At 37.4% G+C, this 59,054-nt stretch overlaps 2 protein-coding genes across 5 annotated transcripts; both read left to right on the top strand.

Annotated features, from left to right (window-relative positions):
- The first annotated feature begins 19,798 nt into the window (after nt 1–19,798).
- LOC121238813 (heterogeneous nuclear ribonucleoprotein Q-like) lies at nt 19,799–40,014 on the top strand. 4 transcript variants are annotated; one of them, XR_005935178.1, is made up of 12 exons: nt 19,799–19,937; nt 20,775–20,790; nt 21,446–21,941; nt 22,065–22,181; nt 22,421–22,561; nt 22,786–22,959; nt 23,470–23,677; nt 23,764–23,936; nt 24,568–24,650; nt 38,735–38,783; nt 38,889–39,021; nt 39,489–39,610. XR_005935178.1 is itself a non-coding variant. In XM_041135849.1 (11 exons), exons 3-11 carry the CDS (start codon nt 21,480–21,482, stop codon nt 39,698–39,700), a joined length of 1,491 nt encoding a protein of 496 aa, XP_040991783.1. In that variant the 5' UTR covers nt 19,799–19,937; nt 20,775–20,790; nt 21,446–21,479; the 3' UTR covers nt 39,701–40,014. The 4 variants fall into 4 exon arrangements, 3 of the variants coding, with proteins under 3 accessions (XP_040991783.1, XP_040991784.1, XP_040991782.1); XM_041135849.1 differs by lacking the exons at nt 38,889–39,021; nt 39,489–39,610 and adding an exon at nt 39,617–40,014; XM_041135850.1 differs by lacking the exon at nt 39,489–39,610 and having other exon boundaries at nt 38,889–39,025.
- A 14,986-nt stretch (nt 40,015–55,000) lies between these two features.
- On the top strand, nt 55,001–58,863 carry LOC121238063 (probable calcium-binding protein CML48). Its single transcript, XM_041134920.1, has 6 exons — nt 55,001–55,553; nt 56,256–56,302; nt 58,054–58,229; nt 58,359–58,377; nt 58,534–58,710; nt 58,754–58,863. The coding sequence occupies exons 1-5, from the start codon at nt 55,292–55,294 to the stop codon at nt 58,642–58,644; spliced, it is 615 nt and encodes a 204-aa protein (XP_040990854.1). The 5' UTR covers nt 55,001–55,291; the 3' UTR covers nt 58,645–58,710; nt 58,754–58,863.
- The last annotated feature ends 191 nt before the right edge of the window (nt 58,864–59,054 follow it).

A 59,054-nucleotide genomic window follows, 5' to 3' on the forward strand; every position in this document is an offset into this window, starting at 1 on the left:
ACCGCCACCTTCCTGCCAAGACTGGGTGTTAGGTCGTGGCCGAGCCGTCCTACACGCTCTAGGGGTACGCCGTTGCTTGCCGGACCTTCTGACACATGCATTGAATGCAATGTGCCTTGGGTCTGACGAGACCACGATTGGGCACGTCCAACCGTCCGCGTATAGTAGGGCATCCTTCCTGGTGCCATACAGTAGGGCTCGATAGGTTTCTGAGTCCCAAGACACTCTCCTTGGCATGTCCAAGCTCGGTGCCCGAAGACCTTCCAGTGTTGGTTTATGGTTACGAGCTCGGCACAGGGTTTTCTGGCCCAGGCTCACAACCCACAGCTGGGTTTTGACTTTGGGCCTGGGGTTTCGTAGCCTGACCTCCTTGGGCCTGGGCCCTTCTAGGATAGGCCCCTCCCTCACATGGGGTATGTATTTGTTTGGTTAAATATTGTAATATATATCTACAAGAATCAACTCTCTTAGTATTCTTCATTGGAGGGTTAGTGATTTGCTAAATTTTCTTTTTTTCATTTTTTGCATCTCATATCTTGTGGTACTCTCATTTAATTATCTTTTTAAAGTTGCTAATGATTTTAGGAATGAATTAGAAGAAATTAATGTACAACAAAAGCATGATTGATTTCTACGTAATGGAAGCTTCACGCAAAGTCAATAATTTAATTGAATATCTCTCTCTCTCTCTCTCTCTCTATTTAGAACTATTTGCCTGAACTTTCTTGATTATCGTATTCTAGGATAAAATTGTGCATTAGAGGCGAATAAAATTCGTGGAATTACTAAAGGTATACATGTGGGTGAGGTCGAGATGAAAGTAAGCAAGAAATAACTATAAAGGTTAAACACACAATTTGACAAGTTCATTCCTCTAATTTTTATAGATAGGTAAAAGTCTTAATATTTCTTATACGAGATGATTTGAGGTGCTTGTTTAGATTTTTTTTTAAGGTATACATATGTATATACATATATAAATACATACACACATACATACATATACACATGCATGCATCCATCCATGTACATACATACATACATACATACCTACATGTATACATACATACCTACATAGATCCATCCATGCATGCATGCAAACTAAAATCATACATCCATCCATACATCCATACAAATATGCATACATACATGCAAACTAATAGACACATACACATACATACATGCATACACTCATGCATGCATGCATACATACGTAAATACATACATGGTCGAGGCAAAAAGGCAAGGATTTTTTGTTCTTCTATTTTCTTTATTTTGGTTCGTTGGCTATCTCATTTCATCCTCTGTTATGGACTGCTACTTCTTTAGGTATCTTTTTCATCCAAATCGAATTATTTACCATTTTCTTGTGATCTATTTTATTTTAAAATTTATTAGCGTAGTTAAAAAATGGATTGTTTTATCATTTTATTCATTTACAATAACTAAAATATTTGTAACTATAATGGAATTTATAGTACTACCCACGTTGTTAAAAATAAAAAAAATATTTTAATTATTTAACTTACAATAGAAATCACTTTTATATTTTATCTTATTACAAATATTTGGAGTTTATTGATATTATCTTATACTAAACATTTTATATTAACCGATGCTATCATTTTCAAGGTGTTAGGAAATTCTTTTGCACCAATCTTGAATGGACAGGACAAAAGGGTATGTAGTTGTTTGTTTAAATATTGTAATATATATCTATAAGAATCAACTCTCCTAGTATTCTTCATTGGAGGGTTAGTGATTTGCTATATTTTCTTTTTTGCATTTTTTGCATCTCATATCTTTTGGTACTCATTTAATTATTTTTTAAAACTTATTAACGATTTTAGGGATGAATTAGAAGAAATTAACGTACAACCTATGCATAATTGATTGTTGCGGAATGGAAGCTCCACTCAAGATCAATAATTTAATTGAAGATCTCTCTCTCCCTCTCTCTCTCGCTTGCTCTCTATTTCTTTCTTTACCTGAACTCTCTTAGTTATCGTATTCTATGGTAAAACTGTACACTAGAGGTGAAGAAAAGTCATGGAATGACTAAATGTGTGTTTATAGGTGAGGTCGAGATGAACGTTAGTAAAAAATAATTATAAAGGTTAAATACACAATTTGACAAGTTCATTCCTTTAATTTTGACAGATAGAAAAAAGTTTCAATATTTCTTAGGTGAGATGATTTGAGGTGCTTCTTCAGATTTTTGTAAGGTATACATACGTATATACATACATACAATGCATAAATACATACATACATACATATACACTTCTATGCATGTATACATACATACATACATACATACATACCTACTTACCTTCCTACCTACCTACATACATACATCCATCCATCCATCCATGCATGCATGCAAACTAACATACATACATGCATGCATACATACATGCATACATATGTACATACGTACATACGTACATACAAGCATACATATATACATACATACATACATGCATCTAAACATACATACATAAATACATACATGGTTGAGACAAAAAATCGAGGCTTTTTTGTTTCTCAGGTTTCTTTATTTTGGTTCTTTGGTTGTCTCATGTCATCCTCCGTTATGGACTACTACTTCTTGAGGTATCTTTTTCATCCCAATCAAATTATTTACCATTGTCTTTTGATCTATTTTATTTAAAATTTATCAGCTTAGTGAACGGAGTGTTTTTATCTTTTATCTCGTTTACAATAACTAAAATATCTATAGGTGTAATGAAATCTATAGCACCATCCACGTAGTTAAAAATATAAAATATTTTAGGTATTTTACTTACAACAGAATCACTTTTATATTTTATCTTATTTCAAATATTTGAAGTTAATAGATATTATCTTATACCAAACATTTTATATTAATAGGTACTATCATTTTCAAGTTATTGGGGAATTCTTTTGCAACAACCTTAGATGGCAGGACAAAATGGGATATGTAATTGTTTGGTTAATTATTATAATATATATGTTAGAATCAACTCATTATATTTTGCATTGGAGGGTTAGTGACTTGTTCTTTCTTTTTTTTTTTTTTTTTTTTTTGCTTCCCTTAACTTACGATACTCTCATCTAATTATTGTTTTAAGCTTACTAACAATTTTAAGGATGAATGAGAAGAAATTAACGTACAACAGAATGTATGTTTGTATGTATATATGTATGTATTTAGTTTGATCTTTAATTAAAGCAGTGAAGGTGATGATACTGAAGAAATTGGAGTTGTGATTATATTTCTTCGTTTACTGTTTTGGTGCAATGCTTGCTTTGGTGTTTTTTTGAGCTTGAGGCAAATAGTCGAGGCTTTTTGGTTTCTTAGTCTTCTTCATTTTGGTTCTTTGGTTGTCTCATGCCATTATCCTTTGTGAACTACTACTTCTCAATGTATCTCTTTTATCCCAGTCGAATTATTTACCTTTATTTTTGTATATATCTCATTTGAAATTTATCAACATAGTTAAAAATATGGAGTGCTTTTATCTTTTTACTCGTTTATAATGACTAAAATGTCTGTAGTTTTAATAAAATTTATAGTACTATCCATGCTGTTAAAAATATAAAATATTTTAGTTATTTCACTTACAATAGAATCAATTTTATATTTTATCCTATTCCAAATATTTGAAATTTATAGATACTATCTTATACCAAACATTTATATTAATAGATACTATCATTTTTGAGGTGTTGGAAAATTCTTTTGCAGCAACCTTGGATGGTAGAACAAAAAAGGGTATGTACTTATTTGGTTGATTATTACAATATATCTATAAGAATATTATCCTGCATTGGAAGGTTAGTGACATGCTCTGTTTTCTTTTTTTCTTTTTTTGCCTAGATATGTACGCTCATCTAATTCTTTTTTTAGGCTTGCTAATGACATTTAGGGATGAATGAGAAGCAATTAACATACAACAGAAGCATGATTGATTGTTACAGAAGGGAAATTTCATGCAAGTTCAATCTTTTAATTGAATATCTCTCTCTCTCTCTCTCTCTAAAGTCTCTTAGTTATTGTTTTCTCGGGTAAAATTGTGTACTAAAGGTAAGTAAAAACTATGGGATGACCAAAAGTGTATGTGAATGATGCCCAGGTGAAAGCATGTAAGAAATAGGTGCGTGAGTCATTATGGGTTTAAAGAATGGGAGATTGTTGTGATGGTGATGTTGCTGAAGAGATTGAAGTTGCGGTTATATATCTTCGTTTACTATTTTGGTGCAATGCTTGGCCCGGTGTTTTTTCGAACTTGGGACTAACAGCCAAGGCTTTTTGGTTTCTCACTCTTATTCATTTTAGTTCTTTGGACGTCTCATGCCATCATCCCATGTAGAGTAATACTTCTCAAGGTATCTCTTTCATCTCAGTTGAATTATTTATCATAGTCTATTAATTTATTTTATTTGAAATTTATCAACATAGTTAAAAATATGGGGTATTTTTATCTTTTTAATCGGTTACAATACTAAAATGTTTGTAATTTTAATGAAATTTATAGTATTATTCACATAGATAAAAGTAGAAAATATTTTAGTTATTTCACTTACAGTAGAATCGATTTTATATAATATATTTTTCATATATTTGGAATTAAGATATACTATTTTACACCAAATATTTTATGTAAATATTTTATGTTAATAGACGTTATATTTTTTAAGGTGCTGGGCCAAACATTTGCTGTGGCCTTGGATGGAAAAATAAAATGGGGTATGTATTTTGTTTGGTTAATTATTACAATATATCTTTGAGAATAAACTGCTTATATTTTACATTAGGGGGTTAGTGACTTGGTCTTTTTTCTTAGGGTCTTGCTAGTGTGCTGTCCAGCTTTAATCGTTGGATGTGCCTACTTATACAAATTTCACATTTTATTTTTTTTCTTCTTTTCTTTTTCATATTTTTTAAATATTTTTAAAAAATAAAAAAGGCTAATACGCTAAAAGTAATTTCCTTAATCATTAAGAAACTTTTTTAAAAAGAAATAAATATATGAGCAGTCAAAATAAGGGGATAAACTCATGGGGCATATTAGTATTTTCTTTTTTCTTATATTCCTTTTTATACACCCATATCTTGGTACTTTTATCTAATTCTTTTTTTAAGCTTTAGGCTGATGATATTTAGATGTGAATAAGAAGAAATTAACGTACAACATAAAAAAGATTATTGCAGAAGGGAAGCTTCACGCAAGGTCAATTTTTAATTGAAGATCTCTCTCTCTCTTTCTTTCTCTACCTAAACTCTCTTGGTTATCATATTTTGTGATAAAATTTTGTACTAGAGGCGGGGAAATTTCATGGGGTGACCAATGGTGGATGAGGTCCAGATGAAAGTAGGTAAGAAATAGTTATAACGAGGTTAAACAAACAATTTGACTAGTTTATTCCTCTGATTTTGACAGATAGGTAAAAGTTTCAATATTTCTTATGGGAGAGATGGTTTGAGAAGCTTCCTCTTTTCAATTTTTGTCTTCAATTACTTTTAGAATAATTGATCTCGAAAACTTCAATCATGGTGTTTTAGTTTCAATCATAAACATCCATTTATGTGGTTTTCTCCTTATTCAACTTTGAAATTATTCAAGTACCCCTGTAGTTAGATATCACGCTTCACCACACAATTAATCAAATTGATTAGTCACTTGTTATATGATAATCTGATAAATAATCAAATACATAAAATAATAAAAGTGCTTAAGATCAATTGATTTACTTGAAAATCAATTACAAGTAAATCTCAATTACAAAACTTTTGTAACTTGACCAGACAAACGACCCGTTTGTCTTTTACCGCAGTAGCAGCCGAAACTTCTGGCGATCTTCAAACTCTTAACTTCCCTCCGGAATTCCAGTGGCTGAACTTGATCACTTCCATTCCGACACGGAGTAAGTACGCACTCAAAAAGAGAAAGGGAAAAACATTAGAAAATTTTTCACAAGAATTTTCTCACACTCAAGCTGTTGGATTTCTCGTAGATCTCCAAGCTCTCTGAAAATTAACTGATCAAAAGATCCAACGCTCTACCAAAATCCTCAATTAAATAATATGTCTAGTATTTGATCTGTAGTAGGACTCTGTTGACAGACTGTGTTTGTTAGAAATTTTAGGTGCAGTAGGAATCTGCTGATGTGAGAACTCTGCTGGAAACGAGTTTGCTGACGCGTCTATTGATACCTGGTGCTGAGTCTTCTCATCAGAGACAATTTTCATTCAACTGAATAATTTCAAACTCCTTGAACTTCAGATACATACTCACTTGACTTATCCAAACTATTATCTAACGACTACTTAAATCAAATGTCTTTTAGATAAAGATAAAATATTTATTCATCCATTCTCAACAAACTACCAACTTAACCAAATCTCTGTCGTTCTAGTCATCTAATCCCATCCAACAACTTTTACATTTACAATCTCCCCCTTTGGCAGATTAATGACAAAACTCTATTTTATGAATGAAGTATGTACCTAAAACATAAACAACCAGTAGACCAAGATCTCGTGAAGCATCGTTAACTAATATTAAAAGTTCAGTTTAAAACATTCACTTGAAACCTTACATTGTTTGATTACAAGTTATCCCAAATATAAGAAAACAATGAAATTAGACTTGTCTCTAAATTAAACCAAATTTAACAAAATATGAAAATTAATCATTAGCCACACAAAAAAGAACTTCAGCTGCACTGCTTTACTGGTACTGCTCCCCCTCAGTCTTTTACTGCTGCTACTTCTTTCCCCTTACTTTCTCCCCCCTTTTGTTAGCAATGTGTCAAAGGGCTACTACTCTGCATCAGAATCCATAATGCACCCCATGACCTGCTGCACATCCAATGATAGCAGCACTAATTTGTCACTAATCTGCATCCCATCCATGTGCAGTGTTGTTATCTGCTACTCCATCTTGGTCTGTCGGACTTCCCATTTCTCTACAAATGAATTAATCTTTTAAGAGAGAAGATTGATTTGTTCCAGCACACTAGAGAGAGGTACAGTAGACTCGAGAGGATAAGAGCCTGGCTCAGTATGTGGTCTTTTCTTGTTCTGAATATCTTCTGACTTGATCACAGTGAGAGCCGAAATGGACCCATGCACTTTCATAGTCATTTGGTCTCAATGGGAATTTGGCTAGCCAGCTTGGTAATTAGACCACAAAAGGGAGACTTAACTCTTTTTCCACATGTGAATGATGAATGATATCAATCACATGTCGTGGGAAGTCTATGGATACACCTGTAGCTAAGACAAACATAAATTGGGCCCTCTCTATAGGAAGTTCAGTGTGTCGACTGATTGGTCATAAGTTTGTCAGCACTATCTTGGTCAATACTCTATAGGGTGGGAGCATTACATGCAGGGGCAACCTATGAACCTGGGGATTCCACTTTGGCCTTGAGGCCCAACAAATAGGTTGCGCATGGCAACCTTCGTTGGGGCCCCATTCCCTTGTAGGGATATCTGGGTTCCACTACTTCAGGCAGTTCATACAAGTCTCTTATTATGGCAAGAGTGATATCAATTTTAACTCCCTTTATAGTAGAGGAGGTGCTATGATCATCAATGTTAAAGCAGGCAAGGTTGGAGTAAAACTCATGCACCACCTCAACCCACGGCATGGGTGAGGGAAGTGTGAGTTTTTCTCAATGTCGCTCACTAAACACGCGACTGATGATATCAAAAGATGGATCAAGGAAGTCGTGGATGCTTACCTCTCTCTCACCTAACACAGGTCGGTGAGAAAATATGCTTTTATATGATGCTTCTGCTTCAAGTGAAGCAAAACGCTCGAAAGCACCAGGTGTGGAGGGTTCAGTTTGGGGTTTAACTGGTTTTGTCGTGTGCCCCATGTTTCCTCAGTATGAGAGGTCTCTGGAGGAGATTCCCTCTCACTTGTTGCACTGGCTAGTGAGCTAGGCTTAGCTATCTTTTTTCTTTTGGCTTTTTCTTTGAACCTCATCTGAAACACACAAGCATACAAAACACTTCAGTAGAATCATGCAAATACACCTGTAAGGAGTACAAGTTACTTATTGGGCTCTCATGGAAACCTGTGTACTTGATGAAGATTAAGCACGTAATATAAATAATAAAATGACGTGCTTGATATGTGTTCAATGGAACCGAGAGACCCACAATTCATGTTTGATGTATAAAGAATGCAAGGCAATGAACTTAACATGAACAAAGTAAGAGTGACCGAATGTGGAAATATTGATGAACACAAGGAAGTATGTGGTTGAGGTAAAAACGCAAATACTTGGTGGGCACTACTGAAAAATAGAGATAAGCTATGTTGTAACCCACCAACAACCATCATTGGTACACACAAATCAGAGTATAGTCACTACTAGGGCAAAAGTACACAACCCAACTACCACCAAAACGCAATCCGAAACCTCAGCAACACCAATCCACAATCAAAATCCAAATATCCCCTTTTCATGTGCACTGAACCCTAGGATTAAAAGAAATAGGTAAGAGGAGGAGATGAAGCAATTATTGTAATAGAGAAGTGTCGATTAGGATGAACTGAGCGTGGTCGTTATCACGAGAAAATCGATTGTGATATGAGTGAGGTGAGACGCGGCTAGGGCTCAATGAAACAATGCCATGAGTGAGTGAATACTGGAAAGTATCGAGGAGGGACAATGACTTAAGTCACTTAAGTGGCCAACGTGCTAAGCATGAGCCTCCCATTTTCACGCTAAGTCCCTACTGGGACTTAACCACTTCACCATTAAGGCACAGAGTCTTACTGGGACTCAATACATTTTGAGGGAAAACAAATTATTTATTTTTATTTAGTTAAAAAAAAAAAAAACAAAAACAATCAAAACAAAAAAAAAAAAAAAAAATTGAAACACTAAGTACTGTGTTTGTTCATTTTTTTTATTATTAACTTTTTTTTTATAGATCTTTTTGTTTTTTTATTTTTATTTTTCAAAACAAAGCTTAACATACTAAGCCAAGTTTAGGCTTCAAATGTAGCATAAGACCAAGCATCATTCTACTCACACTATCCAATCATACAGGAGATGCACTTCCTCAGCTATAGCCATCACCATGGTGTCTTATACCTCATTAGTTGAATAGACAAAAGTCATGTGAGTGTGTGAGGGAGGTTTTTATTTCTTCTCCCTATAATATATATATATATATATATATATATATTTATATATTATTTTCTCTTGAGATACTCTTCGGGAATGATCTTTTTCCTTAAAAGTCAAATTTTATACTAAGGCCTAGATACTTGAAAAAGTATCTTCTCCAAGCATAAGGTGTTTTGGGCTCTAGTCATATCCATGGCTAGATTGCTCATCTTAGTATCTCCGGGGATGATCTTTTTACTTAAAAGTCAAATTTTATGTTAAGGCTTAAATATTTGAAAAATTATCTTCTCCAAGTATAAGGTGTTTTGGGCTCTAGTCATGTCCATGGTTGGATTGCTCATCTTTTTTCTCAATGATTAGAGCAATGATTTTTTCTATAAGGACTTCATAGATCAGATCCATTTTTTAGTGTTTGTCTTTTTTCGTAATGATGAAACACTTGACTTTTTCTATATGGATCCACATTTATGCTTGGCAAGAGAAGATCTTTTTCCTTTAGTCCCAAGTTCAACTAGTATTAGTCAACTTAAGGAATAGACTTCTCCCTTCCTATTGAGCATCATAAACAATTTGGAGGTAGGGTTAGGTTCCTCACAATGCTTAGACAAGTGCCTTTGAATGCTCTACCATGAGATTAACACCCCTACAATGAGATGCTGAACAAAGAAAAAATGCTTCACTCCAAACAAAGCTGATTTGGTGAGGTTCAGAATACTCAACCACTTGGCATACACCTTAAGCTTACACCTTACTCAATGTTGATTCCATTAAGGCTACATTTGGTTGCAAGGCTTAGCTGAGTTTAATCTAATTTTAAACTGAGTCTAACATCTAAACACCCAACTCTCAAATTACTAAACTCATCTTAATTCAAAACCTCCTTACACGTGGGAATTCACAACCTTTTTCAACTTTCCATAAAAAGTATTAAACTCATATTAACATCCAAATACACTTTAAACTTAGTTTAGATGAGCCTCACATAACTCCCTCCACTACTCAACTCGCTACTATTTATAAAGAACTGAACTCAGCTTAACTCAGCTCAACATCCAAATGCAGCCTAAATCTGTTGAAACAAAAATATGCTAAAAGAAATTTACTAAAAAATAAAATGTAAAAAAAAGGATAGTAATGCAGAAAATTTAAATGTAAGAAAGTGGTGAAACTTTTAATGCATATCACACACACCAATGACTTTCCTAAAATATTTAAACCTTAACCCATCTAAAGGTTTTGTAAATAAATCAGTCAATTGATGTTCAGTAGCTACATGCTCCAATGACACGATTTTTTACTCAATCAAGTCTCAAATAAAATGATGTCTAATGTCTATATGCTTGGTTCTAGAGTGCTGAATATGATTTTTTGAGATACTAATTGCACTAGAATTATCATAATAGATTGTTATAGTATCTTGAGAGAAACCATAGTCCTTAAGCATCTTTTTCATCCAAAGAAGTTGTGTACAACAACTTCCTGCTGTGATGTACTCGGCTTCAGTGGTAGATAAAGAGATGGAATTTTACTTTTTACTCATCCATGCAACTAAATTTCCACCTATATAAAAGCAACCTCTAGATATACTTTTCCTGTCATCTGCATTTCCAGCCCAATCAGCATCCGAATATCCAACTAGAGTCAAGTTACAATCTTTAGAATATTAAATCTCATAATTTACAGTAGCACTTAGATATTTAAGAATTCTTTTTACTGCAGTGAGATGTGATTCCTTAGGATTAGCTAGAAATTTAGCACATACACCAACATTAAAAGCAATATTGAGTCTACTTGATGTAACATACAACAAACTCCCTATCATATTTCTATAAAATGTAGGATCAATGGTCTTACCTATGGGATCTATGTTGATTTTTACTGAAGTACTCATCAGAGTACGAGTATGAGTCTTTCATTCCATTCTAAACTTCTTAACAAGATGTTTAGCATATTTAGATTGAGAAATGAAAATTCCCTCTCTTGTTTGTTTAACTTGAATGCCCAAGAAGAAATTCAGTTCACCAATCATACTCATTTCAAATTTAGATTTCATTTCATTAGCAAACTCATATGAAAGTGAGTCAAGAGTTGCTCCAAACATAATGTTATCTACATAGATTTGAGTAATAAGAAGTTGTTTACCAGTTTTTCTTAAGAAAAGAGTTCTATCAGCTTGTCCTCTAGTAAAACCATGCTCAAGTAGATAAGCTATCAACCTTTCATACCAAGCTCGTGGTGCCATAGAGTGCCTTCTTCAACCTATACACATGATCAAGATAAAAATGATTAATGAATCATTTAGGTTGCTCGACATATACTTCTTCTTGTAATGGTTCATTTAAAAATGAATTCTAAACATCCATTTGATATAATTTAAACTTTAAATGACAAGCTATATAGCAAGCAATATGCGGATAGATTCCAAACGTGCAATGGGAGAAAAAGTTTCATCAAAATCAATCCCTTGTACTTGTGTGTATCCTTGTGCAACAAGTCTTACTTTATTTCTTACTATGGTGTTTTGCTCATCAGACTTGTTCTTGAAGATCCATTTGGTTCCAATGATATTGTAATTTTCAGGTCTGGGAACTAACTCTCATACTTCATTTCTTGCGAATTGATGAAGTTCTTCATGCATGACATTCACCCAACTTTCTTCACTTAAGGCTTCTTCAACTTTCTTGGGTTCTACCTGAGATAAATAACACAAAAGAAACTTGATTTTGAATTCTTTTTCTAAATCTCATTCATTCATCTAGCTTACCAATAATGTTTTCTTTTGGTTGATTATGACTAATTCTTGATTATGGCTTTTTTTCACGTGAAGGAGTAGAATTTGGATGAGTTTCCTCTACATGACCTGCATCACTTTGTTTTGTAGACTTTTCATCCGTGCCTTGAGTTGACTCACTCATGCTTTCAAGTTCTCTTTTTGTGGTCTCGGTTAAGTCATCATCTATAACCACATTGATTGATTTCATCACAGTTGTTGTATGAAGATTATAAAATCACTTTATTTTATAATTTTATTATTATAAAAATCATGTTTTCTCCAGTTCACCCGCTGGAAAAGCTAAAGGCGGAGTTTGTCGTGTTGCTAATTTGAAAAAAACTCAACGTTTTCTCCTTTTCCGTTGGCATTCTGAAAAGCTGTTAATTTGAAAGTTTGTCGTGTTGCAAAGACATCAGAAACCATTTTGAAAGCTCCGGGTTTGACCGTTTGGATGAGAGTTGGTTTCTCCATAAAGAGTGAGGTGATACTCTTGAATCCAAATTAGGGCTAAGTCAGTGCCTCCCTTTAATTTGATAATGAACAATTTTACCAGATAATAAAAAATTAGCTCCACCTAATGCAAACAGTCAAAGAAAACCCCCGTTATTATTATAAAATAAGAACTCAACTTTTAAACTTGATTATATTACCTTTCTATTTATAAAATGAGTGTGCCAAACCACCAAAAACCTTACTAGGCTAGTACCCTCAGCAGGGCTACAAAGGTCCAATTGCACCAGGGTACTTTATGAGGGCATTAAAAGACCGTGTTGGGCCAGCATCCTACTACAAGATGAAAAACCTCTATCACGCTAGTATCCCACTATGGCAACTAAAAACTCTATTGGGCTAGTACCCCCGCCAACGCACATAAATCTTGATCTGGTAAACTCTTTAATATATTCATGTACAAACATAGCACATTATCTCCATATGTGAGCTTGCTGAAACAAGTTTGGGTGTATCCAAGGGGAGAGTAGTAACCCTTCATCATCATATTCTCGATCGGATACTTGTGATCTCTTCAATTGCTCCAACCAAGCATATGCCTCCCTTCAATTTGATAACGATTAATTTCACATTTTAATAAAACATTTGCTCCACCTCATGCTACCAATCAATGAAACCCTCATTATTATTGTAAAATAAGAACTCAAAATTACTAAAAACAAAGAGCTCAAACTCCACAATACAATTAAATAACTTTTTTACATGTTCTTATAGATTTTCAAATGATCGAGCCAAATTACAAAAGACCCCACTAGGCTAGTACCCCCCCCCCCCCCCCGCCCCCGCCGGGCTCCCGTGAAAATTAGGGTAATAAAGACCCAATTTGGCTAGAACTCTATCAGGGTATAAAAGACCCTTTCGGGCTTGTATCCCTCTAGGACACAGTAGGATTTTATTTTGCTAGTAACCCCACAACAATACCAAAACACCTTATCGAGCTAGTGCCTCGCTAGGGCACAAAATTCTCAAACTTAGTACTAGTGTGGGACTATTTTACAAAATTAGAGAATGATGACTCCAATGACCTACAAGCATAATGTAACTATTGTGGTGTTGTTCATGGCTGTCAATATAAAAGACGTGACACTTTCCAGATGAAAAATCATATTGAAGAACAATGTAATAAGAGTCTTATAAAATGTGCCGTACTTGAGAAAAATCAAAGTTGATTGGAGATTGAACTTAAAAAGGTGGCAGATGAGAATTGTGGGGGTAATACATTGAAAGGGTTATGAAGTTTGACCTAGATAGGTGTAGAAGGTCTTTAGCTCGTATGATTTTATAATTAATGAGCTATCATTTAGATATGTGGAGGTTGAAAGGTTTCAAGCCTACTCTAAGGACTTGAAGCCTAGGTTCAACATTCATTCTCGCCACATAATAGTGAAATATGTTATTAAAATATATAAACTTGAGCAGAATTTGTTAAAGAATTTATTGAAGAGTCAATTAAGGTTTGCTTCACCTCTGATACATGGATATTGTTTTGAGATTTGAATTATATTTGTTTTATTGATCATTTTATAGATAGTGGTTGGAAGTTACGAAAAAACACCATCTTAGTTCTTGTTTAATTGCCAATTACAAAAGTGATATCATTGGAAAAGACAGTAGAGTCTAGAGTAAATGAGTGGGCTTTGGAGTGGGTTGTGACAATTACAATGGATAATGTCTCTTCCAATGATATCACAATGAAGATTTGATGAATAAAGCTAGAGAGGAAAATATGTCCACCTTAAGTGGTGAGTTCTTACATGTGCAATATTGTACAACATGTTCTTTATCTTATTGTGAACAACGACTTAAAATATGTTCATAATTTAGTTGCAAAAGTAAGAAATGCAATGAGATTTGTGAGATCCTCACTTGCTAGACTTGAGAAATTCAAGACTTTTATTCATATTGTGGGTCTTGAATGTAAGAAGATGTTATGCCCTAATGTTCCTACAAGATGGAATTCAACATTTTTTATGCTAGAAATGACCAAACAATATAGAAAGGCATTTGATGCCATGAGAGATGAGGATATGCAATATGTCAATCACTTTGATGTGGAATAAGGGAGTGGGAATCGAGGTAGCCCAAATATGTGAATTTCGTAATTGTCTGAGTCTATATTGAGCTTTTTTAGGCTTTTTTATGATGTCACATGTTCCAATTCTAGTTCTTTATATGTGACATCAAATGAATATTGTCAACAAGTTTGTCAAGTAAATGAGCAATTAGAAGAAATGTGTGACCATGTTAATCCTATTTTTTGTATTATGGCATTAAATATGAATATTAAGTATGAGAAATATTGGAGAGATTTGAAAAGAATCAATATTTTGCTGTATGTTTCTCTTGTTCATGACTCATGTTATAAATTGATGGAATGATGTATGGCTTGGAAAACACTAGTGGGAATGAATGGGCAGATCAACTTGTGTTAGCAATTAAAGACACCTTCAATAGGCCGTATGATGAATTTGCCACATTCAATGGGTTAATACCAAGATTCCACCATCCACTGCATCGCCTCTTACTAAATCTGGTAAGTGGAGAAAACATAAGTGTGGTATGAGGTTTGGCAATATCTATAAGCTAAAGAAGAGTTTAGACGGCCAACTGAACTTGAAAATATATTTGTTGAGGGAGCTACACCCATATGTGGAGGATTTTGATATTTTAGGTTCGTGGAAAATAAATGCCAACAAATATCTTGTCCTCGAAGAGATAGTTCGTAGTATTTTGGCCATTCCTATTGTTGAGTAGACTCAAGGTTCAAATTTAGGCCTCATTTGGTTCTATAGATGAACCACATATGAGATGAAACGCTCTAGTATGGTCAAACCTTCTCAAGCATCCAAACGCACTTGCAAACATCTTCCATCTCATCTAACATTCCTCTCAACTTTTCTCAACACTATTCATTGAGAAGACCCTTCACCTGGCTATATAGTGAACTTTGTCCCAAGTCTGGAATTTCTAAATTTAATTAGGGTGGAGAACTGAATTTAATAAAGTTGGAAAAAAATAATGTAGTAAATTTTCTAATCTATAGTTGCTAATTAGAATAGTGTATTTTACATTGAAAATTGATATTTTTGGAAATTATTGAATTATATAAATTTCAAAAAAATAAAAAATTTTAACATTTTTATGGATTTTTCATTTAATAATTAAATTTAGTTAATGAAAAATATATTCATAAATATTACGCAATCATTAAAAACAATTTTCAATAATTGGTGGGACCCACCACTTTTTAAAATCTCAATAAAAAGTTAAACCCATCTCATCTAGCTTCTGCATCCAAACACACTTTATAATGGGACCCATACACTTTTATAAACCAATTCAAATATCTTAACTCAAACTATTTCGCTATTATTCACATATTTATCATCTCATCTCAACATCTAAACGGGGTTTAATATTACGAGATGCATTGGATCCATTTAGAAGTTCATTATTTTCTAGCACCGTGGAGGCTTTGATTTGCATTTGAGATTGGATTAAAGGTAAGACAATTAAGGTTTGAGAGGTGGTTAGCTTTGTAGAGAGTTATGTGGAGGAAGATAGGGGCGGGCAGTGGGGCAGGCTGGACCCACGCCTGCCTACCTCCACTCTCCATGCTCAGCCCAATATATATACATATATATATATATATATATATATTCGTTATCAAATGACGTCATTTTGGTAATGAGTATTTAAAAAAAAAAACAAGCAAACACCAAAACAACGTCATTTTGGGAGGGGTTAAGTTAACCCAATTCCCTCCCCTCCCCCCTGTCTCTTCTCTCTTCAGTCTTCCTCCTCTCTCTATTTCCTCTCGGGCTTTCTATGCCTCTACCATCTCTCCCTCTCGTAGTCGCCATGGTGGCAAAACCCGCGTCCTTTGCTTCTCATCCTCCTTCTCGGCACAACTCGATGTGTATTGTGTTTAGGTTTTTGTTTTTGCTAATTTAGGTTTTTTTTTTTCTTCTTGTTTATGTCATTCCTATTCTATGTATATTGTTGTGGATTTGATTTGTATTTTGTAACTTTGTTCATTTTTGTGTTATGGTATTTTGTATTTTGTAACTTTATTGGTTTGTTCATTTTTTTCGATTCAATGGTATTTTGTTGTAGTATTTTGTGACTTTGTTCATTTCCACTGTGTGTTTGAATTTATTTTTGTGTTTTTTCAACTGGGACAACCGTGGGTAGGCGGTGAAGGGGGTGTAAATGAAAGATGGGTCCACCCCTATACCCCGATTGACGAACGGGGGCCTTCGGGATGCGGTGGCAAATTCCGTTGGGCAAATCTAGTTACCCATGCGGGGGCGGGATGCAAGAAGGGGGCACCCCTAGAGGAAGATGATAAAATTGGAAGCAATAATTGTTCTTAATTCATTCATTGTTCTAAATTGTTTCATATTTATTAACAAAAAATAATGTTGGTTTCAATTGCTGTAGGGATGGAGATTTGGGAAAAGAGGCTCAATTTCAATCTACTTCGGCCACACATTAATACACTAATGGTTTGTTAATTCATTCTATGTAATCATCTCTTTTTTTTACTAACTGAAGTTCTTTCATTTTTGAGATATCATATTCTAATTTTCATCTTTTTGTTTTTTGTTTTTTAAGTTTTCTTGGACTATTCGAAGGACTAAGTTGGAATTGTTACTTGGATTTCCCTTTTTTGATTAGTAGATTTGTTAATAATCAAAAGTATTTGTATTAGTTTTAGATTAATTTTTAAAATTTTAAAATTTTTACTTATAAACTCTATTAAGCCTATTTAGGGATTGTAAGTAGTTTTAGATTAATTTAAACATAGATATAAGCTTTATATATATACATATATATTTTAGATTGAAAAATTGTATTTATTTTGCTAGATATGGGCGGGAAATTATGTTCTAATCTCACAAGACTATAAAATAGTCAATTCACCTGCTTAACAATCGGGAGGGGCCACCTGGCCATAAGGGATGGGTCCGGAGGGAAGTTCAACAAAGGGCCCCTGCCCAGACAAGTGCAGGGAAAGGGTGGCTGGATGCCCGCCCGCATAGGACAGAGGGCAGACTAAGTCCTGGTATGGATTGAAAACTCGTTTAAACTCATATCATCTTATCATTACAACTTTTTTAAATTTTCACACAAAATATAATAAGCAATTCAACTTTTTCAAATCTCAAAACAACAATAATATTAAAAAATAATATTCTAACAATATTTTATTCAACTCATCTAAAATCATATCAACTCATCTCAACTAATATTCTAATAAAGTAAAATCTGCATGCTTTAAAGCATAATCCCTTCCAATAGAAAGAGACTAACTTTAAGCATACAAATAAAACCAAAATTATTCCAATAAATAAAATGGTTGTGTTAAAATGGTTTATGTAATTTGGATGTTATTTGCCTTTTAATTTGAACTTTTCATTCTTATGCTATTAATTTGAGTCGTTTTAATCCATCTGTTACACATTCATTAGAATCATTAACAAAATAGTCCTGCTAAGTACAATCGGCGGTGGGGAATTGCCGGATAACCGAGTTTGCCCTGTCAACAGAATTAAAAAAAAAAAAATTAAAAACCAAGAAGACGACATAAGAGAGAAATGCCTAAACCCATTTCGATTAAAGGCTACGGGTAACCAATAACCGCAAGGTTTTGGCTAGAAAGGTACTGCTAGACCTTTGGAGCCTTTGGAGTCTGAATGCGTAGGTCAAAATTTTCAATTCCTCTCTTGCATTAATGTTTGGTTAATTTCAACTGTGGTTCAAGTTTTCGAGCCCGACAAAAAGCAAAGATTTAAGAATGAAATGGAAATATATTTTTGGTGGTGTGTTTTGTTTCGTACTCGAAATCCCAATATGGATATGGTGAAGTCTAAATGAATCTCTGTTTTCTTCTCTCTTTTTTTCATTGTTTTTTTTTCAATTTTGGTACATTTCAAGGTTCTTTGCCCTTTGTGTTGGTTCGCATTGCTTGGGCCATAAATATTGGTCTGTGGGAGTCATTTTTCTCGATGGTATAATTGGAATGTGTTCATACTTTTCCCTTTTCTAGGGTGATGGGAGAGGTAGTAATGATTCAGTTTTGCTTAACTAAGAACTTTTAAGCTTTTGTGTTGGTGAAGATCATTTCTGAAGTGGGCCAACCAGTTCAGATATTTTGAACTGGGATGTTATAATACCAATGTTGGGATCCGACGAAGACGCTTGACGCCACTCTTTGGTTTCGTTTTTAGGAAGACAAAGACGCCTTCCATGACGGCTACTCTATTTCGAAAACACAACAACGATAGCAGACTTAGATCAAGAAATAGATTATTTTCTTAGTATTCTTTTGAAAACTTCATATGGACTTAAATTTGAGCAACCTAGATGGTTTACAGAGGTAGAAGGAGAAACATTTATAGATGGTTTACTCAGAATGAGGTAGAAGGATAAGGAAGAGAAAAATAAAAACGGTATGCTTTACCTTTTCATTATATCCCGCTTGCTACCTCAATGGGTTTCATTTAGTGACGTGGAGCCGGTCACTTTACATGGTGCAGTTACCTTTGGCATTTTTCATATTAATAACAAAAATAAAAAATAGGAAAAACCCAAAATATCTAAACAGAGTAGAAAACATAAAAAAATATATAAATTAAAAAAAATCGCAGATCGAGATCCTCACTTCCTGGCTTGGTCGGTAAATAATTTTGTATCTCAAAATTTAAATGGAAGTCACTTTAAAATGTCTAATATCAATAAGTATGACTACAATAGAAAATAAGACAATATTTTTCTTAAGAAATATTAATATTTTAAAATATATCACAGTTGATGTAATTATAACGATAAAATCAATAAAAAGTAACATTTTAATAATAATAATATTCTCTCCCTATTTAAAGATGGAAAATGTATGAGAGTGAGATAAGATGATAAATGTGTAAAGTATTTTGTTATGCATCAATTATTATTTATCCACACACCTCATACTTGATAATTTTTTCTTTATTTTTTCATAAATTGTGCAGTGTGAGTAGTAGATTGTGATTGATGAGAAGAATTTCTTTTTTATAAATAGTAATAAGATAGTTTGTGAATAGTAATGAGATAGTTTAAATTATATTTTATGAGATTTTAGAAAAGTAGAAGAAAAAATTAAATAAAAAATATTATAAAATTAAAATATTATTAGAATATAATTTTTTAATATTATTTTGTTTAAAAATTTGAAAAATTTGATTTTTTTATTATTTATTTAAAAATTTATAAAAATTATAATGATTAATTTATATTTGAAAGGAAGATGCAGAGGTGATATTAGAATTTTGGATCGAAAATTTTTACCGCAAGGCCAAGTAAACTCGCAATTAAAGAAGTAAAACAGACTAAACAGTGTCTACCCCGCTCTAGGGCTTCTTTAACGATACTAGGAATAAAAAAAAAAATTCCATCACGCGATCTCCGAGTTTCGCTTTCTTCGCGGTTCGAATCTATACAGCAAGAAAAAATCTCCGTAGTTAGCCTCTCGGTACTTTCTCTCTCCAGAGTTCTCACTTCTCCCTCTATAATTGGTGGCATAATGTGAGCGTGTTTGTTTAAATTGATGGCTAAATGAGCATATTTTCATTTCAGACAAGTTGGGTTTTTTTTTGCGTATAAACTGGGGTTTTGGGGTTTCCAAAGTTTGTTACTTTTTTATTTTAATCTGCGGTTTTGGGCGTGTGGTGTGTTACTGCATGAACTTGGTGAAATGCTAAAACTTTTGCCCTCTGGAGCTCCGGACTCTATTGAATTTGTAATTGTCTGATTCTAAGAATTGACTGCCTGTGTGCTTTTATCGACATATAGTTTGCTTACCTTTTGGGTTAGGTAAATTCCTTTCTACAGGTCAATAAGTGTAAACAGGAAAATTTAGAAAAACATTTTTTTATAACTAAAAATTAATAAAAATATTAACTTGATTATTAGAAGAGCAAACCCAAAAACTCGTTCTTTCGCCAAATCTATTGATTTCCTCGTAATAATAATGCTTAAGAGACCCACAAATGAATATCGCCTTGGAAGTCTTCTGTTTATCAACTTATTTCAACCCACATTGTGTAATCTATTTGAGATAGTTGCCTTTAGTATTATTTCTTGTACATATACCTGCATCACTATAATTTGATTAGAGTGCATCTATGAAGATGGCGAGCTATTTGGGTAGTCTAAATAATGGGTTTCTTTAAACCTATCCTTGGAGGATTTGCAAGACGGCGTTTCAGTTTATTTCATTTTTGTTTTTATTTTTCTGTACTGCTTATGCAATGCTATAATTTCCATCCTAAATATCTGAGCTCAGCTTTTATATGTAAATCTATTGCAGGAAGGTGCACAAATTGGTACGTTTATTTGGAACTGGTATTGTTTTCTGAGAGTGGACAATTTTTGTGGCTCTGTTGCCCTTTATGTTTCAGCAGTCTCACTCCTTTTGTATCTCAATGATTTGAGCCAAACACCCCGGAGACTTCTTTTAAAATTTGTTGTGTCACCTTATTACAACGAACAATTAATATCATAACCATATTTAAATCTATTATCCATGGTTTAGCTTCACAATTTTTATTTGCTGCTCTGATATTCTTAGATTTTATGGGGTTCCATACACCGTTTGAAATGAAGATGGTGAAATGCTTTGTTTTTTGCTCTGTATGCTTTTTCTTACCGCATTCTTCTTCTGATTCAAGAAATGCAGTATTTGATGTTTTGCACCACCTTCACGATCCTTTTAGCATTCAGAAAATTATTTTACCGGTCTTTGTTAGTACTGCCACTAATATTATCTTCATCCCTTGAGAAAGTCTTTAAAAGTCTTTCACATTGCAACCCCCTCTAGTCTTATCTCATCAGATGGGTTCAGCTGAAATTCATACTTTGTTGACCAAAAACAATAAATTCATACACTACAACTCCTTTTGGCCTTTTATTTTGTTTCCTCCTCTCGATATGTGTATACTTCTTCGATGAATTCTTCTGGCCTCTGTGCCTTCTTCACAGTTGCCTTGCAAACGTGTTTCGTTAGACACATAAGATGCCACAGACAAAGGCAAATGCATTATCTGCTGGTAAGCCAGTTGAACCTCAAAAGTTAAGTGAGCTGGAAAAGGCAGTCGAATCTGAAGAGAAGGTTGATCTTGATGAAGACGATGAGCCTGAGGAGGAGGAGGAGGAGGAGGAGGAGGAGGAGGAGGTTGAGTATGAAGAGGTAGAGGAGGAGGAGGAAGTTGAAGAAATTGAAGAAGAGGTGGAAGAAGAAGAGGAGGAACTGGAAGAAGCCGAAGAGGAGGATACTAATAATGCTATTGGAGCTGATGTACAGAAAAACAATAGCGGTGGTGAGATGAAGGTTGAAGATGGGGACGAGAAGAAAAAACATGCTGAACTTCTTGCCCTTCCTCCACATGGTTCTGAAGTATACATAGGCGGCATTCCCCATGATACTTCGGATGAGGATTTGAGAGTTTTTTGTGAATCTGTCGGAGAAGTGGGAGAGGTTAGATGCATTTCTATTTATAAAGTAACCTCTTATGTGCTTTTTCTAAAGATTTATACAAATACCTTCTTATGTGCTTTTTCTAAAGATTTATACAAATACCTTAGTGTTCTATGGCAACAGGTTCGAATTATGAAAGGCAAAGATTCAGGTGAGAACAAGGGCTTTGCATTTGTGACCTTTAGAAGTACAGAATTAGCATCTAAAGCTATTGATGAGCTGAGTAACAAAGAATTTAAGGTAACATAACCTTTTTTCCCCTCATTTCTTTGTTGTTTTTCCCTGCATAAGCTGAATAACTTGATGAAAAGTTGGATTTTGAACTTAATGTCAAGTATAATTGATTGTTAAAATATTAAGACAAGTCTTTCGTAAACCCTTTTTATTGTTTGTTGTTTTGGTGCAAACATCTTATTATGGCTGTTTGCTATTACTTATGTATGCTGAAATTGTTAAATCTCTCTCTCTCTCTCTCTCAGGGTAAAAAAATAAAATGTTCAACGTCAAAAGCAAAGCACCGTTTATTCATTGGTAATGTTCCTAGAAGCTGGGGAGAGGAGGATCTGAGGAAAGTTGTCACTGAGATAGGACCCGGAGTTACTGCTGTGGAACTGGTTAAGGTCAGTATGTAGTAGTTATGAATAATTATGGTAATTTTCATTAATTGTTGGTGTTATCTGTTTTCTTTTCAATTTATTTTTTATTTTTTTGCTTCTTTTTGTTTGTTTATTATCTGAATTCTCCTTGCTTTGGACAGCATTATGTTAAAAAACAACCAGTGGTATAGAAATTTATTTTTGTTACAAGGGTCGTCGTGTGCTGATGTTATTAAACTCTGTCACAGGATGTAAAGAACACCAGCAATAACAGAGGCTTTGCTTTTGTTGACTATTATAATCATGCATGTGCTGAGTATTCAAGGCAAAAGATGATGAACCCACAATTTAAGCTAGGTGATAATGCCCCAACCGTGAGTTGGGCTGACCCAAAAAATGCTGATTCTTCTGCTTCTTCACAGGTCTCGTTAAGTTGCTTTTGTTATTTTGTTTTCTTCTTTTTATTTATTTACTTATGAGTGCTTATAGCTTCCCGTTTTCTCCAAATTTGAGGAGCAACTATTTCAGTTTATGTTACAAGAATGTAGGGTGCTGTTGTCAACAATTTTTTTTGTGACTGGTGAAGAAAGCTAAATTCTTTTTTAGATAATGCTCTGTAAGTGGTTTATCTCGGTGTGCACCTAGAAAAAGATGTTATAGTTCATAGGACATCTAGGAGTTATCTGACATTGCTGCTTCTGTAAAGCACACTACTTAAAAAAGAAAATTGAGGAGTTACCCATATTGTGTTATAGTGCCCATAATCCATGCCTGGTTCAGGTGGCTATTCCTTTTTTTTTTTTTTTCCCTTAGTGTATCAGGGCATATCCTCTATTAAACTAATTTCGTTTTCAGGATCTGGTGGTTCTCAGATTTCGTTGCTGTTTTCTGTTTGGCCTTGCTCTTTAAAAGCTTTAGCTTGTCTCTTACAGGTGAAGGCAATATACGTGAAGAATTTGCCAAAGAATATAACACAAAACCAGTTAAAGAAGCTTTTTGAACATCATGGTAAAATCACAAAAGTGGTTCTGCCACCTGCCAAATCTGGAAAGGAAAAAAGTAGAATAGGTTTTGTACATTTTGCAGAGAGGTCAATTGCTATGAAGGCACTGAAGAATACAGAAAAATACGAACTAGATGGTGATCATAGCTACAGTTTTGGTTTTTACCAAACCAAAGACAATCGAATTAGTCACTCCTGATGCTTGGGATTGTTTTGATTTCAGGCCAAGTTTTGGAGTGTTCTCTTGCAAAACCACAAGCAGATGAAAAGGCTGGAGGGTCAAATTCACAGAAGTCAGGATTGCTTCCAAATTATCCCCCTCGTGTTGGTTATGGTATGGTCGATGGTGCCTATGGTGGTCTTGGTGCACGATATGGTGCTGCAGGCTTTGCACCGGTGAGCAATGTTCAAATGTGTCACTCTACTCATTTGTCTGTTCATTTTTCATCAAGAGAAATCTGCATAGATTCCTCTGGAGCCTTTTCTTTAACTCTCATGATTTTGCCTCTTGTACGTGAATATGAACTGACCCCTAACCATGGCCTCATCTTTATCATGTTGTCTATATATTTATTTATTTATTTATTTTCTGATAATAGTGTTGTCTGATTTTCTGAACTTTATATTTCTAGGTAATCCTTCTTTTCATGTTTTCCCTTAAACTCGAATCTCTTTGTAGGATGCCTGGAAACTTTTACAAAAAATAATACAGAACTAAAATGCTATCATGCCACCCTAATGTGCTAGTTTGTTGTCATAAATATGAAAATTGCAATCTTGAACTTTGATTTTTTTTTTCATTAATGGAATGGCTATGTGAGAATACACTTGGGGTGTAAATTAGGTGCTTTGGTGCCGCTATCTATGGGCCAGTGCCACGTGTTAGAGGTTTCAAATTGGTGTTAATACATAGTGTATATACCTTACTATAGAAGCCACTGTAGATAATTTCACTTTCCTCAGTTCTTACACTTGCGAGTAATAATCTCTAGATTTTCTCTAATATTTAGACATACATGTCTTTCAGCCAATGATCTATGGAAGGGGACCAACTCCTGGCTTGTCAATGATGCCAATGCTTCTGCCAGATGGACGGATTGGATATGTTTTGTGAGCACATGCATTCATCTTTTTCTTTAAACAGGCTAATTGGAACAGATGTTAGATTTTAATTATGCTTCAGATGTTTCCTTCTTAATTCCTCCTCTCATTTCCACTCTGGATAGCTTTAGTTTCTGTCATGACTATTGGCTTGGCAAGTAATCAGTCTATAGTGACGCAGGACCATCTAACCAAATGAGCCCCTCTGGTTAATTGGATTTAGTTAATAGTTAGTATTAGTTTAATTTTAATTGCTTTTAAACACACCCAAGTACTTCAGTGTATTAAATGCATAGTAAATGCCATCTGATTTATATGAATTTTGGCTTTCATGTTAGGTATGAAGAGAAAATGTAATCTAGTAGTCAAATTTTTTGTTTATAACTAACCATTAAAAAAAAAAACCATAAAAAATAAAGTAATGTCAATTAATGAGTTTTTTTGCAGTAACTTGGAATTTGTTATTATAGACTTGTTAGTAGTTTGATCGTTTAATGTTTAGTTTTATACTTATACCCGTGTTTTTGGTCTATTTAAAAGGCCATATGACTAGCATTTGATTTCTAGTGAGATTAATTGCTAATGTTAAAATGATGTATGCATAATTAAGGACTAGCCCCCAACACCCTGAAATTGATTGGTAAGTTAGTAATGCACCAAATTGATATTGAAGTTATGATAGCGCCTTTCAGCTGATTCTTCTAGGGGAGGAAGTACCATTCGAGGCAGAGCTCATTGGAATCCTTATATGAGAAATATCTTAAGAGGCTTAAATACGGATTTTACCATCATAGTATCAGAAAACTTGACTAAAAGTTTTCTTCAGTCTATTGGATCTGTCAAATCATGCTATTTTGAGTTTTCACTCTGATTCTTTTGCCCTTACTATGATCCTCCCTGATGCACATTACCCATATAATACTGTGGTGAAGACAAACAGAATTTATTGGCCAGTTGGTTCTTTAAGCTATCTACTATATAGGATAAAATGGAGGGCATTTTTCTTGTGGAAGATGGATTCCTATGTGCCATTGCAGGTGTATATGGCCCAGATATTGACATATAAAGAAGGTTATTGTGGGCAGAATTGGCGGGGCTTTATAGTTGGTGGGAAATACCATGGTACATAGGAGGAGACTTTAATGTCACTTGTTCTCGAGTGAAATATTGAGCACGTCTCACGTTAACCTTAAGATGGTGGAATTCTCCAATTTCATTTCTGAGCAAGACCTTATGGATATTCCATTAATTGGGGACACCTTCACATGGTCCAACAGCTGCAAACATCCATCTTGGTCCAAGATTGATAGATTTCCGGTATCTTCAGATTGGGAATTGCATTTTCCTGATGTAATTCAAAAAAGACTTCCTTGGTTATGTTCATTTACCTTAGATTGTTGAGGCATTTGAGGGGGATGGAGGTATATTAAGTTTGAGAACATGTGGCTTAAAGGTACTCCGGCATTATAGACGGAATTAGGCATTCGTGGACTTCTTACTTCTTTCAAGGTACTCCCAGTATCATAATGGCTTGCAAGTAAAAGGCACTGAAGAATGATTTTGATGCAATGGAATGAATAGGCTTTTGGTAATGTGGTGTAGCAGAAGTGCTCTCTCTTATAGATTTTGTATGGTTTGGAGGGTGAGGAGGAGGCGAGTCCTCTTCGAAGTTGAGAGAACTTGTAAGTGTTAGGTGGTCATAGAACTTGATAGGGTTTCTTTAATAGTGGAGATCTCTTGGAGACAGAAATCAAGGGCACTATGGTTGAGGAAGATAAATGCACAAGCTTTTTCCACCGATTGGCTAATTTGCATAAACAATCCAATTGAGATGATGATGGTGGACAGAGCAATTTCCTTTGATCAAGCTGTCATCAAGAATCACATTGTACAATATTATGAGCACCTACCCTTTGAACAGTTTGCATGGAGACTAAAATTGGATGGCTTAATATTCGAGACAGTAGATCAACAGGGTTTTTGAACAAGATGAGGTTTACAAAGTGGTCCAAAGAACGACTAGTGACAAGGCTTGAGGCCTGATATATTCACCATGGCTTTCTTCCAAGTTTGTTGGGAAGTGGTTAAGATGACCTAATGAATGTGTTTCAAGAGTTACATGCAATGAAAGGTTTGGAAAAAGTCTTAAATGCTACTTTCATAGCCCTTATTCCTAAAAAAGGCAGGGACAGTGGATGTTAAAGATTATTGCTTGATTAGTCTTGTGAATGGTTTCTATAGGAGCTTATCTAAGGTTTTGGGAAACATATTGAGTATGATGATGGAGAAGATAGTATTAAAGCCTAAAAGAGGCGTTTACCAAAGGTAGATAGATTCTAGTCTTGGGATTAATTGAGAATGAATGCTTGGATAGCATACTCGGGTCTAGAGGTCGTGGGATACTTTGCAAGTTGGACATGGAGAAAGTGTAACGCCTTGTCATTTGGAATTTCTTGTTTTGTTTGCTTGCAAGAAGTGGCTTTGGGGAGAAATGGTGTTCCTGGATAGCATATTGTATCTCTATTTCTGCTTTTCTATCTTGGTGAATGGTTCTTTGGTTGGGTTTCTTCAACAACTCCCGTGGTCTGAGATGGGGGGACTTGCTTTCTTTGCTGCTTTTTATTATCTCCATGGAAGCTCTTTGTGAGATGATCCTCTTGTGGATGGTGGCTCTCTCGGGCGTCTTGATGGGCAAGAGCAACTATGGCTCTCTTGATGTCTCTCACCTTTTATTTGTCGATGATACCCTCATCTTTTGTTGGGGCACCAAGGTCACATTCAATCTTTGAGGGCAATTCTCTTATGCTTTGAAGTTGTCTCTGGTTTGGAGGTGGAAAATGTTCATAATGTAGTGAATCTGGCCAGCCTTTTGGGATGCATGGTATCTTCCTTACCCATGAAATACCTTGGTCTACCTTAGGGTGCTCCTTTTAAGATGGCCTGCATTTGGGATGTTGTGATTGAAAAGTTGGAGTTTAGATTGGCTAGCTGGAAGAGGTAACCCATCAAATGGGGGTTGGCTTACATTAACAAAAAGAACTTTTTCTAATCTGCCCACATACTTCTTGTCTTTGTTTCCACTTTCCACAAGGTTGCCAACCGTATTGAGGAGCTACAACTGGATTTCTTGTGGAATGGGATGGGATGATTTTAAATTCCATCTTGTGAATTGGACAACAATATGTATACCCATCTTCGAGGGAGGATTGGGTATTCGTAACTTGATGGTGTTCAACCAAGCTCTTTTGGGGAAATGGATGTGGCGATACTAGTAAGAAAAGGAGGTTTTATGGATGGTTGTTATAGATTTGAAGTTTTGTGAAGCATGGGGGTTGCTGGTGCTCAAATGAGGTACATGGACCACATGGGGTGGGTTTGTGGAAGCACATAAGAAGAGTATGGGAGGCCTTCTTTAGACACACTCGTATTAAGGTTGATGATGGCTCGAGTCAAGTTTTGGCATGGCACATGGTGCGGTAGTCGAATCCTCAAGGACACATTCCTAGCAGTATTTGAAATTGCACGGGCTAAAGTAACCTCAACAGTTGAGCTCTTGGAATCTTTCAATGGCTCTCAATGGAATGTTGTTTTTGTCTAGAGTAGCATAGAATTGGGAATAGGATGTCACTACTGAGTTTTTTGATTTATTGTACTCTCTACAAGAGTGACAGTGTGAATGATAGACAAGATCATTTGGAGCCCCTCCAAGAAAAGTAGATTCAATGTTCTCCTTACTAGCAAGGCATGGATGCCTGAGGAATATATGACTAAAGCTCCCCTGAAAGTAGTTTTTTTTTTTTTTTTTGTTTGGACAACTTCCTTAGGAAAGATAAACAACTTAAGGGAAAGTCTGATCATGGTATTAGATTGATGTTACATGTGCAAGAAGGATGATGAAGCAGTGGATCATTTGCTTCTACACAGCGAGGTGGCTAGGACTTTTGTGTAACGGCTTTTTTGCGAGAGTGGGAATATCATGGGTCTTGCCTAGAAGGTTGGTGGACTTGGCAAGTTGGAGAGGCCTCCAAGGCAGCACTAGTAGCGTCAATTTTGAAGATGGCTCCTGTATGTATTTGTTGGTGCATTTGAAGGGAAAGAAATGATAGAATAGAAACTTTGAAGCGGACAATGGATGAGCCGAAAGCTTTCTTTTTTAAAACCTTGTTTCTTTGGGCTGTGGCGATAGGTTTTAATGGGCTAAATGTCCATGAGTTTCTTATTTCAATTGTAAATCCTAGTTAGATATTAATCATGTTATGTCCTGTGTACTTGGGTTATTCCTCTTATTTTATTAATAAAACTTCTCAGTTGCATATCAAAAAATATTGTTCGGGCCATACAATGCTAGGTCAACTGAAATCCATCAAGTTGGGTTCATCTAGATCCATCAAGGTAGAGCTTTTACTTGGTTTCCATCAAGGCAGGTCAACCCATATCCATTAAGTACAGTTGGTTTAGGCATTTTGGCCTGTTCAGACACAGTTTTGTTTGGTTCTGACTTGAGTCAGTTCAGGTCGGTATTTCTAGGTTGGTTTTGAAGGTCTTTTTCGTCAGTTCATTCCCATGATTTCTGGTTCAGATTCCTGTTTTTCCTGTTCCTCCTTTTCAGCCATTTCGGTTATCTTTCCGCTGGTTCTGGATTAATGCTGTCAGTTCAACCAATTTTTGGTTGGTTCAGATCTTATTTCACTTGGTTTTGGCTCTTCTAGGCTGGTTTTGGTTGATTTTTCCTTGCAGCTGCTTTGTCATCTTTTCTGATCTCTTCAAGGTTTAGTAGATCAATCTTATTTATGGAGATTCAGTTGGTTTAACACTGGTTGGTTATCTGATTCTTTAGTGGTTCGGTTGTTTTTGCTGATTTTGTGTAGTTCAACTTTGGTTTACCCTCAATTACTTGCTGGTTGCTCTTGGATTGACCCACTTGTTTTGCATTGGTCTTGTTGCCTGGTTGAGTGGAAGCTTGCATAATTGTTCGTTGGGTTTATTTGTTTTCTGCAACTTATAACTGCTCCAAAACCGAGTTAGCAAGATTTTGGTCTGCATGAAATGCGCCCAATGACTAATGTTAAATTGAAAGGAAAAAAGGAATGTTTAATAGGCTAAATTCATAGAGTTCTAGTAATACCGATATTGAGTATTGGAGGGTAGTGGAAGAGATTCCACATTGCCTAGGAGGGAGTAGTTAAAATTTACAATGACTCCAAGGGACTCTAATTGTGACATCGACTAGCCATTTTGGAGAATAGCTCTGATGTGACTTGAGTTTTTTTAGGCTTTTATAAATGGTATTGGAGTCAATCCAAATAAAAACTCTAGGACTTGGATCGTGTTGCCTGCAACAATTAATGAGGACGTTTGGGATTTGGGTCAGGTATTGTTCATCCTCCTTCCCCAACCAGACCCTTGATGTGGCAGAGCACTAGGCTTTCATTCTCAATCGTCGTGAAGCAACAAAATCTTATTAGCTCAGGTCCTTAAAGGATCTCAAGGTTGCATAAGATCCAATACTTGGGATAATGTTCTTTTATCATCTCACCATCATTAGTGCTGTGGACATCCGAGTTGTTATTGAAACTCGTGGGCCTTCCTTAATGCCTTCTTTGTTCATTGGGCCATCATAAACTCAGAGTCTGACTCATCAGAGTTGGGATTTGAATGAAGTTGGAGTGAGTTTTTACATAGCCCCTATCAGATTTAGAGTGGACACCTAATAGGTATTCTAGAATTGGTTTGTCAGTTGGTACCTACGTTGAGACAACTGAAGAAATATTCCCAAATGATCTAAAAAGCTCATACCATTACATTAAGGCCTTGTTTGGTTATACATATGAGATGAGATGATCAGAAATATGTGAATAATAGTGAGATAGTTTGTGAATAGTAGTACTTATAAAAAAAATAGTTTGTGAAATAGTTCGAGTTAAGATATTTTATGAAGTTTTGGGAAATGAGAGGGAAAAAGTTGAATAAAAATATTATAAAGTTAAATTATTGTTAGAATATAAATTTTTAATATAATTTTTGGGTTGAGATTTGAAACATTTGAATTGCTTTTTGTATTTTGTTTGAAAATTTGAAGAAGTTGTAATTGATTAAATGAAAAAGTTTAAAATTTGAAATTGAAAAGTGTTTGTGTTTGAATGGTGTTTGGATGTTGAGATAAGATGAAATCGGTTGAGACCATATGTGAAACCAAATAGAGCCTAAGATGTATAATGGAGAGAGAAGGCATTGCTTGTATTCTCTTGCTAATTAGAATTTTTTGTGGACTTGAAATGCTCTAGATGAAGATGATGCATGGGACTATGTTCCCTTCATTAGGAAGGGCAGTCTAGACCAGACGGTGGGACAAATATGGATATTTAGAATTGAGATCAAACGTCGCAAATGTAGTGGGATGTTGTTGGAATGGAATTTGTGATACCCTAAATGATAAGGGTAGGTGGTGTAAGGGATCCCACATCGTTTAGGAATGAGAAATTCTTGTTTTTTATAATGGTTTCAATGGGGTTTCAATTGTATAATTGACTTGTCCTTTTGGAATATAAGCTCAAATGTGGCTTGAGCCTCCCTTAGAGCATTACAAATGGTATCAGAGCCCGTCCAAACCAGAAATGTGAGATTTGAGCGATGTCACCTACGACAGACTGACCCGACTAAGACGTTGGGAATTTAAGGGTGGAGATTGTGATACCCCCTATACTTGACTGATAAGGGTAGGGATCTCACATTGCTTGGGAAGAAGTAGTTTTTGCCCCTTATAATGGTTCTAATAGGGGTCCAATTGTATCATTGACTAGTCTTTTTGAAATTGTAGAAACACATGGCTCAATATCGGACTAAATCGGTTGAAACAGGCACGTACCGGCTCGGAACCAGTTTGTATCGGCCTGGAATTGGGCCTGTATCGGTCGGAATCAGGCCTGTATCAGCCGTTATCAACCCGTATTGGGTCTGTATCGGTATCGGCCTGTTGCTGTCCTTAAGAACATGGATTAGGTTAACCTAACCGAGAATAAGGGATTTGGGTATTACCTTATCAGCATTACCAAACAGGTGTTATTCCGGATAGGAATAAACTCTTACTCCAAGTTTTGGTTATTTACACTCGAGGATTGGATAGCTTATACCTGCAACCAAACACTTCGGGGCTTCAACTTCTTTTCGGCGATGAAGACCCTTTCTGGCTGCCTATAAAGACGGAAAACTTCCCGATAATCACAGAAAGCGACGGCGAGTTCACCCCTGGTGCCTAGTACTGAAGACGACACCGGAAACTCGCCAGAAGCAACTTCAAACACCTACGGCCGTCGATGATGAAGAGAGAAGCCGTCGGGATGCGCAAAAGAAGATGGCGAACTCGAATCCTGTAGCTGCAAACATTGGTGAGCTTAGATCCGGCCACAAAAGTTAGATACTACATTGGAAAACACTCCGACGAGTTAAGACAATAGTGAGCATGATTTCGGCGTGAACCACCTTGCACCATTCGACAACAGGGATCTCTGATACCATATAGAAACACTTGGGACAAATACTTACTTTATTCATTGATGTACCATCATATATATACACTACATGCAATTGACATTTATACCCTCACAAGTTTCACTAATTACAACCATGCCCTCTAATAGGGAACATAAGCCTAGATATGGCTTGGGCCTCCCTTGGGGCGTTACAATTTTTTTGTTTTTTTAAGTAGGGCGTTACAAATTTGCCCCACTTAGATCATACAACTCTTATGTAATCTTAAATAATCCACTCTTAAGATAACATGGGGCATAGAAAATTCTTTCCCAGTACTTTCATTATAAATAATAATCACCTTCTTAATAAAGACCATAGATTGCCTTTATATAGACTGACCACTTTAAGACAGAAAAAACCTCTAGGGGTTGGCTTAAGTGCCAGAGCCTTGGTCTTGATGGTATGCTTTCTCTAGGTGTAAGGTTTGAACCTTTAGTTGCAAGGGCCATTGGATTGAGGGTCCCCTTGAATTACTTTTTTTTTTTTTTTTTTTTTTCCGATAATTAATAAGAAATTTTATTACCAAGAATAGGCACAGCCCAAGTTCACATGATGTATACAAAGGAAATACCTACTACACTCTAGAAAGCAGGAAAACTAAAATAGAAACAGATTCAGTATATTATCATCATTCCTTATAAAGATCTTAGCCCACAAGCTCAAAGTAGAAAAGAAAAAATTCTGGAGATTTTCAAAAGAACGCTCTGTCTTCAAAACATCTCTCAATCCTTTCCAGCCATAGACACCACATTAAACATAAATGAATCATTCTCCATTTGGCAGCTACACATTTCCTTGCCTCAAAATCACACCAGCGTGCAGGAAGATCTAGAACATCTTGAGGCGTCACCCAATATAAACTTGTCCGACCAATAACCTCATTTCACAAAGACTTTGCTACCTCACAATGTAAAAAAAGATGATTTACAGATTCACCGTCCTTGCACATGACACATCAATCAGCTATACACAAACCATGTTTTTTAAGCTTATCCATGGTCAATACTTTCCCTTGAGCAACCACCCAACTGAAGAATGCCACCTTTGTAAGAACCTTCACCCTCCAAATGCTTTTCCAGGGGAATACACAGCCAGAATGACAATTAAGCACCTTATAAAAAGAATTGACTGAAAATCTGAAATTTCCAGCATGGTCCCACAGTAGCCTGTCCTCTCTTCCCTGCATCACTTTTGAGTTATAAAATCTTCCCAAAAATTCTGAAACAACATTCACCTCCCAGTCATTTGCATCTCTAATAAAGTCAATATTCCATAGAATATTATTATCTGTACACTGAAGGTAATCTGCCACATCAACATTTTGATCCCTTGCAATTCTATAAAGAGATGGAAAATCTGATTTAAGACCTTATTCCCCACACCAAATGTCATGCCAAAAGAGAATCCTCTTCCCTTCCCCCACCTTAAACTTAATGTGTTTAGAAAACTCCCCCCAACCTTTCCTAATAAACTTCCATAAACTCACCCCTATGCTCCTCTAATTTCATTAGAACACCAATCCCCCCACCCACTCCCATATTTAATAGCAACAACATTCTTCTATAAAGCATCTCTCTCTTCATGACATCTCCAAAACCATTTTCCAAGGAGTGCTTTATTAAACAATCTCAAATTTCTCACTCACAATCCTCCACAAAAAACCGGTTGACAATGTTCCAACTAACCAAATAAAACTTCTTTTCCTCTCCTATTTCTCCCATAAGAAATTACGATAAATTTTCTCAATTCTTCTAGCAACTCCAGCCGGCAAAGGGAAAAGTGAAAGAAAATATGTAGGAAGATTAGACAACATACTCAAATATAACTTTTGCCATCTAGCCAACCTTCTCTCGATTTTCTCAATCACCCCATCTCATATCAAAATAGATTTGTGAGAAGCCCCCAAGGGAAGACCAAGATACTTCAGCGGCATTGAAGAAATCTTACACTCCAAAATATTCGCCAAATCTGAAATATTGCCTACTGCACCCACTGGTACAATTTCAAACTTGTTTAGGTTAATCTTGAGATCCGAGACAGCTTCAAAACATAACAACAAGACTCTCCAAGTACGAATATGTTCTTGGTTGGGCTCATTGAAAATCAAAATGTCATCGGCAAAATGAAGATGAGATAATTTAATGCTATTATTCTGTTCCTCATTTCTCACCTCAAAACCCGATAAGTACCTTCCTTCAACTGCTGCTTCCAACATTCTACTCAACATCCATGACAAGAACAAAAAGAAAAGGAGATAGCAGATCTCCTTGTCTCAAACCACGTGTACTATTAAAAAACCCAACCAGGTTGCCATTCACCAAAATGGAAAATCTCGACATCGAAATGCAATGTTTGATCCACATACACCATTTCTCTCCAAAACCATATCTCCCAAGTAATCCCAACTAACATGGTCATTTTCCATGTCCAATTTAATCAGAATTCCATATTCATTTGATTAAATTCTGCTATCCACGTACTCATTAGCAACTAAGACTGAGTGAAGAATTTGTCGCCCTCTTACAAATGCATTTTGAGATTTCGATATAATATTTCCCAACACCACACTCGTACGATTAGCTAACACTTTAGAGATTATCTTGTAACCCCATTCACCAAACTAATAGGCTGAAAATCCCGCATCTCCACAGTCCCTACCTTTTTGGGAGTAAGTGCGATAAATGTAGCATTGAAACTTTTCTCAAATTTCATAAATGTATAAAATTCAAGAAAAATCTTCATAATATCAACCTGCACTATATTCCAACAAGATTGAAAGAAAGCCAATGAGAAACCATTTGGACCTGGAGCCTTATCCCTTGCCATTCCTTTAACCACATCAAGAACTTCATCATCTTCAAAAGCTCTCTCTAACCATTCTGCACTTGCCTGATCAATGGAGTCAAAAAAAGTCCATGGTCTCCAAGAGTATTCTTTGCTGAACAACATCTCATAGAAATTGACAATGTGATCTTTTATGACCTCTTGATTTGAATTGGTGTTTTCACCATCTTGAAGAACCTCGATAGGATTATTTCTTTGATGAAAGTTCGCCATACAGTGAAAATTTTTTGTGCAATTGTCACATTCCTTCAGCCAAAGGACCCGGGATTTCTACCTCCAAGAGATTTCCTCCATTAAAATGATCTTCTCTAATTCATCCACTTTTTTTTCTCTCCAATTCCTCTCTAGATATAACCCCCAACAGCTTCCTTTCCTCCAAACTCTGCAACTGCTGCATCAAAAGTTTCATTTTATTTTCTGTGTTCCCAAACTCTTCAACATTCCACTTCTTCAAATCTGTCTTTAGTGCCTTAAGTTTACCAGCTAGTACAAAGCTCGGAGTACCAGAAAGAGTACGAAGACCACCACGACCTCACCCTATCCACAAAACCCTCAGCCTCCAACCACATATTTTCAAATTTAAAATACCTTAGCCCTCTAAAAGTGCCCCCAGTCTCAAGCATAATAGGATAATGGTCAGACCACATTCTCGGTAACCTTTTTTGCCTCAAATCAGGAAAAGGAACCTCCCAAGAAGCTGAAACCAGAAATCCGTCCAGCCTAGACCATGCCCTTCCATTGAACCACGTAAAATCCCCACCAACCAGCGGTAGATCGATCAAACCAAACTCAAAAATCAGATTTGAGAAAGCATTCATGGCATGAGAGAAATAATTATCCCCCACTCTCACTAGGGAACTGTGTAATGCTGAAATCCCCTCCAAAACACCAGGGAACATCCCAACAGCAGCAAACACCTGTCATTTCATCCCATAAAATACTCATACTATTATCCATGTTAGGACCATAAATCCCCGCAAAAGCCCATTCAAATCCATCATCCACACTTTGAATCGGCAAGCAACCATAAACTCTCCCACATAATGATCTACCATCTTCACTAACCTCCTATCCCACATAACAATAATACTACCCGAAGCCCTATTCGAAACTAATTCAACCCATCCCACACATGGACTGCTCCATAAACTGTTCACAATTGTTTGATTAACCAACTTCAGCTTGGTTTCTTGGAATCAAATGACATCAGCACTCCACTTTCGAATCATATTTTTTACCCGAAGACGTTTTCTATAGTCGTTCAGCCCCCTCACATTCCAAGAGATGATTGTTGGTTTCATTGATGACTATGAACAACCCTCCCCTTACCTTTATATCTAACGGCACTTCCTCCCTTTGAGTTATAATTAATGGAGCACCATAACCTCTTTAATTCCCTCTCCTCCTTTAGAGCGGATCAAGCCAATGAAGGTTGACTAGCCTCTATAGCTATTAGAAGTTCTCTAAATTGTTCCTCAAATCCGACACGAGAGATTCCCACACAATCCTTGATTTCATCCACTTTCCTCATCACCCAATCAGATGAAGAATTGAGCCAATAAATTTCAAGAAGGATAGAACACAATGGATCAGGGTCCATTTCTTCATCAGACTCCCTCAACTCTCCTGACTCACTTGCCTCTGCTTCCTCCTCCCCTCCAAGAACCATCTGCAACTTAGGCTACGTTTGGGTAGTGAGAATACCTGAGAAGTGTTGAGAATGTTTGTGAATAGTAGTGAAAAAGTAATAATAAAATATTAAAAAGTAAGTGAAAAGTAATGAATAGTAGAAAAGTAGGTAAAAAGTAATAATAAAGTAAAGAAGTAGTGAGAGTACCTCAAGTACTCTCACTTGCCAAACACACCCTTAGAGTTCTGGGTGCAAGGGACCTCAAAGGACCACTCAACTCCACATCTCCCTCCACCACTTCCACCCCTTCTGAAACCCTCTTGGTGCCTTCAAAACATAGCTCAGTAGGAGCCATTAACAGCTGAGAAGAGAACCTCCCAACCTCGAGATGAGAATCTCCCATCAGAACCTTGGCCTCAGAGGAGGGCAACAAAGTCCCCATTGCCGGAGTTGAACTCACCACCTGAGTACCCTTATAGGGATCGACTACCACTGTCATCCCTTTCTGTGAAGAAATCGCAACCTCCTGTGCCGTCGAGGGCTTATTCTGGGACTCCTCAGAGTTCTGATTCCCATATCAGGGTTTATTCTGGTCCTTTTGAATTACTAGAGGTGCACTTGCATAAAAGTTCTTGGCAAGAGCTTGTGCACCCCCGGAGTAGTTGGGACTTTGCTCTCAGATTTCCAGTGACAATAAAAAGACTTTAAAATAAAATATAACTGAAAAATCCTATTATAATTCTAAAATCATAGTTATTCATAAAAAAACAAAATCTAAAATCACTGTTGCACTAAAAGACTCTTGATCTAATAAAACAAAAGTAATTAATCAAGAAACCTGCTCCCTAAAATAAATCCACTACATGTCAGAGACTCCTACAAACTTTACCATTTGCAAATGGTGTGCAAACTCCGTGATCCGTGATATGCCAATTACGTGTCTTCTACTCATACAATTGTATCGTAGTTTTGAGTTACAATCTGCATTATTCTCTCTAACCCATCTTCCTGTTCTTTTGTGATCTCATTTCATGGCCATAATTTTTTTATGAGCATCTCATGGCCATAATAAAGTTGAAATTGCTTGGCCTAGCTTGAAATAGAATAGTATTCAACAAATTTTCACCAAAAATGAACTTTTCTTCCCAAAATCCAAAAGTGATACTTTGTTTAGTTAAATTTGGAAAAACAAAATCCTCAAGTCCAAGAAAATCAGCATAACTTAATTTTCTCAATGCCCAATCGAAATTCCAAATTTCACCATCATCTTTATTTTCACTAGGTCATTGTCGTTTGGATAGGTATCTCTGATTGGTGTGGATGCCCAGCCTATGGAAGAATGTTCCTTCTCAAGGTCATCCAACGAGTCTTTTTCTTCCACCTCTTCAACCCAAATGATAGCTTCTCCTTTGATACTATCAATTTGATCGTCTTCCAAAACTCTCCTTCATGCGCTGTAAAAAGGCCTGTAGTTGCCGCCCTAGTGTTGTTCCAACACATTCACAGGCATTGTTAGTCCGTGCATGTTGTCCACCCCATACTTCTCTACCTACCATGGTAGAAATTGAACCTACAACACTGATGCCAATTCATGCAGTTAGTTGTTTGGATCTGACATCGCAAGTGCGGCAGAATGTTGTAGGAATGAGATTCACCCCACTTAGATCACATCCCTCTGTAATCTTAAACATTTCGCTCTATGATAACAAGGAATAGGGGAAAACTCGATCATAGGGTATTTCAATTATAAATATCAAATACTAATCAGCAACTTCTCAATAATGATCATAGATTGCCTTTATATAGCCTTACTACTTTAAGACTTCAAAAATAAAATAAAACTCTATAACAAATTCTGTTATAATTCTAAAATATTTGTTCCACAAACAGCCTCTTAATCTAATAAAACAAAAGTAAATAATGAAGAAACTTGTTCCATAAATAAATGCACTACGTCTAAGACTCCTACAAGCCTCCAATTTCCAAGCGATGCAAACTCCATGATATGCCGATCTTTTTTTAACTCGTGGCATTTGACAGATTTGGACTTAATTAATCCGTGTCTTCTACGCATACAATTGTATGACAGTTTTGAGTTACAATCTTCATCAGAATCGCTCCCTGAAAAGCTACAACTGGTAAGAATCCCTATGCAGATGCATACCTGTACTAATTCACATCAACGGACCATTGAACTTCTGCCGAAAGCCTTAATAGCATAAACTTCTGATGTTCCTTAAAAGGAACTTAAACTACAGATCAATAATCCGAGACAATGGAGATACTAGTTGTTAAGCGGAGGATCTGGACCCCCACGGCAATGACTGTAACAGATAGAGGTAATGGAGATGTATTATAATCAGAAGGCATGGAGAACCTTTTCCTACATTGTGAATCCTAAGTGAGTGTTGTCTAAGTGTGTTTTAACATTCCTCTTCAGGCTTCTGTACCATTGAAATATAATTATGTACCTTTTAGCCATAATTCTTATTACTACTTATTTTGTGCATGTTATAATGGTTAAGAAAGATTCTTTTAATCTTTTTTATTGGACCCTTTTGGAAGTTCCTGAAGTATAAAGTTTAGGACTATTCTTTGACTTATCAAAAAAAAAGTTTAGGACTATTCTTTGCATTGATTTGATGCTTTTTTGCCTAGGGTCTTTGAATATATGGTTTTGAACAGTGGGAGCATTTGTTAGGTTGCTTTGATATTGAGTACTTTTTGCATTGCTTATTGTTTATTGCCTATATCATTGTATATATGGTTTTGAACAGAACTTGACATATTGGCTGAATCGCTTTGTTCCATGGCTGGTGCACTTCTAAGTTTTTGATGACAGTATATTTGATAAACGGACTTCCAATGGCAGATTCAAGATGGGGGGAATATATGGAAAAATATTTAAATATTTATTGATTGCTTTACATGCCTGGGGAGTGAAGGCCCTTTCTTCTTTTAATCATTGCAGGCAACAGCCAGGAGCACAACCACATATTGCTTCACATCAAAGAAGTGTCATCAGGGGTGGTGGTGGAAATGGCAACAAGAGTAGTGTCAGTTCAAGCAGGGGAAGGCACAACAATGATGGTGGCCATGGGCGCAGGTATCGCCCATATTAGTAGCCCCTCTTAGTGTGAAAAATTATACATCAGGAAGTGTTTGTTTTAATCCCAAAAGCCTAAATATTGTTATATATATATATATCTGAATTTTGCAGTTATCTTAATTATTGAAGGAAGTTATGGTATTCTTATACTTTGGTCAGTCTTAATTACTTTAGGAATTTCAGTTGTTTTGAGAAATTACAATTTGTACCACAAATTCTCACTTCCTATTTTGTAATGTGGAATCAAACTATCGCTTTAGTTACTTGGTACTCTTAAGCTATTAGAAAGTTTCATTTATTATTTAGATGACTGTCTAGAAGGTGCCACGTCATTAGTCTGTCCATAATAATATGACCTGAATTTGATGATGTTATATTAATATCTCCAAAGTGGTAGTTTGGATACAAAATATATTTTCATTAGTTTTTTGGTTAAAATGCCAATATAGTCCAAGTGGCTTGCTTTTTGGATAGATTGATCCTTGTACTAACTTTTTAATCCTTATGTTTTTAATTTTGATCCGTCTATAGTAATCCGCTAATACTTTGCTAAATATGTCATCTTATCACCAATGGTAGTGACACGTGGCAGCAAAGTTAAAAACATATTGTAATACTTTTTTTTTTTTTGTTTTTTTTTTAATAAAATTAACAATTCCACTTGTCCCAAGTCGTATTTAGGTCTCTCCTTGGGTGTGATCCTTACGACCCATGTTGCATGGGTCTCCTTGGTTGGTGACCTATGTATGGCCATGCCTGGGTCTTTATTATTTTCTTTTTAATTCTCGTCTTTTTAATGTTTTTACATGAATGTTTCTGTTTGCCAAAACTCGTCTTATTTACCTTATTTGAAAATCCTTGAGAGCAGAATGCTATATTGCAAATATTAATATTGTTACGTTTGGATGTTTAGGTGATCTCAAATGATTCGTGAACAATAATGAAAATTAGTGAATACATTGAATAGTGGTAAATAAAAGTAGTAAATAGTAGTGAACTTCTTACGTTTAACATGCTCATGTGACGGTCCTACCCATAGTACTATGGATCTGGTATTGGAACTCCTAGTGCTGTTCATATAGAGGATGAGACCTGAGATGAAGAGGGAGATCCATCATTAGGTTATTTGAACTTTCTTCCTCAAAGGTGGGTGAGTGGTTACCATTGTTGTTGATGTCTATATGTGTGTGTTGATTTTATTGGGTACGTTGACCCCATAGACAGACTCGTATTGGTTTTGATACGTCTGATTTGGCCTACAACTTGACTTGCCCAAGCAACTTTTGGGTCCGACCCAACCCGGTTTGCAGGACATGCATGGTGAAAGCGAACTGACCCAATCCGACCCATTCAGGTTGGGTTAAAATTTTCATTTTTTTTAAATGTCTGCATAAAAAGATAATGAGAAATCAAATAAAGCAAAAAACCTGAACTTCCTACTTCTAATTAGAAAGATCATCTCGATTTAATAAGTTTGGTCAATGAAGTTTATAACTTCCTAGAGGATTTAGATATTTGAAAGTTGAACTTTCTTCCACTTTCCCGCCTTCACAGAGCAATCAACTAGAGGGGGGTCAGTTTGCGTTTGCTCCAGAAAAATCTAGGAATAAAATAATATTTCCTACGTCTTTTTTTTCTTGAGAATCAAGCAGAGAGAAGTAGAAAGAAGAGGAAGTGGGTATTGGGAAAACCGGTAAGCAAGACATATAGAAGGGATTGAAGAAATATGAGAAGGTGAAGGCCGGTAATGGGTAGAAGTCTGTGAAGAATCAAAAGAGTGAAGAGCTGAGACTAAGAGTGAGAGGATTGGCCATTGATGAAAAAGCTGGAGAAGAGAATGAATTCTAACCAAGTCCCTACGGTTAAGGCCCATGAAATAAAGATCTCTCTCTGTGTGAAACTGAACGTCTCAAACCTAAGTGCGTGGATCGTGTTTGGTTTTGCAAGAGAGAGAGAGACGCAGACACATACAGATGCAGACACTGTAATGAGTTTTAGGTTCAAATGTATTAGTTGGGTTGGATGGATGTCGAAACTGACATTTACTCAACTTGACTTCAGCGGGTTCGACCCAATCAGATTGTGCGGGTTGTGCGGCTCAATGAGTATTTTGCACAGGCCTACATCTGATGCTAGAAAAGCACCTAACTGCTGGCGTCACAACAGTGAATGTGAAATGGTCCTCACCAAACTAAAAGTTCTTCCTAAGGATGAGTGGAAGACAAGACAAAGGTTGGACTTTTAAGAGTGGTTAATTAGTTATGCACGAAGCATATTCATGTTTGTTTTGGGGAGAGTTCATCTTCCCTTATCCTCATTTTGAACAACACAAACAGCAAGTCCACTTGCTAGTATTGTTTGTTTTGTGATTTGAAAAGCTTACATATATCTAAAGAAATGCTCTTTTGCTGGTCAAAGTGTTTCTCTAGGCATGCTGGTTGGGTGGATGAATCACAATGGTTCACATTTGAAAACAATTTTAGGGCTTGTTTGGACACTCAAAATATCATTCCCAAACATAACTTAAACACAACACTTTTTGATTTCAAATGTTTAATTTTTTCATCTAATCATTACCTAATCATTATTCAAGTACAAAAATCAATACAATTTTTAGAAACTTTAAAATAAAACATAAAAATCAATACAATTTTTACAAACTTCAAAAAAAAAAAATAATATTAAAAGATAATATTTAATTTTTTTTTTAATTTTATAACAATTTTATTCAATTTTTTCTTTTTTCTCATTTTTTAAAATTCAATAAAATATTTTCGTTTAAATCATTTCGTTACTATATCACAAAATTTCATGATCTCTCAAATGTGCTGCCTAGTGTGGAAAATAAAGCTGCTGACATTCTTTCTCAACTGTTGTGAACTTGTGATCGGTGTAGAACTAGAAGTGCTCAAATCTCATTATCAAGGCCGCAAGACTGCTACTCGCAACCTATGGACAAGGATTGGGTTGTACTCGCCCTCGTCTCCATGTCTATCCCATCCTACGGTAGGCACTTGGCCTAGATTTATCTACCATGATCCAAAAAGTAAGTCAAAAAAAAAAAAAAAAAAATCTCGATTCACAAGTCACTAGCACAAGATTCATAGATTCACAACCCAATTAAAGACCACATATTTGTAAATAAAAAATCAAACAAGACAAGCCTCATAATCATATTTCTGGAAAGCTAGATAGGAAAAGTACAGTAGAAAGAAAAATCCCTTTGAAATAGGGGGAGAGAGAAAATATGACTAATATCTCATTCATGATGAGAGGAGAATAGCGAAGCAATAAAATGGACTGAGATAAATAGTGCAAATAGGGCTCTAATTGAGCCTCACTGCGTCAATCTTAGGATTGTTGAGCTCGGATTGACTCAAAAAACTCGAACTTGAACATGAGTCTGAGCTCAAGATTTTTATATAATTTTTGTTCGAGCTCAGCTCAATAAACTATACTTTCAAGTCAAGTTCGAGCTTGAACTTGATCTAAAAACGAGCTCGAGTCGAGCTGGAGCTATTTATTTTTTAGTTTTTGAATAAAAATTAAAAAAATAAATAAAATTAAAAAATATATATTTAATGAAATTTTAACCACTAACGAGTATATCCTTTATTGAATTAGAAAATTGTTAAAATTGATAAATAATTAATATTTAATTAGATAATATTTATCCACTGGAGGGGATATTCTCATCCCCTCCTTTGGGTTGGGCCTGACCAAGATACTAAAGCTCATCCTGGCTCGAGTTGTGCCCCTCCGGTGTGCCTAGAAACTATCAACACAGCCGACCCACGAGCCCCAAGTCAGCAGGCTTGTGTCGAGGTGAATAGACAAGACCCACCCAACTCTAACACCCTTTTACAGGAACACCTTGCATAAGGATCGTATTTGGTAAATGGACGGGGATTGCGGACAACACTCCTGCCTCTGACGGAATGCAAAGAAAGTGACTGCTCTGCATACCTGCCGTCAAAGCACAACCCAAGAGGCCACACCGCATTAAAGACTATGACCTAGCACTTGTGCTCAAGACGCTGACCCCTGACACAGGGTACATGTTCTCCCCCTGATATCTAGTATAAAAGCCAGACACCAAGTCATAATGAGCTTTCTCTGAATTTGGAAGAAAATACTCAAAGGAAGAAAATACTAACTTTGGAATCAAAGTCCTTCATATGTCGGCTACAATGCATTCACAAACAACACATGGACAGGAAGCTACATCGAAGCACATAGAGGGACAATTTGTAAAGATGGAAAAGCATACAAGGGGGATGGCGGAAGAAATGGAGAATCTTGGTCAGGAAAATGAAACCTTGAGGAGGAACAACAGTGAGTTGCAAGATGAGGCGGGGTCGAGTATAAACGAACAAGAAGAATCTGGGAGTGCAGATGGGGTATACGCCAGCGAGGAAGAAAAAAGAAGATGCACACATGGTAAATAGCCTAATGGATAAATATAAGGAGATAGAAAAAAGGATTAAGGCTTCATCGTCTATTGACCAGTTGCTTACCAGCATAGATTCCCTACAGTGCATAAGTTATGGCTGCACTGTTACCACTGAAGTTCAGGGTCCCACAGATGGACATGTACAACTGGTCCAAAGACCCTCTAGAGCACCTGGAAACCTTCAAAGCTCATATGACCCTGAACGGGTTCCCCTAGGAGGTCACCTACAGAGCCTTCCGTTGACCTTAAAGGGAGATGCGAGGAGATGGTTTGGATCACTGGCACCTGGCTCGATTGACAGCTTCTGAGAGCTGACCTGCCTGTTCCTCACACATATTTCATGGTGAGTAGAAGGGCGAGGTGCCCAGTTGCCTACCTCTTAACAATCAAGTAGTAGGAGGACGAGAGCCTGAAGGCATACCTGGCCAGGTTCAACAAAGAACGTAGGCACAGACGACCAGGATGAGAAAATTACGCTGGTGGCACTTCTGTGAAGCATATGGCCCCAAAACCCATACATGGCGGAGCTGGTGAGAAGATCTCCCACCACACTGTGGAAGTTCATAGACCAAGCAGACGACTTCATCAAAACTTAGGACACACTCCAGGCCTTGACTGCCCCAAGGAAATCCGAGTTGGAACAAGCTGACAGGAAGACTAAGACATCGGGACGAACCAAGGCCCTAGAAAAGCATAATAAAAGACAACAGAGTGGGAGGAGAGATGAAACCGCCCCCTCAGGAGGCCTAGGTGCCTGACACACACAAGTCCGTTTGACTGTTCAAGAAGGAGACAGACCAACTACCCAAGATGGAGAGGCTGCTGTTGTTGTAGCTACCACCGGATTTACTGTCATAATACTGAGAACTGCCACACCCTTAAGAGGAGAAGAGAAGAGGCGGAGCACCTTGCCACTCAACATTGTACGAACCAAAGGAGGGAATGAGAATAGAGCCGAGGAAGGCTTGAGAGGCCAAGATGGAGTGAAAGCCCTAGAAGATGGCAGATGGAGCGGAAGCCTGTGCAGAACCGCCCTTGGACGTCTGTCAGTGGAAACAGCCCCTAGCAGAGATTCAAACCATCGTCGGAGGATTTGCTGGCGGTGGTTCAACCTCTTTTGGTAGGAAAGCGCACGCCAAGAAGGCATGATATGAAGAAATCTACACGGCCGACCACCGCCTGTCCAAGCAAGGAAGAAACACCAACACACCAGTCATCTCCTACGGAGAAGATGACGAAGAGGGAGTCATTTACCCTCACGATGACACCATAGTAGTGACCATGCTCGTCACTAGCTTTACAACCAGAAGGATCCTCATCGACAACGGCACCTTTGCAGACATCCTCTTTTGGAATGCCTTTACCCGAATTGGGATCAATCATGGCTGGCTGTGGCCGGTACCCATGCCATTGAAGGGGATCTTAGGGGACATGGTTCAGCTGGTGGGAACCATCACTTTGTCAGTCTTGGCAAGCAAAGCCCCTCACACGACCATGACAATGGCAAACTTCCTAGTGGTGAAGGCCCTTTTGTCATACAATGCCATATTGGGGCGATCAACCCTCAACAGCCTGAAGCCAGTGACTTCGACTTACCATCTAAAGCTGAAGTTCCTGATGTCTATCGACGTGGGGGAAATCCAAGGAGAACAAGTGTTAGCATGACAATCAATGCTATGTGCAAGAGCTGAAATTGGGGGTGGAGGCGGTCAGAACAATTGAAGATCTGAGCAGCAATGAAGAAGAAGTCAGGGGTGAGTAGGCCCTCAGACAGGTAGACACAAACAAGCAGTCGCCCTGAGAATACAATAAAAATTGACAGCAAAATGGAACCCGACATGAGGCGGTAGGCCATGAGGTAGTTTTTTTTATAAGCACCAAGATGTATTTACCTGGGGCCACGAGGACATGCCTGGGATCGATCATGCCATAATCAAGCACCACCTCTGTGTAGACCCTAAGGCTGAGAAAGTTAAGCAGAACCACAAGAGCTTTAGTGTTGAGAAATGCACTACCATCGTTGAAGAGTTCATCTGGAAGGCACACTACCCGACTTGGTTTTCCAACATTGTATTGGTGAAGAAGCCTAGCGGAAAATGGAGGATGTGCATTGACTTCATCAACCTGAACAAAGAGTGCCCAAAGACAGCTTCCCGCTACCCTAGATCGACTTGATAGTTGACTCTACTAAGGGTCATCACATGAGGAGTTTCATGGATGAGTACTTGGGGTACAACCAAATCCTCATGAACTCAGATGATGAGGAGAAGAAATCATTTATTACAGACAAGGGGTTATACTGGTACACGGGTATGCCCTTTGGCCTCTACAACACGGGAACTACCTACCCAAGGTTGGTTAACTGCATGTTTAAGGAGCAAATAGGTGTAATATAGAGGTCTACGTGGATGACTTGCTCATCAAGAGTAGAACCCCTGAACAGCATTTAGCCGACTTACGCGAAGCCTTTACTGTGCTTCAGCATTACCAGATGAACATCAATTCGACCAAATGTGGTTTCAATGTTGAGGTTGGAAAGTTTATGAGTTTCATGGTCTTAGAGCGAGGAATAGGTGGAGGCCTTACTGAACACCTTGGAAAATAAATGAAATATAGAGGTTGTCTGGGTGAGTGGTGGCGCTTAACTAGTTCGTTTCCCTATCAACGAACAAATGCCTGTCGTTCTTCAACGTGTTGCGGAAGGCTCAGACCTTGGACAAGGAGTGCGATCGGGAATTCAAGAATCTTAAACATTATCTCGCTAGCCCTCTTCTGAACCAAGCCGAACCAAGATAAGCCTTAAGCTTTCATTTTTCTGTCTCTCCACGCGTAGTCTTTACGGCCTTGAAACGGGACCTGAAGGGTTCCCAAAAACTGGTGTACTACACCAACTGGGCCTTTTAGAGAGCAGTGGCAAGATACCCCTAAATGGACCAGTTAGCCTTTACGATGGTGATGTCGGAGAGACGGTTGAGATCGTACTTCCAAGCCAACCTGATCTGGGTCCTTACATAGGCCCACCTGAAGAAGATCTTACAACACCCCAATGTCTCAGGTTGACTGATGAATTGGGTGATAGAGCTAAGTGAGTTCGACATCGACTACCTCCCCAGAAACATCGTGAAGGGGCAGGTACTAGCGGTTTTTGTTGCGGACTTCACCAACTTCTCGGAAGAGATCCAAGATGCACCTTCGATGAAGCTCTGGCAGGTTTTCATGGATGGCTCGTCCTGCTAAGATGGTGAGTGAGTGAGGGTGCATATTGTCACGAACACTGAAGAAGAACATAACTACTCAATCAGGCTGGCGTTTAAGACCACTAATAATGAGGCAGAGTATGAAGCATTGTTAGTTGGGTTAGTAATCGCGGACTCACTGGGCACTAAGGAAGTAACAGTGAGTGCTAACTCCCAAGTGGTCGTCAGCCAGGTCCGAGGGAAGTTCACCTCAAAAAGTGAGCAATTAAAGAAATATTTACTGATGGTGTGGGGGAAAACGCGAGCACTTCCGGTACTTCCAGATTCGGCAGGAGCCAATGGGTGAGAACCAAAAGGTCGACAGGTTAACGCGAGCCGCTTCAGGACAAGAAGACGTCCCTTTGCCTAAACAGACAGTAATTAGAACGGTCGACATGCCAACAGTAGGGGTCGAAATCTCAGAAGTCAGATCGGGGGCTCCAAAATGGGCGATAATGATAATCAAGTACCTATACATAAATGAGCTCCCTAATAAGAAATGAGAGGCACGGAAGGTCAAAAATTGGGCAGCACGTTTCACCTTGGTAGATGGAGTCTTATATAGACGGGGTTACTCCATGCCTTTCCTAAGGTTTGTATCATTTGAAGAAGCACAATACATACTGGCGGAGATACATGAAGGGGCTATGTGGGAACCATTCAGGTGGTAAGGCGCTGATAGGAAAAGTGATGAGGGCAGGATACTACTGGCTGACATCACTCATGTCTCCTTAGCCGTTTGCACAGTAGGGAATCAATCTGGTCAGACCCTTCCCTCCTAGTAAGGGAGGCATAAGATTTGTGGTTGTCGTCGTGTACTACTTCACTAAATGGGCAGAGGTGGAAGCCCTAACAACAATAACGCCCAACAACATCACTCGATTCTTGTGACAGTGGCATGTAGGTTCAGAATCCCTCATTGCATCATCTCAAACAACGGGCGACAGTTCGACTAAAAAACCACTATCGCAACTGGTGTAGAGACTTGGGGATCAAGTTCAAGTACTCATCCCCAGGACACCCCCAGGCTAACGGATAGGTCGAAGCAACTAATAAGATGCTACTAGGGATACTCAAGAAGAAGCTCACTGAAAAGAAAGGGCTTGGGCAAAAGAGCTTCTTGGAGTTCTGTGAACTTTTTAGACCACGATCAGTATGTTGATAGAGGAGACCCATTCCCCTTTACTTACGGGGCCGAAGCAATAGTTCCTATAGAAGTAGGGATGTCAACTTACAGGGTTCAGTACTTCAACCAAGGCTTGAATGTTGAAAAGCTGGAGGACCAGCTCGACCTGCTGGAGGAAAATAGGCAAGAGGTTGAGATGAGGACGACGATCAACAAGAGAGAGGCAGAGCATTACTTCAACATGAGAGTTCGACCGAGATCCTCAAGTTGGGCGATCTGGTAGTGAGACAAACAGGGACAACTACCCAGGAAGAGAGAAAACTAGGCCACGATGGGAAGGCCCGTATGTTGTCACGGCCAAGTACCGGCCGGGATCTTACCGACTCCTGGACTCACAAGGAAATAACTCCCTCACTCGTGGAATGCTATGGAGATATTCATTTGAATGTATTTGAGGAATGTATGTACAAGACTCTAAAGATTATGAATAAAATTGTATTCTCTTCAGAAATACGTGTTTAACTTTGTAGAAAACACTTGGCAAAACCAAACTAGCACAAACTCACAGGGGGGAAAGGTCAAGGATCGTCCGACCTTACTCATCTCTCGTGGAGGATTAAGAGGCAGGACAAGTTATCAGATTGTCCGACCTCCCTTGCGAAGGACTCACAAGTAGGAAAGGTCAAGGACTGCTCGACTTTATTCCTTCTCATCGAGGATCAATAGGCATGTGACAAGTCATCATATTGCTCAACCTTCCTTGCCACGGACTTCTAGGCTGGAAAGGTCAAGGACCCGCCCGACCTTACTCCTTTATTGCTGAGGATCAATAGGCAAGACAACTCATCAGACTATCTGACCTCCCTCGCGATGGACTCACAGGTGGGAAAGGTCAAGGACCACCCAACTTTACTCCTTTCTCACGGTGGAGAAGAGGCAGGATAAGTCGATAGACTGTCCAACCTCCCTCGTGGTGAACTAATAGGCTCAGGTGGCATGGATGGGAAAGGTCAAGAACCAAAAAAAAAAAAAAAGTAGATTAGGCCAAAGGCCGCATGCATGTACGAGAAGGGAAAAAATGGGGGGAAGGACAACTCAAAAGCACGAAACAATCATCAATTTGTATATATGCACAACGAATGTATACACGTATAGTGGAAGAATGTCTTTACACATGTCCTTTACAAAAAAAGAGGAGGGAAGAAGAGAGAGGAGAAATAAAAATACAACATTAAGGAGATGGCTCATTTGGGAAGGTGGCCAACATCAAATCCTTGCCTATGAAGTTGCCGTATCGCAGTGCTGCCCGATCTGGATGTAGAGAGATTAAATCAAGGGACCTCAAGTCTTCTTCAGGGTTCTCTGGTAAATGGTCCCACAGCCTTTACAGACCCTCCTTGTAGCTACAGGATCATGCCTGATTATGGACACCCTTTGCCTTTGAGAGCTCATTTGAAAGGCGTGAGACTATATCTTGGACGTCAACTAAGTTGGACCTTAGGTCCTCCACGACCAAGTCGCGGGAGGCCAACTCGTGTGCTGAGGTGGCCAATTCAGCCTCCAACTTCTCCACTTGCATATGCATGTTGGCATTGGTGACAATCACCTTGACTACCAGATCTCTCACCTGCTTGGTCCAAGATTCAAGGAGGGATGGCTTGTTCTTCCAAGACTTAGAAAGATTCGTGTAAGTATCGTGAAGCCAGTTATACAACCATGCATCGGAATCGTGTTGTTTCATCTGCCTTGAATTCTTGTCCAGGAGCTCGCGGCACGACTTCTACAGCTCGTCTAGCTTTTCTGTTTGATGGTCCAATTGGCCGTGCAAGTTGTCCAGCCCCTCCTCGTAGAACTTAGCCTCAAGGCGGTATTGGCCGGCCTCCTCCCTCAACTTAATAAGGTCCGCCTGAAGATTGACCCTCTCCTGGCAAAGCCGAGCAACCTTGTTGTTCTTCTTCTTCTGGCGGCTTGAGTCCAACTTAATGAAGACCTCCTTCAGATCCTCCTTCTCCTTGTTTGCCTATCATGCGTACCACCGAGTTAGGTTGGCCAGGGCACGAAGTGCCCTCTTCCAAGGCCCCCTGGTCGTCCATGATGAGAGTTGCCAACTGGTCCACCCCTAGCAAGGAAAACAAGTTGAGTTTAAAAAAAAAAAAAAAGCCTTGAGAAAGATAAGTGAAAGAAGGGAAAGAGAAAAGAGAAGAGGGACACAACAAGCCCTACCCTGGAGAAGAAAGCCTTGAGCTTGTCGGCTTCCTTCCGAATAGACTCGGCGCGAACTCTATCAAAATCCCAACTCAGCTTGTGGAGCGTCACTCCTGCCAGCCTCATTGGATGATCCTGCACATCCCAACTACTAGGAGGGTGAGAAGCCTTCCCGAGATGGGGAGCTGCTAGGTCTCTAGAGTGGAGGCCCAAGAGAGGCCCAGCGCTGCCTGCGGCATCATCTCCCCATGGCCCTAAGGTATCCTAATAGCCTCCGCTTGGCCTTCCTCTATAGCTGCACCATCCCCAAGGTTCAACCTGGGTGCAAGTTCCGGGAGGACTATGACACACTTCGCGTACCTTCTTGTCCTCAACCCTAAAAGAGCCTCCTGCTCGCCTACGATGCTATTTGTTGGCACTCGCCCAAACAAGCACCCCAAGTCCTCACCGCCAGATAGCTCAACATTTGATCAAGTGCTAACCACGGACTCCGGTCCATCCCTAACTTGGCCTTTGGCCTCCGTCTCGGGAGAAACCAAAGGCACCTCATTGACTTTTGGGGCTGTCGCCTTGGCCTCAGTCTCAGGTGAGGCCATGGGCACCTTGCTGACTTCTGGGACCATCGCCTCGGCCGATGATTCCAATGCCGAGCTCACTCTAACTCCCATCTGCAGGCTAGTCGGAATCCCAACCTCGGCTATGGGAGCCACCTCAAAGAGCACTTTCGATGAACAACTTCATGCACGGGGGACTCATAGAAGGGAGCCTCTGGGATAGAAACCCTATCCTCACTGAGATCGAAGATGAGGGGATGGCCAACAGACTCACCTAAGTGAGGAGAGACAACACTCTCACCTTCACCCGTGGGCACTTACTCCCCGATGATAGGAGACTCCACGCCCTCATCGACGCGTTCACCGACCTCAAGGGAGGGGATCATCTCTAGCGGGACCCTGGGTAACGGCTCAAACACGCGAGACTCCCATCTAGGAAGGCTAGGAAGAATGCATTCTCCTGCTTTTCTTCCCCCTGGGTGAGGATCTCGGTTCTCCTCGCATTGCCCGACGGGTAGGAGACAACACTGGCTAAGATGCAAGAGAGGGAGCAATGGCTCGAAAGACTTCAGTTGAACCTAAAGTAAGTTGAGCCCCTTGGGATGCCCTCGTGATGCCTGCATTGCCAAGCGGGGTGGGAGGACGCACGGTCCGAGGAACAGAAGGTGGTGGGGTGAACAGAAGGCCGAGGAGTGACAGACGACATACAAGAGGGGCCCTTTGACGGGATTGAAGAGTGTTGCCCACTTCGGGAGGACTGTCCTGTGGTGGTAATGGAGCCAAGTTGGAGCTTCTATTGCCAAACTTCTCAGCCCGAGGCTTCTTCCCCTTTCCCTCCAACAGTGGGATGGGGGACCCTTGAAGAGAGTACGGGCCGAGGGAGCCAAGTATTGACCTATGTTAGCATTAATCAACAGGGCGTCTTATGGATGAGACTTCACCTAAGTCCGAATGGTCGCCAATTGAGCCTCCTCCTCCTTAGTCGAGGTCGACTAGACCTCTTTATCCACTGGCACGACCCCCCAAATGGCATGAACAAGAAACTTCTGTAGGCCAGCCTCCGGGGCAGGGAACTCACATCCCTTGTTGGACACGAAGAAGAACGCCGAGTCCAGTCCTTCATGCGGGAAAACCGCAACTCTAGGCGGACCACCATTTGCCCCTAACGAGAGCAGAAACCACACAGGTTCCCCTCAAGCCTTAGTAGGCTATGAGTGAGGAGGAACTCCCTAGCAGTATGTTCTGGGTAGTCTGTCTCTATGTCCTCCAAGACTTTGTGCCAGACAGCGCAACAGCACACGAGAATCCTCCATGCATTAGGGTGGAGTTGTGAAGGAGCCAATCGGAGACAGTCGAGTACATCTCAGATCAGCTGGTAGAAGGGAAGTCGTAGGCTGTTCGAGAACATCATCGGGAATAACGCCACCCATGTAGCATAACCCTCTGAATCCACAGCCCCTTAACGGACTGTCAGTATCTCCAACGCGACAAAGTCTGGAACCTCGTACAAGGACCTCAATGACCTCAGGTCGGTGGGAGTAACGGCAGAATCCCAATGGTACCCCTCAAAGTACTATGAAGCGCCACACACCTCTAGAGGATCCAACCCCTCGGGATCCTGGAAGAGTTTGCCGGATGGGAATAGCGTGCACCTTGACAAGAAGAGTGAGAGGCATTCTTGGGTGCCATGGAAAGAAAGATGGGGGACAAGTTAGACGGGAGCAGGGAAAGAAAGGAGAGCAAGAAAACAAGTGGCCTGCAAGGAATTCAATAAATCTAGAGGGAACGAAAGCAAATGAACTGAGAGTGGAAGGTGTTTGGGAGTGGGAGCCAGATTCTAACTCGGAGTGGGAGTGTGAGCCACATTAGGGTTAGGTTAGGACGAGAACGAGATGAGATAACAAAAAACTTTGGGATCCATATTAGTAAATTTATTATTTCTTTTAAACTTAGTTTAAATTACTTTTAGTGAAGCCACATCCTTGAAAATAGATAACCTACAGAAATTATACAAAATTTTGTGACTATAGGAAAAAAAATTAGAGAAAGATATTCATAATTATATTGAAATTTTAGAGAGCATATGGGGTTTATATTTATTTTTTTTAGGGGGGGTAATTATAGAATTATAAATAAAATTGGGGGGGGGGGGGGACCTTCTCAATAATTATAGAATTATAAATAAAATTTAAAGGACATTGTGATATTTTAAAAAAAATTGGGAGGACCATGGCCCTAAGGCCAACGTGGGTCCACCACTGTTTGGACCAATTATGTGTGTTGGTGCATTTACGAGAGGTAGTGTATTTAAAATTATTAGATATTTTCGAAATATGGCTATATTGTAGTTTTATCAGAGTATATCACTACTCAAGTGTATTTTAACTTTTTTTTATTTTAAGTATTTTTTTAATATTTTTAATTATTAAGAAAAAATTAAAAAAAAATATAAATTTATTAATATTCACTTACTTAATCATTAAGTAAAATTAAAAAAATTAAAAAAAAATCAAATATAAAAGAGCAGTTGATGGATAGTAATAAAGTAGTAGCCCTATCATTATTCTCTATCAAATCACATTATGTTATTAGTTATATTACCAAAAACCAATAGTTATATAGACATCTTTAACAATATGAATTTTTATAATTGGGTAAATATATGATCTCATTTGCACTCGAAGACAAATAAAATTGGCTCCATTTCTACTGCGTTACCATTACTATTCACCACCATCCCTTATAGTTACTCTTTTTAATTATTATCTTTTTTTTCCTTTTGTTTCTATAAATATTTTACTTTTTCAGGAATTTTGAGCATAAATATGCACTAGCCCACTACCAAACACTACCCATGCACCCCGTCAAAGGAACCAATGGCACCCGACTCCATAACGGATAACCACTGCTCCTCAAAACTCTTATTTTGACCAGCGGGGACTTCCGAGAGTTTTTAAGTAAAAAATGTACTTGTGTATTTTTTTTGTATTTTTCAAATCACTTTTAAGTTTAAAATAAAATTCACAAACTCATTTTTCACTTCGATTTAAAAATGAGTTGAAATGGTTTTAAATTAATTAAATAAAATATTATTAAAATATTATTAAATTTAAAAAAATTAAATTATTTATTATATTTTATATAAAAAATTTAAAAAATTTATAATTATAAAATGAGATGAATTAAGATAAATTTTGAATCCAAATAAAAGCTTAAAAATACTTTCTTAATAATTAAGAAAAAGAGAATTTGTAGTTTTTATCCGAATACATCCTCGGTGGATGGATTATTTCCCTTTAACCAGCACGTGTGTTCCCCATGCATGCGATATTATGCTCCTTCCGTCCTTCGCAACACAATTGCCTGTCTTGCTGCTTTTAAGTAGGGCCGTAAGACTATGTCTGGACTGGAAAAATCAACTGATCCGTCTCAAATCATTTCTTAACTTTACACCCATACTTTAAAGTAACTTCCTGCTTCTCAACGTTCTCATCCTTTATGCTATCCTTTTAACTTAACATAATTATTATCTCAAAAAGGAGAATTTGAATATTATTTGGCCTAAACTATCATCTTTGTAGAATATGATTTTATTGACCCAATCTAAAACGTGACGCGGAGAGCTATTGAACTGTGCCGTGTTTGTCAAATATTGAACGTTGCAGAGTTGAAATACTATTTATAAGCAGAGCCACCACGCGAGACCATCGCGCTTGAGCGGTGCTTTGTGTCACCAATATAAATATTAATAAAGAGTCCCCGGATTCTAAATCACTCCCCTCCCCGTTTACGTTACGTTTTATCGGAAGCTTTCTCAAAATCCAGAACCTTTGAGAATTTTTGTAGATACAACACCGCCCCCCACTTCAGGTGTTTCTTTTTCTTCACCAAGTTTCTAGCTCTCGCTTGACAGCCTTTTTCTGCAACCAAAAACAGGCATTTTGGGAGTAATTGTTCGTATCAATGGCTTACTTTAATAGAATATTCAAAACTCAGCCTTCTGCTCCTCATGGGTACGGTGAGTCATATGAGCACTGGGGTTTCCCACCTGGTACGCATGTGGATGTTATAAGAAGCTTTCAGATGGTGGATAGGGATAGGAGTGGTTTTATTGATGGTGCTGAGTTGCAGCAAGCTCTTTCTTCTGCTTACCAGAGGTTTAGTCTCAGGACCATCCGGCTACTCATTTTTCTCTTCAAGAACCCCAATGACCCACTAAGAATTGGTGAGTTTTTTTCTTCTATTTCACTGGTGTCTGAATGGCCTTAGGCAGGATTTGAAAACGTTAGAAGATGAAAGCCGAAAGGAAAGTTTTGATTAATATCTCAAATTTCTTTGCTGGGTTTGATTTTCAGCCTAGGAAATTCAGGGGTCATTGAGCTTTGTATGAGCACGATATATTTGCGTTTGTTTCAATTTCTTTTTCGGTTTTTTTTTTTGGGTGTTAATTGGATTTCGAAATGAGTTTGTGTAATTCCAAATACAGATGTGAAGTTCTTCTGAAATTGAATGTAATCTTACACTTTCCACCTGTAAACGTTTGTTTTGCATCTGTATTTTGCTTGGGAAATGCTTTTCCAACATAAAGTGGTCATCGATGGTGGCACCGAAATTAAAAATTTTTTTTTTTTTTACTTATTGATTAATTAGTGTTTTTAAATAAATATGTGATTTTTTTTTTAATTTTTAAAAATATCTAAATAGTTAAAAAAATGGTGAAAGTAAAGGTAAAAAAATAAAAAAATAAAAAAATTTGAAGTGTTCGGTAGAGAAATTTCTGTGCAACGTCCATTTTGCTTTATCAAAATGGCTTTCCACCAATATTTTTCTTTTCCTTTTGGACAGTTTGACGGCGGCTTGCTGCTTTTCCATTCTTTCCTATTTTTCATTAATGATTGTGCTTATTTGACGTGGGGCACTGTGACAGGACCTCAAGAGTTTGCTGCACTGTGGAGTTGTCTTGGTCAATGGCGCGTAAGTATTCTTATCCCATTTATTTCAATTTATGCTGCAGTTTAGCATATTTTATTTTTAAAGATAAAGATGAGATAAATTGAGATTAAAATTAAAAATTATATAAAATATTATTATAATATATTTTTTAATATTATTTTTATTTTAAAATTTGAAAAAATTGAATTGTTTATTTTATTTTATTTTATGTGAGAATTTAAAAAAATTGTAATGATTAGATGAATTGAGATAAGATGAGTTGAGATCAGTGAAAACAAACGAGGCCGCCCTAGCTTGGATTGGAAACTCACCTTAACTCATCTCATCATTACAATTTTTCCAAATGTCTACATAAAATATACTAAACAATTCAAATTTTTTCAAATTTTAAAACAGTAATAATATTAAAAAATAATATTCTAATAATATTTTATTCAATTTATCTTAATTAATCTCTGAATTCAAACGAGACTAAGAGAGATTAGAGCATTAGTATTGGATTGATCATCATATTCTTCAAATTTTAATTAATATGTAGCCTTTTCACTTTTAGCTAATCATTCAAAACTTTAATACATTAGATTAGTCATCACACTATCTATAATAATAAAATATTATTATTTTTTATTATTTATATTTTTTTAATTAATTTATATTTTATTTTTATAATCTTCATTAACCTCCAACAATCATATTCATTTTCATTTTCACAATCTAACAATTTATAATATAATAATCTCATATTTATATAGATGATAAAATCTCACATGAATAAAAATCTCATATCTATAATATAATAATCTCAAAAAATATTTTTAGACTTGCTATAGTTCTTTTCATATTTGAAAAGAAGAATAGATTTACTGTAACTTATAATTTGGATGAAAACAATTTAGCTAATTTAATGTGGAGCAAATATGGATGATATTTGCTAAATTTGAAGATAAAAAGAGATTTGACTAATTCAATACCAATGCTATTAGTATAGGTCTTTTACGAATCATCTATAATTTCCGTTTTGGTTCGTGGGAATAGTGGGGAAAAGATGGGGAAAGTTGAAACACCTCAGCTGATCTCTTTAGCCCTTTTAGCCGCTTGTTTTCCTCTCTTTTCCATCCTCCTTTTTCAACAATCTAAAAGATGTGGCAGGTAAGTAAATCAATTTCTTCACGTTTATGGAGAAATTGATTCATTAACGTGAAGGAAATGATTTGCTTCCTTCACGCTATCCCCCCCATTATTTGTACTGTTCTTTATTTTAATGTAATTAATATATTTGCCCATAAAAAAATTCTAATTGTTCACGTTTATGGCATGTGATACGGAGTCACTGATTGGCTAGATTCCTCATCCAGCTCATGTAATGCATCACCACATTATTATATCATATTACTTGGTGCTCTCCTTGTAATATGACTGCTCATCCAATGATCATAATGCTTATTAACTAGTTATAATAATTCCCCGATCACAAGCCAGTGGATGCTAGATATCAATAAAAGTTGACAATATAAAAGATCTGACAGAGAAGCAAATCAATTTCTTTTCCTTAATGGGAAACATCCCCATTAGAAATTGATCCTGTGTCTAATTTCATTGACACCGACCTCTCTGCTTTTACAATACAATTGTAAGAAACATCCCCATTAGAAATTGAATACTGCAATGCTGATTATAGTTTTGAAAGCTGCAATTTTTTCTTATCTTACAAAATGCAAAAGATATAATTTCTGTGTGATTGTCTAATTGAAGTATTCTACTCCCACTTGCAGGGCATATTTGAGAGATATGATAAAGATAGGAGTGGCAAAATCGACTTATTTGAACTGAGGGATGCTCTCTATGGTATTGGCTACGCTATCCCGGCTTCTATTCTCCAACTTCTGATTTCCAAGTATGAAAATGGAAGTGGCAGGAGGGTGGAACTTAATTTTGACAGTTTTGTCGAGTAAGGCTTCTAACTATTGTAATGTATAACATACATCATCATCATCATCATCATTTACATTTTTATTGTTTTGTGTGGAAATATGAATGGGATTGCATTTCTGATCATATGCTTTTGTTCGATATTCAGGTGCGGAATGATTCTGAAGGTGAGTCTGGAAGTTCCTTTTGAGGCAAAGGGAGAAAAACTTTCTTCCTCTTGTTATATGTCATTCTCGTCATGGTGGTGATGTCTGATATTTGTGCTTCCTCAATATTTCATATGTTCTTTTATCTAATGTCTGTCTATGTTATTGTGATTTCAGGGTTTGACAGACAAGTTTAAAGAGAAGGATCCCAAGCATAGCGGTTCAGCGACATTTTCTTATGACGCATTCATGTCCACAGTCATTCCTTTTCTTGTATCCTATGATTGAGTCTATGTGATGCTGTTCATTTTGTAGTCTTGATCTCTATGACTATTTGGTTTATTCATTTATTTGATTCAGGCAAGAGCTTATAAATTATAAACAAGTTGTGTTACACAGTTCCCTTGTGCATTGATACAAGTTGCTGTTTCTTGTTTCCTTCTTTTGCCCTCATGTGTAATGTAAACAGTCAGAATACAATTTCAAAAGTATAATTCAGAGGTGTAATGACATAGCTCCATACAGTCCATTTCCCCCACCTTTGATTTGATTGTAAGAGCCCCTGTATCAAGGTCCAAGTCCTAAAATTAAGAGCTTAATAGAGAAGAAAAGAAAAGAAAAGTCCTACAATTAAGGTTAACTACTACCAACTCCATTAATACAAAAGTTTGGAGTTTAAATGCAATGCTACCTTTGCT

The sequence above is a fragment of the Juglans microcarpa x Juglans regia genome, chromosome 7D (genome assembly GCF_004785595.1).
Source record: "Juglans microcarpa x Juglans regia isolate MS1-56 chromosome 7D, Jm3101_v1.0, whole genome shotgun sequence".
In the NCBI taxonomy this organism is placed as follows: Eukaryota; Viridiplantae; Streptophyta; class Magnoliopsida; order Fagales; family Juglandaceae; genus Juglans; species Juglans microcarpa x Juglans regia.

What these genes read in the sequence shown, in the direction of transcription:
- LOC121238063 (XM_041134920.1), top strand. Translation starts at nt 55,292, where the DNA reads ATGGCTTACTTTAATAGAATATTCAAAACTCAGCCTTCTGCTCCTCAT. An exon ending in CAATGACCCACTAAGAATTG is followed by an intron (nt 55,554 to 56,255) that starts GTGAGTTTTTTT and finishes GCACTGTGACAG; the next exon opens with GACCTCAAGAGTTTGCTGCA. An exon ending in GTTGTCTTGGTCAATGGCGC is followed by an intron (nt 56,303 to 58,053) that starts GTAAGTATTCTT and finishes TCCCACTTGCAG; the next exon opens with GGCATATTTGAGAGATATGA.
- LOC121238813 (XM_041135848.1), top strand. Translation starts at nt 21,480, where the DNA reads ATGCCACAGACAAAGGCAAATGCATTATCTGCTGGTAAGCCAGTTGAA. An exon ending in TGAGTAACAAAGAATTTAAG is followed by an intron (nt 22,182 to 22,420) that starts GTAACATAACCT and finishes TCTCTCTCTCAG; the next exon opens with GGTAAAAAAATAAAATGTTC. An exon ending in CTGCTGTGGAACTGGTTAAG is followed by an intron (nt 22,562 to 22,785) that starts GTCAGTATGTAG and finishes ACTCTGTCACAG; the next exon opens with GATGTAAAGAACACCAGCAA.